We start from the raw sequence: 70,551 nt of genomic DNA on the forward strand, positions 1-70,551 counted from the left end.
GTTTACTGCTCTGGAGTCAAACTTCAAGTCGAGACCTGCCAAAGATCAAGCGGCTATCGCCTGTCTCCTGCGCTCCACTCACTACTGGACATTGTTGATGGGACCAATTCAGACGACCCGTGGACCATCTTCACAAGCCTCAAAAGCCAGTGCAATTGGTCCGACCGTCAACACAAGCTAGATCTCATTGGCCAGTTTGCAGATCTAATGGCAAACAGATTGATTCCGGGAACCGACGTCGACCTAGCAAAGTGGAGTAAATTATGGGCTGAAATGACTCAATTGAAAATTACTTTTGAGGAAATGGGCGGTTTATGTCTACAGAACAGCTTCTCAGCGCCTGCGGGAATTGACACAAAAACATTCAAATTTGTGGTCAGCCAAAAGCTCAAGACAGCAACTGCCGTCACCCTGAACAATTTGATGACAGTAATCCAAGGCGCGACCGGCAAGTCACAACATAAGTCTAGTTCCACCGTTGAAGACCACTACACCCCGATGGACTTAGATGCAATCAATGCTATGCGCACGAACCCCGGTCGCTATGCGCCTCCACCCCGCCTTAATCCGCAACAGTTACAACAGACCAAAAAAATCTTGAGTCCCCAGCAATACAATCACCCAACGCAGCCAAAGCCCCAAATATTGATCGAGAAAGCAACTACATTTTGCGGTCACCCGATTCCCAAACACCTGAAGCACAAATGGGGCGTGAACTGCCACTATTGCAAACAAGACGGACACTGGTACAACCACTGCAAAGCTTTCTGGGAAGATGTCACCTCGGGTGTAATAGGACCACCACCAGAAGGACATGACGCCCCCGGTTCCAACTACCTACCTCCCGATCGTCCTTTCGGCAGACACAACCGCTTACAACAGCTAGAGGTACCAGAGATCAATGATGGGAAGATCCTCCTAGACTCAGGAGCCTCAACTCACGTGAGTGGTTCACTCAATCTATACACATCAAGAGAACAACTGGCACAACCAAGAAAAATACTCCTGGCAGTAGCTGATTGCTCGGTTGATGTTAGCTTCAAGGGGACGATCTCGATCCCGACAAAGCAGGGAACAGTCACGGTTGAAGACGTATACTATTGTCCAGGCGTCAATGGTATCATCCTGTCAGTTGGACGATTGAGGAGTGTAGGATGGCGGTTATTCTTTCAAGGTTCAGATGCTACATTAACTAGTCCAAATGATGTAGTGTTTAAGACATTGTATAAAAATTATTGCTGGTTCTTAAGCAATTTAAAACAATCTTTGAGCCTGAACAAAATCACGCAACAACCGTCATTTGACCTGTTCCTCTGGCACCGGCAACTAGGACATGTATTGGAAGAAGTGGTGAAGAAGTACCTTCAACAACACTACCCGGAAGAGATTGACGGGAAGACATGGGCCTCTTTCTTTTGTCAAAAATGCGCGACATCAAAGAGCATAGACAAGAAATCGCCGGGCAGTAATTCGCTGATCCCACGAGACAACCCAATGGACCTTCTAGTGTCAGACATAGCCGGACCATTCTTGTACGACATGTCAGGAAAGCGGTACATTCTCACCATGAGAGACCACGCCTTGACTTACATATGGTGTGATGCAATGACGGAACAAAGTGAAGCACCAAACAAGATAATGGCGTGGATGAACCATTTGAAGAACACTTTTGGCAGATACCCAAAAAACCTGCATTGCGACAATGGGCCCAAGTATACGGCATCCCTGAAGAAGCTACTACAACCGCTTGGAATCTCTCTAGGACCGGTACCCCCTTACAGCCCAGAACACAATGGCGAGGCTGAGCGAGTTAACCGTACTCTAGGCAACATGGCAAGAACTATGCTGCATGAATCAAAGATGCCTAGGCCGTATTGGAGCTATGCTTACCGGATGGCGGCTCACATACACAACAGGATTCCGAATAAGAAGGTAACAACTTGTCCCCTCACGGCAATGTACGGAATAGAAATAGATCCGAATGTTCTGTACCCGTTTGGAGCGGAGGCTATAGTACACATACCAAAAGAAAAGGGCGATAAACTATCTCAGAGAGCGCATGTCGGAAAACTGATTGGATATCCAGCAGCAGGAGGCGGTTGGCTTGTTCATTCTTCATACGACGGCAGGATTCTACACTCAACTTCAGTCATCTTTCCTGAATTCCAGTATCTCCCAGTCAAGAAAAAGATTCCATCAAAAGGAGATCTCAACCTAATCTTGAATCAAATTGTGCTCAAACTAGGCAAGGAGGAGAGCGAAATCAATGCGAAAGCAGAAGAACAAGCAATGACAAACTTGCACATGAATGGAGACCGACGACTACCGTCGCACATAAGATCAGCTCTAAAGTCACCGGACTTGAAAGAATGGCTAGGAGAAGCAAACTATGAAATCGACAAGTTCTTCGAACTCGACGTGTGGGAGCCAATGGAACCGTTTCCTGGAGTCAAGGCTCTAGGTTGTTGGTGGGTATTTGCGATAAAAGAAGGAATGGCCGAAGGTGATCCGGAAATTTTTCGAGTGCAATACGTCGCAAAAGGCTTCAATCAAGTAATGGGTAGGGACTGCAACGAAACATATGCTCCAACGGCTTCACTTGTCACTCTGTGATTACTTATTTCACTAGCAATCAAATATCATTATCCAATTGCAACATTCGACGTTAGTTCAGCGTACCTCTACAGTCCTATAGAGGAAGAAGTCTATGTACAACCTCCCGTTGAAATACGACCAGAATTGAAAGGGAAAATAATGAAATTGAAGAAAGCTATGTACGGTACAAAGCAGGAGGCAAGATGCTGGTGGAAATTCTTCAAGAGCAAAATGGAAGATATTGGTTTTGTGGCGTTTGAATAAGAACAATCACTTTATATATATCGACAAGGACCAGATTTCATAATTATGTGGCTTCATGTGGATGACAGATTTGCAGTGGCATCCAACTTTGGAGAACATCCAATACATAATTTGAATATATCCAGAGAAAACTTGAATAACAATATTGAGGTCATTAGACTTTGAATGTTATTCAAGTGCGGGAGTTCAAAAAATATTTGAGTGGGGATCCATCCAGACCTGCTCAATTTTTGAAATGCTCCTCTGCCCAGCGTATTGGGGACCCACAAGGACGACCTCATCTCCTCAGTTCAAATTGAAAGCAGCCCATTCTCCAAGGGGTATACAATTTTTTTACTTTGTTTAAAACTAGGATTCAATAAATATGTACATACACAGGAAGCAGAAAAGGCAAGAAACTTGCTGGGCTACATAGCCAGCCAATAACACATATGACTACTGAGTACAAGCAAGCAAAGGATACATTTACAAAGAAAAGACAAAGAGAAGAAATACAGGAACGCATAAATGAGCAGGGGAGGAGTAGATAGATCAGACGGCAGGAGGGGGGAGAGAAGGCTTGGCAACCAAAGGGATTGACGGGCCAGACCATCCAAACAAGGGCAAGAAGAACTTGTGCCAACAGATGTACTCTGCTTGATGGACGGCCTGGAAGCGGTGTCAAGATGCAAGAGACCTTCAAAAGAGATCCTTCCAATATTTTTTTCTGGGTTGTACGTCTGCAATGATACTGGAGAAGCTAAGAGGAGGTTGATGGGAAGTGGGAAATGAAGGGTGAGAAGGGAGAGGAGCAACACGAGGAACGATGGTGGGAGGAGAGAGAGAAGACACTAGAGATGGCCAGTGGGTACCCGTCTGGCGGTACCCGGCACCCACGGGCGGGTACACCTCCCTGTCCTTGGGTACCCCCCCCGCGGGTGCCGTGTATGGTTACGGGTCTGTGACATATGGCTGAAAAATAGCAAGTACTATTGAGTTTTCGCCGTGACAGTCTTGTGAAAGGGCTGAGTCTCATTGCCTTCCTCGCTTCCACTCCCTTGTCTCCTCCCTTTCATGTCGCCTCATCCTTTTCCGGCCATCACATTCCCTTCCTTGCAACCACTCTTGTCTTGACTTTGTTCAGACTCGACTCTTCAATATTCGTCTTGACATTGCTCAAGACGCAAAACTCATTCCGGCTCGACATTGCTTGAGTTCCTTATCAATCTCTTGATCGGCTCCTCTCTTCAATTTGGTGAGAAACGAACAACAATAACCTCGGTCCATTCCTCCCTTGGCTAATCCCTTTTTCCTTTCTCTCTTTCTATCTCTTTTCCAGTGTCTTTGTTCCCATTCTACTCTCTCCTGTCCTTGGTTGTCTCAGAATCTCAATTCTCTTGTGGTGGTAATTCTCTCTCTCATCTTCTCTCCTGATGTTCTTTCTCATTCCTTTCTTGATCATTCTAATTTTGTTTCTTCAGTATGGTTCTCAATTTTACAGCAATTCAGATTAAATCTTCACAAGTACCCATGTCCAACACAGGTACCCGTTCAGGCTCCCGCCGCAGAGTTGACTCTGCCGAGTCCCGACTCATCCCACATCAGACCAGACTGCACACACCCAATACCGTAAACGACACTGCTCTCGCCTCATCTGACTCAGAATTGAGTCGCCACCATCCCCTGTAAGCTAAAAATCTATCTGACAATCCAAGCCTCCCCCCCCCCCCTCACCGCAAGAATGCTGATCTAATTTGTGTGCTTCTATATTCAATACAGCTCGCTGCTCTGGCTCCCAGTTTCACTGCCTCTGAATCATAATCGGTTCACAGCCCCGGTAAGTCCATTTCTCACTTTTCTGGCCTCACCCCACCTCAATTGTTATGCCATTCACGGCTTGTATGGTGGACCCAATCAAGCATATGCGGATGGGAAAACATGAAGGCTATTGTGGTTATTATCTCATGCTGACATGTCCCAAATAAACCTGTTGGCTGACATTTATATAAGGGTCTGTCCCAGCCTCAGGCTCTGTGAATAGTGACACGTTCTCACAGAGACCTCACACCATGAAACAATCAAGCAAGAGGTCATGCCAGACCTTGATTTCACCGACAACATTGCCTCCGGGACCATCAGATGGTTGGACTAAAGCAATACAATCTGATGTCGCTGATACCAATATCTTGGTTGTGAATGATGATTCCTCAGCTACCCGTACAAAAGTCCCTCGGACCAGCCAGCCTAATTTTTGCCTGCATACACCAGGGATGCTTGGGGGGCACTCCCCAGGGAGTGCCTTACGTTGAATTTTTTTCATAACTCAGTGCAATGTCTACTACATCATATGTGTAATCAAACATGAAATGATATACAAGTATATATGAAGTATCCATAACTCATCTGGAACTCTTCTGTAATTCAGTAGTAACTAAACTGGACCACAGAACACAAATTGTCTGTAACCAAACTTTAACTCAAGTGCAAAGCACCACTCATAAATTGTTTTTACCCAAGGGTGAAGTCAATCTGAATAGTGTTGGAACCATTTCATCATCCTGTACCCATTGCTGTGGCCTCAACAGAATGTGATTGGTGTGTGATTTGTCACCCTATTGTACGCGCGTACAATAGATTTGGATAAAGAAAATTTCAGAAGTGCAAAATGTTTTAATATTTGCACAAGAGAAATAGAACTGTATTTTGGCTGGGTACAAAAGGGTGACACAGTTCATCAATCAATCAGCTGCAAATGCCCCTCTGTTCTAAAAAATGTGTGATTGGTGTGTGATTTGTCACCCTATTGTACGCGCGTACAATAGGGTGACAAATCATATTCCATCAGGGCAGTTACACTATTTTTTTCTTAAATTTTACCCTCATTTACTCGGCAGAAGTCCCCCTCTGGTATGAAAAGTGCCTGATTTGTCACCCTATTGTACGCGCGTACAATAGGGTGACAAATCACACACTTTTCAGACCAAAGGTGAATTTTTGCCATTTAAATGAGGGTGACACAGTTTGGAAACAATTCAGCTGGAAATGTCCCTCCAGTCTGGAAAGTGTGTGACTTGTGTGTGATTTGTCAATCTATTGTACTAGGGTGACAAATCACAGACTTTTCAGACCAGAGGGACATGTCCAGCTGAATTGTTTCCAAACCATGTCACCCTGATTTACTGGGCAAAAATTCCCCTCTGGTCTGAAAAGATTGTGATTTGTCACCCTATTGTACGCGCGTACAATAGGGTGACAAATCAGGCACTTTTCATACCAGAGGGGGACTTCTGCCGAGTCAATGAGGGTAAAATTTAAGAAAAAAATAGTGTAACTGCCCTGATGGAATATGATTTGTCACCCTATTGTACGCGCGTACAATAGGGTGACAAATCACACACCAATCACACATTTTTTAGAACAGAGGGGCATTTGCAGCTGATTGATTGATGAACTGTGTCACCCTTTTGTACCCAGCCAAAATACAGTTCTATTTCTCTTGTGCAAATATTAAAACATTTTGCACTTCTGAAATTTTCTTTATCCAAATCTAGGCAGTTGCGTTTCAGGTGTGATATATATTTGATGAAGGGAGTTCACCCCAATGTAAAAAAAATTGGATAAGCAAGAGCTACCTGATTTTGAAATGTAGAACTGAAGTTAGGATTGACATGAACTTGACTTCAAGATGAATCCAACAGAGTTGAATGATAGTTCACGTCCAACGGTTACATATCACCCCAAATTAGATTGGCCTATAGTTCTTGCCCAGTTATTGAACAATTAACCATCACATTGTAAGGAATTCTGCCCCAGTTCAGACAAAAACCAACCCCAAATTCAGCTGTGGCACTCCCTGGGGAGTGCCCCCAAAGCTTCCCTGGTGATATCTGATTTTTATTCAATCTAGCTACTTCCGTCGATGTTGACAGGGCTTTCTCATTTGGACAGGATTATGTATCGAAAAAAAGACACTGCCTCAGTCCAGTTTCTATCATCAGAGGGATGTATGTTGCTTTTTACTCAAAAAATGACTTGATCCCCCCCGGTATGCTCAAAAGGTGGAAGGTAGGACTCCAAGATGAAAAAAAAGGATAAACTAAAGAGAAAAGGTACAGATCAAGTGTGATCATGCAAGAATTTTTTCATTACAAATTTTTATCTACAATTGACAGATCATTGTGGATTTGATAATCCGAGGTTTTTTTTTATGAGATATTGTTGTCCAACAACTAGTGGCTTCAAAATTGAAAAAAAGTCTGTAGTTGTGTAAAATATAGTGAGGGTACCCGTGGCACACGCCGCGGGTACCGGCAGTACCTGTCCGCGGGTGTTGGCGGCGAGTCTGGGTACCTAAATTTTTACAAAATCATGGCGGGTACCCGGACACGCCACGGGTACCCAGGTCCCCATGGCCATCTCTAGAAGACGCCTTTTTCCAATCAAAGTCAGAATAAAAAGGGAAGATTTCTGTGGACCGTGGTGGGTTGCCAGCTTCAAAATTTTTTCGGAAAATTTTTGGATGTTCCTTGGGTGGGGAGCCATGAAGGATGGCACTCAAATACCCTCTGAATGCCTTTCAAAAGACATTCAGCAGAGCTGTTTCCTCCACTGAAGGCCTTTTGAAGGGCAATTGGAGTTGAACTCCAAAGAGATGATCTGGTGAAACCCGCTGGTTGGGCGGGTTTTTTCCAGATAAATTCATGCAAAAAAGTTTCCCAAAAATTGGGAAAATCTTTGGATGACTTTTGAAAGCTACTCAACCAAGGGCACTTCAATGGTTTTTGGAATGTAACGGCTCCCTTCAAAGGTCACCTGAAGGAAAACCTTAAAAGTGTGTCTGGGGTGTACGGTTCTCCAAACACCCCCAGATTTTTTCTGCCATATGAATACCAATAGTCAAAGGCTTTGTCTACGTGTAGTGCAGCAGTTTTTGGCCCGGCTGCACTACACTATTTTGCAGCTTATTTTGGCTACGCTTGCGCTTTTTGGCGCAAGTGTGTGGCATTTCAAATTTTTAGCGGCTATTTTTAGCCATATTATAGCGCAAAAGCGCTGCGCTAACACTATAAAAAGCGCGCTAAGCTATTTTGTGGGGGGGAGAAAGTAGCTTTTATTTATTTATTTTTGCTGCACTGCAAGAAAAACTCTAGAAACTGCTTGCAGTTGAGATGCAGCAAGCTTCAATCAAGCTTCAGCTCAAGCTGGAGTCAAGCACCCAAATTCCGTGCTGGTGCACCTTGAGTGTGTACCTTGTTCAGCATCTCAATCTTGAACATGCTGGAGTGCTCAATGCTCATGCAGTAGGCTGAGGCAAATGAGAATCCCCCGGAGCACCCTTTCATTTTCTTTTATTAAACACTCCATGCAACATTGAATCCAGCCAGAATAAAATAAAAAGGGTATGTACACATGAAAGGGATATGTACAGATAAATAAATATGTACACATGAAAGGGGAATGTGAGGAGGTGTATTAACACATAAAAGGGATATGTGCACATGATGAAAGGGGTATGTATGCATGAAAGGGGTATTTATGCATGAAAGGGGTATGTGCAGTAAGGGGTATTTGCACATGAAAGGGATATGTAAACATCAGAGGGGTATGTAAACCTGAATGGTAAAAGGGGTACTAAAAGGGACCTAAAAAACTCAAAGGGGGCATGTAAACATGAAAGGGTCATGACCAAATGATGAATGGGGTATGTACACATTGTGAAAGGGATACATGCACATGAAAGGGATACACACACATGAAAGGTGTATGTGCACATAAAGGGCTATGTACACCTTATGAACGGGGTGAATGCATACAAAAGGGATATATGCACATGAAAGGGGTATGTGCACATGAAAGGGGTATGTGCACATGAAAGAGGTATGTGCACATGAAAGGGGTATGTCAACACTGGGTTGCTACGCTAACCATAGCGGTTAGCGTAGCGTAGCGCAGCGCAAATGCGCTATTTTTTAGCGTAGCGTTAGCGCAATTGCCTGCATATGCGCTAACGCTATGCGCACGCGGTAAGCATCTATTTTAGCTGATAGCGTAGCGTTAGCGCAGATGCGCGCAACTGCGCTAACGCTACACATGCAGAGCGCAAAAGAGCGCGCGTTACGCTGCGCTACAGCGCCTTTAGCGGGAAAAAAGGGCTTTTTTTCCGCTAAAAGCGCTGTAGCGCAGCGCAGCGTAGCGTAGCGACTGTAGCGGCGCGCTAACACTAACAAATAATTGGCGCGCTGTTAGCGCCGCTGAAAATTAGCGCAGCGTAGGGGCGCTAACAGAGCGCTAACGCTATGCAAAATAGAAGGGCGCTTTTTGCCGCTACGCTAACGCGTAGCGCTGAAATAGCGTAGCGTAGCTTAGCGACCCAGTGTTGGGTATGTGCACATGAAAGGGGTATGTGCACAGGTATCAACTGATTTACTTAGTTTTTTGTACCTTAGACTCACTCTTTCATAAATTAGACAATGGGGGGGTTCAAATTTGACTCCTGCACTGTTTCAGGAGACAATTCAGGAAAAAAAAAGTCCCAGCCAAAAATCTCCAGAACTTCCTGCAACTTTGAATCCCCCAAAATCCCAATATCTGTTGTTGCAATCAATTCAGGACCCACGAAAGCAGTCAAAAAGGTAAGTCCAAAACTTGCCCATCTCATCATGACAGGATGGCCGGCCCAGAGTCCAGACCGGCCATCAATTGCATTGGATGGCCGGTAAACATTGTCCACACATTGTACATACACCCCCCTTGATGACCTGGTCGGGTCATCAATTCGCGAGTGGGTAACCAATACCCCACCACTCGATGACGCGACCCGGTCATTGAGCGGATACAAACCCCACTCGATGGCCCGGTCACCCGATCATTGTGTGGATAAGACTTCACTTGATGACTGGGTGGGTCTCCACTCAATGGACCGGTCAACTCGATGAGACCAGTCATCGAGTGATGGATGGGTCCGGCCATTGAGTGGATACACACCCACTCGATGATCGACCCGGTCATTGGGTGGATAAAAATCCACTTGATGATTGACCCCGTCATAAAATCCACTCAATGACGGGTTGATCATCAAGCACTCAATGGCCGGACCCATCCAGAGTTGGTCGGGTCATTGAGTTCCACTCAATGGACCCACCCAGTCATCAAGTGACCCGGTTATCGGGTGGATAAAAATCCACTCGATGATCGACCGATGACCGGGTCAACCATTGAGTGGTTGTGTATATATCCACTCAATGACCCGGTCTGGACATCGAGTGGATACATACACCCTCCACTTTTTGACTGGGTGACCGGGTCATTGAGTGGAGTGGTTATCCACTCGACGATCCGACCAAATCATTGAGTAGATACACACCACTCAATGACCCGGTCCGGCCATCAAGTGGTGGGTATTGGTTATCCACTCGAGTCTTGATGACCCGGTCGGGTCATCCAGCTGTGTATGTATCCACTCGATGACCGGGTTGGTCATTGAGTGGGGTGTATGTGGCAACATGTTATGTGGAGTGCATCTTCTTGACTGGATGGGCCGGGCCATGAATCAGATGAGGTGTGTCCAAAAGATATTTTTTTCTTTTGGAGGCCATGGATTCAGGAATTTGGGGTGTTTCCTGATTCAGGAAGGCCCTTTCTGCATCCCCTCTCGTGAAGGAAATTGGGTTTGCAGGAAGGAATTCTGGTCCATTTTTTTCCTGAATTTTGGTCCTGAAAAAGTGCAGGAGTCAACTTTGAACCCCCCCAATGTGCATGGAATCACCCAGTGCTTGATTCTTGCATGAGGCACAGCTTGCCTTGAGCTCTTGAATCTCAACTGCAAGCAGTTTCTAGAGTTTTTCTTGCAGTGCTGCTAAGTGGAAAAATAAAAGAACAAAAAGACTTTCTTTTTCTTTGATATTTTGTATTTTAAGCAAGAGTAGAGAGTATGAGTAGTAATGAAATGAAGTTACAATTTTTTGAATTTAGCAGCCTTGTTATCGTTCTTCTTTTGTGCCACTTTGAATTTTGGGTTCTCATGAGCCGCATTGATGATCTTCTGACAGTTTGAAAAATACCCTTTCATCCTAACCTTGTCACACAGCCACATGTGGCTGCTGATGCAGCTCTCAATTTTTTGGATTGCCAGACTGGAACAACCTGCAGAGCAAACATTGGCAGCTCCTGAAAATGTTTGCTTGACGGAAGTGCATACAAGAAGATTTGTGGCAGGTTGATTGAGGTTGATTGCTCTGGGAGTTGGTAGTATCTGGAGGAGTGGATGGTGCTTCATCATCTTTGGGGCTTGTGTTGGTCATAGTGGAAGCAACAGATTGGTGAAGACAGAAATGGGGGAGGTGGAGTTGAGAGCAAGAAAACAAGGGGTGAGAAAGCAAGGAAGTGGTACCGCCAAATGGCGGAGATGGTGGGTGTAGATGAGCGGCCGTGGGTGGCCAAGGGGTATGTATAATGGGGGGGTTCAAAGTTGAATCTCGCGCGTGCAGGAAGCGATTCAGGAGACCAAATTCAGGAAAAAAAAGGACCTGAATTTTTTCCTGAACTGCGGATTTCCTTCTTGAAGCGGGGCTGCAGGAACCCCTTCCTGAAGCAGGAAACAGTGATTTTCCTGAAACTCCTTCCTCCAACCTCTTCAAGTCACCAATCTTGGACCCAAAACTGAAATAATCTTCCATTCACTCACCTCCACAGATCGGTTATTTTCAACATGCCTCCCAGGAAGAAAAAGAACTCAACCAACCCCTCAGCCAGCCAGACAAAGAAGACCACAGTAACTCCGGCTCCAGCTCCCACTCCGGCTCCACGTTCAGCTCCAACAACCAAGAAAAGGCCTCCCATCAGCTGGGAAAAGGACACCGTGGACGGATTTTCAAGCATTCGAATCCTCCTTGATTGGTTACGTGAAGATGGAAACTATGTTCGTTGGCAAGGCGATAAGAAGAAAGGCTTGAACAAGGAGGCTTTAGCGAGTGAAGTTGTAGCAATCATGAAAGAACGTGGTATTGATCACCGTAACAACAAAGATATCCAAACAAAGATTCAAGAGCTCCAAGAGAATTACTGTAAGGCTAGCAACTGGCTTAATAACACCGGCTCAGGCGTCTTGGATGAAGACATTGCTAATGGGACCAACAACGTAAGAGGTATGTCCCATTCACATTCCTCACGAGATCTCATGAAGCATCAGATTGATTATGCTTCATTCAGCTGCAGTACTCAAGATCAGTAAATACCATTACGAATTGGATGAAGTCATGGGAGATCGAACTTGTACTAAGCCCGAGGCATTGGTTGACTTGACAAAGGGCTTGGTTCCCGACTTGCTTGGATCGGATCAAGACGAAGAGGAGACCAGCCCAATCAAGGTACCGCTTGCCACAAACCAAACAATCGATGTTGATGAACCATTGTCTCCTGGGCCTGACTCTTCCTTGAAGCGCAAGGCATCATACAAAAACAGGAAAGGTATGCTAGCACATTCTTTGCTGGTTCGGAATTGAACTGATTGAGAACTCTTGGTGACAGCAAGCCACTTGCTTGGATCTGATCAAGACAAAGAGGAGACCAGCCCAATCAAGGTACCGCTTGCCACAAACCAAACGATCGATGTTGATGAACCATTGTCTCCTGGGCCTGACTCTTCCTTGAAGCGCAAGGCATCATACAAAAACAGGAAAGGTATGCTAGCACATTCTTTGCTGGTTCCGAATTGAACTGATTGAGAACTCTTGGTGACAGCGAGCCTCCCACAAGGACTTGAAAAAGCAATCAGTGAGAGCAATGACTTTCGCGCCAAGTCCCTTCGATTCAAGGAGCGTCGTGAGACAAATCGATTGGCATTGGAATCTTCTCAAGAGAAGAAGCGCATCAAGATCGACAAACGCCGATTGCGTATTGAAGAATCAGACGCTCAAGTCAGACGAGCCCACGCAGAGGCAGAGCTTGTTTGAGTTCGAATTGCGTGTATGACAGATCTCAAAAAGGCCGGTTTTAGCAACAATCACATCGAGAAGTTCATCGAGAAACAGTTTGGACAAGGATCAAGTAAAAATCCCATCTCAGATGATTCAGCCACTAGTGAAAGCAGCAACGACTCAGATTGATCAAAGGGTGTACTAGTGTAGATTTCCCCATTTTAACTACAGCATATCTCTATCACATAAAGGCCTGTCAGAGAAAAATTAGCAATGAAATCAAGTACTGTTTGTTGATTCTGAATCAGACTCTTCTCCCATGACAAATTGGGTTTGATTTGATTCTAGAGGTCCTATGATGGGGTCAAGCATAACCCAGTATGGGCACAGTCTGAGCATGTAGGCCTGGATTTCTTGAGGTTCCAGACGGTTGTCTATTTGAGTCAGTGAAACGTGTGCTTGTGCTGAGCAGTATTGGCGCACAAGAGCATCAATTTTCACCGGTATATCTGTAAGGGTAATACAGTTGAGGATATAAGAAATATGAAAAGCTCATAGGGCTGGTAAAAATAAACATAATACCTTGCAGTTCACAATGAGTTATACCATGATCATGCATCAACTCCAGGATCTCTGGGCACATTTGGGCTTGTCCGTTTGGGTTAGGCGCCTCACGTCCCCGCCATCTGAGGTAGTTGTTACCCGTAGTTAGCCATTCAACAATAATCGCAATGCTTGAGGGGCCTCCATTGATTCCGTCTTGATCCCAGCGAGTGTGTCTGGTTGGTTCATCCATTGTCTTGTTTGTTGTGGTGAGAAGGGAAGGTGGGTGGTCCGTTAATCATGCAAATTGCAAAAGATTCTGTGCCATTCAAAAATAATTCCCATGATGTTGCTCAAGTGTGGGAGAGTAGATGTATTTGGCCTTAGAGCTTTACGATCCAATTTTTATTTGCCCATCTCCTATCAACTCTTAGAGAATCTCTTTTTATCATCCACACCGTCACCACCTGATTTCCGCCTCTCAAAATGCCCAATCCCAGTTTACTTGACCACCTTGGCTTCAAGTTTGATTCCCCCAAGCACAAGAAGCGATCAAGATCCAAGAAAACCCGATCAAAGTCTCTCAAAGGCCCTACAAAGTCAATCGACCCAATAACTTCAACCATCTCAACAAGCAGCGTGCCAAGAAGATCGATTGAGCATCAAAAGTTAACGCCTCCAACACATATACTACCTAATCACTTGAGTGCAACTAATACCAACTTGTTCAAGGCCCCCAATTTCGACCTGTTGGAACAGATGACACAGTCACTCCAGGCTAGAGGAATTTGTATCCAAAGCAAGGAGATGTTTGCTAAGCCTTCTCAGCCAAAGGAAAATTATGATGATGATGACTTGCCCGCCGAGTTTCCCACAGATGAGGCCCAAAATCAAGGTTCTCTTATGTTGTTTTATGTGCTGAATCTAATAAAAACTGACATTTAGAACGTGTTCAACGGGAGATCTATGCTGTTTTTGTGATGAAGAAATCCTTTCAAATCCTTTGACCCGGTTCCTCAAGCTCAACAAATATCTTAAAGGCGTACCAGAGGTTAAATTTTGGTCTGGTTCATCCAATCCTGCAGCCTTACATCTACCGGTGAGTCCCAACTGTTAAATTTCTAAATTTAATTTGCAAGAAGACTGAGCTGAGAATCTACTCTTTCACAGTTTCCAAGAATTGCTGAACACTTTCAGCTTCACCGCGCTGAGACCACGTTGATACCTATGGGCATAAGTAGAGGATGGCCAATTCACATTGACTTTGAAATTCTCCCAACGTGAGTCTTTTATGAGGTTGCAATGTTGCTATAGGCTTTTGGTATTGTTTGCTGATAGCCAGTCAACGCCAGCCGCGTCCAAAATTTCAAGTTACACTTAGAAAAAGTCTATAAACGCAAGGTACCTTCCAACTTCATGAATAGCGCTGTAGAACTATGGCAATCCTGTGGTAGACAGAGAGTCCAAAGTGTTGTGCACGATTTTTCCAACTTTCACATGGAACAGCCAGGATAGTGAGTGAATCAACTTAGCTATTTCTCACTTGAATGATATTACCTTACCATTGAGCTTTTTCCTAGCTATGGTGTTCGTGGCTATCAGATAATACTTGGCCGGCTTAAAGTGATGTTCAAAAATGAGACCCTTCCCCTGGCCCCTCCGTTGTCAAATGATTTCCTCCTACGGAAAGTGTTACTCCCAGAAGTGGCCAGCTGTCTCATTGCAGAGGACATGAATACCGATGTAGCCAATCAAAAGGTCCAACTGAACTTGGAAGAGAGTCGGAGTTTTGGAGCGATTCTCTTTCCGGATCCCGACGAAGACTAGGGCACAACTTGCCCTTGCCTACTATTCCTCTAGAATCATTTTCACTAAGCGCATAACTAGTCCTTTGACATATTCCTCTAGAATCATTATAACTAAGCGCATGAATATTCCTTTGACAGCTTTAAATAAAAAAAGTATAAATATTTCACTTCTTACACGGGTATTAACTAAGGTTGCAAGCGAGTATGATAAGGATTTTGAGCCGGTCTTGTCACAAAAAAGGGACTGGTGGAGGCGCCAGCGTGCACGCTGAAAAAGGGCAGGGAGAACTGGGTTAATCTGTCACCCAGGAGGAGCCCAATCTGATCAACGCAGCGAGATCAAGCTGCAACAATAAATTGACATTTGGCGGTTGATTGCCCGTCACGAAGGTAGCAATAGTAAGCCCAGGCGAAGCTTGATGGTCTTTGTGGAGGGTTTGTTTCAATTGATTGTGATATGGTCTCCGGGTATCATCACATGTGGTTTCTTGAGTTCTTCCATCTTACTTTGCTGTTGGCTCGTCGCAGCCGAAGAACCAAAAACAGGCCAAGCTTCAAATTAAAGGGTGACCCCGCGCGGGCGCCAAATGGGGGAGTGGGGCTCCGCCCAAACTTAGCTAAGTCCAAGGGTGGAGGCGCGAACTTGGGAGGGAATTAGTTAAGTTTGGGCTCCGCCGTTGGTCAATACTTTTAAAAAGGCCAAGCTTAATATTAAAGGGTGACCCCGCGCCGGTGGAGCGCTCTCCAAATGCGGGAGTGTGGCTCTGCCATTGTCTAATATTTTTAATTCCCTGCTCCCATTGGGCCGTTGGATCCCAGAAGAGTACTGGAGCCCGGTCCCCTCTGGACTAGCTTTGCTTGTCGGCGGACAATTCACATGCTTGCTGGCAAGGCTTGCCTGCTATGACCTAGGGTAGGCGCATACATACATAGCTGGCTCTCCGATCTCTTGACCACCGATTCTCTCGGTGTGCTTGACTCGCCGGCTGCTTGCTGGCAGCATGGCCGCAGACAGGGAATCGCTGGCGGGGGTCTTGACAGGATCCAGACCTGTTCTTTGAGCTCCCTGAACCTGTTCTCGAGCTTGGCGACATGCTCCTTACGGTCTCTGGAGGCCTGGGCAGCAGCTGGAGGGGGAGAGGGTGTTAGTGCTGGTGTATATTCTGTGTTGTTGTGGTTTAGGACTTACTCCGGTTCGGATCATGCTTGCCTTGGAAATGCCCGGATGGGGGTTGAAGGGGACAAAGGGCAGCTCCTGGATGCTGGCAAGGAGAGAGATCTTGGCTGGCTTGGGGTTGTGGCCATCGTCTGGCTTGCGCTTGGTGGGCGTATGTCGTAGTGCCCGACGACTCATTCCAAAATTCAGATGGATGCGACTGGTGTTTAGGATTGGGGTGGTCGATCAGCGCTTGAGGGGCTTCGCTGAGATCAGAGTCAGTGCTGATGTCTGATGTATCTTTGGGTTTTGAGTTGGATATTTGCGAATCCAAGGATGAAGCGTTACTGGTCCGGCGCCATTCTTCTTCCCATTCAAGCTCGAGCACGTCTTCGCCACCCCAGGTAACTGTTTTGCGAAGCTCACGACGCCTATTCGGGCAGCTTAGCGCAGACGGGGCTCGGCAATCCTGACCACCCTTTTTGGGTTCAGAGGCGTAGCCGGAAGACCGGGAAGCATGAGGGGGAGTGAAGCTTTGGGGACCACCAAGTCTCTGCGTCTTGAGCACTCCGTTGGCGCTGCCACCTGCGCGGGGGGAAGTTGGAGGGACAGGCAGATCGGGTCTGGCATGCGATGGCGGAGTGCCAGGAGCCACGTCTGAATCATGAGAGGAAGCTTCGTCGCCTTCAGAGGATGGAGTGAATGATGTGGAGGGCAATGACGAGGTTGTGCGGTTGAGGTGTTTGGAGGAGCTAGAGGTAGACTTGTTGATTGATGGATCCGAGCCAGACGCTTTGAAGGGGGATGAGGTGACTAGAGCGTTGCGCGTGAGAACATTGAATGCGCTGCTTTGCCGAGGAGGGGGGTGGGCCTTCTGGTTCATCTGATTGATCATTTGAAGAGGTGGTGCAGAGGGTGGGAGGTTAGGATGCGGTCAAGGAGGGATGGGAAGGTTCTCATCGCTTTTGCGCTTGGTGCCAGGCTTGTGAGGGCCTTGGAGGGGAGTCGAGGGGGTAGGAGTTGGTAAGGGGCAAGTGGCAGTTGGGGGACGATGGGTATCTACAGCTGACAAAAGTTGGGAGGCAATTCCAAGGCCTTGCAAAGCAGCTGCCATTTGACTCTGAGTACCTGGGGCACGGTGTTGGGTGAAGGAGATGCGAGAGCCCGGGGTAGAATGTGCGGCGGTCTGTGCAACGGTAGATGGCTGATGATTGAGTGCTGGACGGGATGGCTGATTGGGAGTGGAAGGTGCGGATTTGAAAATGGACGACGAAACCAAACTTGCCTGTCCCAGACGCTTGAAAGCTTCACTTTGTCTAGGAGCAGCAGCCGACGAATGTAGCTGGTTTTTGCCACTAGCAGCTGTTGTCAAGAGTAGAGTGCAGTTTTAGTATTCATTGGACGATGAGCTGGGGCAAAGGTGAATGGACTTGATGACTCACTACAAGAAGATGGTTCTTTCGAGTGGTTATGTGTCATTTTTCCTAAAACGTTTTGCATAAATCTCAGACGTAGAATTAAAAAAAGTATGTCAGTTACTGAGTGGTGTGGTCGAGATGAGAGATTGATTGGCGTGCTCTGGAGGGCAGACTGCTGCTGTGCCTTGCCAGCAACCAGAGCAACCATAAACAGGGATTTAGGAAAAAAAAAACTTACTTTGTCGAGGTGTTCCAAGGGAGGAGGTTTGCTGTCCTAGCTACGTGGATCCTGACACCGCAGGTAGAGAAAAAATTGGATCCAATATTCAAACGTTTTGCATAATTCTCAGCCGGCAAATTAAAAAAGGATGTCAGTTACTGATTGATGTGGTTGAGATGAGAGAGATTGATTGGTGCGCTCTGGAGGGCAGACCGCTGCTGTGCCTTGCCAGCAACCAGAGCAACCATAGAAAGAGATTTAGGGGAAAAAACGTACTTCGTCAAGGGTTGTATTCCAAGGAAAAGGGGCCGGAATAACACCAGCTTGACGGAAAGAACGAATCGATTTTTCAAATTGATGTTGCTCATTTGGCCTGCAGCGTTTTTGGCGGCTTTGCGTGGAGTTGAGATGGTTGTTTTTTCTTTAGACTGGCTGTGTTTTTCATAATCTGCTTGCTTGCTTAGGTTGGTGGTGAGTAGTCGTGGCGCTCGTACTGTCGGATTACACGTAATCCAACAGTACAAGCGCTGAGGCGCGCTCGGCACGCGCGCATCAGGGCGGGACACCGTTGGTCAGCCAAAATCATGTACACGGCACACGCCGGCGGGTACCCAGGGGGGGTGGCAGGTACCCGAGCCTACCCCCGAGATACACACATCCAAGTAGCAGACTGATGTATCCGTGATAAATTCAAGAACTCTCTTTCTGGCTGTTAGTGCCATTCCCTCCCTTTGTTCTATGGCCGATTGCGCCATTCTCATGTTTTTTCTCTGGGCAATTATGCTCTCTATCTTGGAGCTGGTAGTTGAGCCAGCTGTTTGTAGCAGGATTTATTTCATTCATTAAAATCAAGTACTTGTTTCTTAATTTTTTCACACTGCTGACGCCCAGCCAGTGTGGATCGCTGTCTTGTGTGCTTACTCAGATCATTGTCGGGGAGAATTCTTCCAGGATTGAGGATGGGATCATTAAAATCGAAGTCATTGCCCTGATTCAGGATGTTATGGAGAACTCCACATGCCTGAACAAGAATCAAAAAAATCAGATATGTGACATACACGAGGTTGCATGTATTATTAAATCATTATTATCACACACCATTATCCATGCATTTGCTCTGACTTGGTCTTTCTTACCACCAATGCGAAGTCAGAGGCCTTTCAAGCTTTGGAATCTTCCTTTGAGAGCCCCTATACACATCTCAATGTGAACCCGGTTCTTTGCAAGCAGATAGTTGAATGAATGTTTGTCTTCGGTGAGCTGCCCGTGTGCTGGTCGTTTGAAAGCAGCAACAATGGTGGGTGTAGTGACAAACGCTGAGTCGGCGAGGAGACACTCTCCCGGAGAAAAAAAATCATCAGGAGTCAAAGTAACACTAGCATTTGCCATAACACGTTGGTCGTGGGAGCAGCCGGGCCATCCAGTGTAGAGGTAGAGGATGTTTCGCCGGTTATGGCAGATGATCAGCGTAGCGATGGCATAGAAACCCTTTCGAGACCAAAAATCTGGACTGTTCTTGCTGGGACTGTCGAAGATTGAAATCAGGGAGCCATCGATTAGACCAACGCAGCCATCAAATCCAACTTCAGCATAGTTCTCTTCAATTGATCTTCGCTCCGCTGCGGTGGGCCATTTGATAATGTCTGATTGCATTTGCAAGATTGCCATTATGCATCGATTGGTGTACAATTCAACGGTTCCATTGCCAACTTGGAAAAATTGCGCAAGGAATCCAATTGATGCACCATTCCCCAACAATCCAAACCGCTTCAGTGCAACCATCAGTTGTTCTGAGACTGGCCGTTGGGGATTGTTGGAATTATTTTGGAAGACAGGATTGGAGGAAATCTGTTCAGTCAGCCTCAAGAAAGCCCCTTGCGACATCCGAAACTCTTGCTTGAATGCCCGATCGCCTAGTCGGTTCATGAGCCAATTGCTGTTGTCCGGAGCAAGAGAAAGTCGTCCACGAGTACCAAAGTACCTCTCATGATAGACTGCTTGAATATATTGCAACAAGTCATCATTGGCGGCCGCTTGTGTTTCGTCTTTGTCGGAGCTTGACTTTCTGTCCTCCTCATCTGAGCTGCTTTTTTCGTCAAGTCCCAAAGCCCCATTGATTACATAAAGCAAGAGGTTGTTCTCCAAGGCCGTTTCAAGGAACTTAATCGTATCTTGCCTTTGCGAAACACGGACCATCTTGATGTAGAGAAATCTGAGAAGTGTATGGTTCAAAGGAAAGATCAGTAAGTAGTAGGGTGGTGGTGAAGAGAATTCAAAAACAGTTCTGTATCATACGTGTGGGTGATCGTGACTTGCTGGGAGAAATCCTGAATCGGTCTCCACCAATTGTCGTAAAATTGGGGGTTCAAAGCTGCAGGAAAAATCTCCAACTTTTGGTGGGGGTTAATTTTTCCTGAATTTGGTCTCCTGAATCGCTTCCTGCACGCGCAAGATTCAACTTTGAACCCCCCCAATGTATGACTATGTCAGGGGTGGTCTCTATTGTGACTCACCTCTGAATGATAACTGAAGGGTGACAATAGCTTAAGGCTACGGGTCCTTTGAATTGAAGATGATAAACATTCTGGTACAAAGTGCAAGGATGTGAAACTAAGTAATATCTGGAAGGGAAATAAAGTGAAGTGGAGGAGGAAGAAGGAAGGGAAAGAGCTCAATCTATTTGTCAGCCTGTAGGTAACTAACCGTGTCTGAGAGGGTTGTTACTAGCAAGATGATAGTGTAAGATGCCAAGGATGGGCCAATGGGTTTGTGGTAAGACCTGTAAAAGGTTTCACTCTATCAGTAATCTTGACTGAGAGGCTTGCTCAATTAATGCACATCCAGATCAACACAGAGTGTTAATAGGCATCCAAGGAAGAACTCAACTTGGGTTCATGGTTTTACCTACAGAAAGGTAAGGGTAATCAAGAGTTGATGTTATTCCTGAATTGAAAGATGTTTGAGAATGAAGGCACTGTTTAACTATGTATGTGTTAAACCTTTCTGTAATAATATTCTGAGGGATAAACAGTCCTGGGGGGCGTGTTTATATAGAGGGGGAAAAGAGCAGGAGGGAACATGAGGCACTTGGAGGCACTTCAGGACCAGGGGGGAACTGGAAGCGCTCAAGGGAAGCAGATCCTCATGAGGATCAACATTGGAAATGATCAGGGCAGTGTAATGATCAGTACTAATCCTAGATCAGTAGCTGTGTACACTAGCTGATCATAACCCATCAGTGGTTCCATTCAGTGCTCTTTGAATTGGATTACATCATGTATTGTTTATGTATTTAATTCATAGCCAATATGTTATGTAAAAAGGGACTGAGGCGTAACAGGGGATAAATGAGTGATACCTGCCTTGGGGTATTTCACGTGTGCAACGGTGGGTAGTTACGATAACAGTTACTATCAGTTTTTTTTCTCCTTCAGTCTTTAATTTAAAATTTAGAACCACCTAATGATTTTTCTCAGCTAGATCAAGAAGTCATACCTCTCCTCTAATAATTGGTGAAATAATTTTCCATTTTTTGTAAAAAGACTGCCTGGATATCCTTGATTACACTTCCAGTTTTTAGTTACTGGTTTTAGTTACTAGTAACTGCAAAATTTGACACGGAATAAGGGATATCAATTTATTCTTTTGACAAAAATGGAAAATTCTTTCACCAATTTTTAGAGGAGAGCTCTGACTTCTTGATCTAGCTGACAGAACATTTTATTTGGTTCCTAATTTTGAATTGAAGACCAAAGAAGAGGATTCATGGTTATCGTAACTACCCACCGTTGACGTGTGCAGTGGAGAATGTCAAAACGGACCCGGGTATAATTTACACTGCCGGTACCCGCGTGTTTTTTTTCAAAAACAGGCACCCAGCACCGCATCCGGCACCGCCTGGCGGGTACCAGCGGTCTTTTAGGCGGGTACCAGCGGTACCCTCCAGCTTTTTTCATCAAAAAGGTCACCAAGAGGTGTCCTTGATGAACGGAATGGACACGTCATCAAGAGGTCCTCCCCTTGATGACTGCAACAGGTCGGTCATTGAGGGGAGGACCTCTCAATGACCAGAAAAGCGATGTGGAACTCCTACCGTGCCAGGCGGTAGGCAGAGCGTTGAGGGGATAGGTGCTGTTGAGCTGCCCTCGTGGTGGTCCGGCAAATAAGATGAGGATTGGAACTTGATAGCGTTGGGGGGGGATTTGTAGAGAGACGACGGGGATGGAATACCGTTGGCGGTGGTTGGTTGTTTGAGGATTGGATGATGATGATAAAGGGATAAGGATCAGGATGAAGGATCAGAATAATGCTGGGGATACTGCCAGCGGATCAGAACAGTTTGATGGAATTTCTCTTGGATCAGAGCAAGTCCCATGCCGTCCCATCCTCCAAGTTCGAACTCAAACTTGGACTCTGGGGAGTGACATGTCACAGGACATGTCATCACATCCCTAACTACAAAACAAAACCACCAGGAAAGAAAAGAAAACAAAACCCAACAAACAACAAGCAGAAGAAAAGAATAAACAAAGCTTAAAGAGGAAACCAAACAGGATAAAGTGAAGAAATAAAACATCATAATAAACCCACATAGTACATGTGTTAGGACCAAGAAACAGGAAGAGGACTAAATAATAATGAAAAGAAAAGGGATGGGGATGGTAATCTAGAGAATGAATCTTGAGGATCTTGAAGAGCTGAAAATGGCTGATCTTGAGGGGTGGACTCTTGAAGTTGATGATCTTGATGACTTGTTGATTTGGACAGTCTTGAGGCCCTGTACCAATTTGAACACCACAGCGATGACCGACCTGTTTCAGTCATCAAACAGGTTGGTCATGGTCATTGAGGGTGCTCCCCCAACGACCAGCACACACTTCTCATCAAGGGGAGTGACAACTCCCCTTGATGGCTGCACCAGGGACCGTCCTCGATGACTGGTCCTATCTATTGAGGGCAGCCCAGAGCGGGCAAAGGGCCGGGGGTCCGGGGTTTACCCGATTAACCCGGCAGGGGAAAGCGGTACTTGGGGGCGGTACCCGGGTACCGCACCGCTTTTTCCAAAAAAACGGGCACCCGGCACCGCCTGGGGGGTGCGCGGCGGGTGCGGGCGGTACCCGCCCGCGGGTGCCGGGTACTGCCAAACGGGTACCGGTTGACATTCTCTAGTGTGCAGTAATATTACAATGTGTTGTAATCTTACTGTTTGCACGTAACTTAACTCTCATAACAACAGTACATTAGGGTAACTATATTTAACTATGGTTATCTGTAATGTAATGTATAACAAGAGTACATTCTTAAGCTTGTATCTAATGATATACATATGTAATAAAAGGTGTAAAAGGAATGTACTATATGTAATGTGAACAATTGCAGGTACTTGGTACGTGTAAGGCACTGAGACATGTACTCTGTGGCTGGCACTATTTAAGCCCCAATCACAACTAGTAGTCGTAGTCTAGTGGGCTTGGTAATTCAAAGTGTAATCTATTGTGAAAATAAGCTGGGGAATCCTTCTCAGTGGAGAGGATCCCTACTTAAACACTCTGGTTGCTTTGGACCTAGTGTCGCAAGCAGGCGTGTGCCTTTCTGGAAGGGAGTGTTTTCCTCAGAAGGATTACATTAATCCCTATTGGGAATACTCTCTTTGATTCTATTCCTTTTGCAGTCTTATGGCGCGGTTGAGGAGTGGAGGTACTCTCTCAACACGCTTGAGGCTGACAGAATATCCATCCATACATACAAGGAAGGCCCCCTGTAGCCCCTGGGAGCAACCTGTAGCGCAGTGGTGCTACACTTTTGTAGCGTAAAAGCGCATGTAGCACTCAGATAGCGCAAATAAAGCCCTTTTGCGCTGCGCTGCGCTATATTGTAGCCAAAGCGCGGCTTTTTGCGCTGGTGTGAAAGAAAATAAAAAGAACCTATGATTTTGCTTAAGACATGCATTGTGAGCTGCATACAACAATTGGTAAAAAATACAGACCACTTGCATAGCAGCAAATAGGGCCAACAACAATAGGAAACACAAACCATAAGACCAACAACAACAGGAAAAACAAGTTAATCACACGTTTTTCTTTTTTTAGGCCTGACTCTGGCATCTTTTACATGATTCATGTAGGTGGCTTGGACTGCATCACAATTATACTTGGGATAAAACGGAATCCAATAGTCCCGGTTGTTGTATTCCTGCCCAGAATATAATCAGCCCATGGCCCACCAAGCAGGAAACGAAAGAACTTGACTCACATTGTTTCCCAAATCAAAGGCTTTTACTCTCCCACAGGCAAAGAAGGAGCTGGATTGGCTCCAGAGCACAACAGAGTACCTTTGCAGATCCAAGAGGCCCTCTCAAAAGTGGAACTGGGCCACATCATGGAAGAGAATTCAAAAAGGGCCATGGAAGGAGTAACCGTGGAGGCCACACCAAGCCACCCCCAAAGTGGGAAGTAAAAACTCACCCCCACTGTGGTTACCAAAAAAAAAGTTTGAGTCAAAGAGCAGGGCATTCTTTGTATCTCGATGGGATTTGACTTGATGATTCAAACTAATGGTCTTGGCTGATGATCCAGAGCAAATGATTAGTTGGAGATTATTTAAGGAGGAAAAAAATTTCAAGACTCAAGAGGCCAGTACTGGGTTCAGCTCATCCTTCAAGTTGTGCTTGAGCAAATCACAACCTTCATCCAGCAAGTATGAGACCAATTTTTCTGCCACGCTACAAGATGTTGGGAGGAATGCTTTTTTGACCCAGAGGGACAACAAAGAGTAAAAACGCATCTCATTGTGAGCCCGCACCCCGCGACCTCACCAAACGAGTCACAAGGGTGTCACCAACCCGCCTCAGACCGAGTCCTTAGGCCTTGCCAGCCCGCGCCCTCCTAGTCCAGCAGGGAAGGACTAACACTTCCCCTGGACTAGGTGAGCACCCCAATTCCCCTTTCCCATCCTCTCTCTCTCATCTTCCTTTCTTTCCAATTCTCTATTGTTGTATATACACTACAAACATGGATGAATTGGGGAAGGCATATATTGATCAAATTATATTGATCTTTTTTTTTTTTTTTTGAGATTTCTCTTTAATTTTTTTCCTTCCTGCAACATCATAACCCTTCTATCATCTCTCTTTCTCTTGATTTCCCCCTGTCATAGTTTTTGACCATAGTAAAAGCTTCATTTTGTTGCCAGATCAAATAGGTCATTTTTACATACTCATATGAATTATTCCTGAGAAAAAATCCAAGTATATTAAAGTCTCAGATTCGTAGAAAAAAAATTCAAGGGTTTCCCCTACAATAATCTAAAATACAAAAAAAAAATCAGAGGTTTTACCTCATACAAAAAGGCTGACAAAATGCCGAGGTTTTGCACCAAACCAGACTAATAACAACAACAGAGTCCACACAACACAACCCAAAAGCGCCCGCACCCAGCCACCTAGCGCAGCAAGCTGACCCACCGTGGCCCAACGCCCATCCCTGTCTAGCAGGGTTAAAAAGCGCTGAGAGGAAGACCCCCAGCCCTAAAACACAAGGGGGGCCCACAAATATGCCCCGCAGGACTGGGCAATTGCAACAGCGGATGGGGTTGAGACAACCCCTGGCTGGAATTACAGCTCGTGGGTTGCCTGAGGAAAATCACACCAAACCCACCTCTCCTTTTATAATCCCTCCTCCTCGCCCCGTTACTCTCAAAACATCCACCCAACAACAATGCAGACCTCGAGCCACGACCATACACCACCAAAACTCTCGCCACGGGCGTCCTCCAAAGACTGTTGCCCAACCAACCAGCAACAATCCACATCTTGTAACCACGGCTACAACCACTCAAACACGCCCCCCCCCCCCCCAATGACATACGTGCAACCCAATCAATACCGTCTAACCCTTTGCTCATTGCCCCTGAGCCGGCCTGACCCTTCCAGCCTCACCTCAGCCCTTGCAACAAGCCCTCAAAGTTTACAGCCCAGCCAAGGCAATATTTTTTTTGCACCATACTCATTTGCCGTGGCCCCTGCGCCACCTACGCCCCCCACGCCACCTGACTTGCCCCCCACCCGTCCATTTTTAGAGCTTGACCACACTCAAAACGTACTTGCTAAGGTCATTCACAAAAAATAGGTCTCATGACCACCGTGCACGCCACATAATTTCTTGTAACTACCTGGGATATGAGCTCATTGAGTGGGAAACATGAGCTTGCGAGTCCATGTGCCGCCGGCGGAACCCAGCGTAACTGCTCCAGCCATGAGTCTGGACTTAGCTACATAAGAGTCTTGTGCTTGTTGGCCGCCGTCAATATCATAGGCGCCTGTGACAGTAGGTATACTGCAAGTGTGGTAAACTCTTTGGTGGTGATCCTGGGTTATCTGGGGTAGTGCTCTGGTGTGCTGAAGTCTGTAGATCCTTCAGATGCGTGGTGGATCCCCACTACAAAAATTTTCAGAGTTTGATTACATAATCACTTGTGGTTGGCGCACCAAGTGGATTTGCCATGTCACAATAGCGCCAGTGAGATGTAACTCAAGAACTCAAAGAAGGAGTAGGATTACAGAGAATTGGTATGTTTTAACTAAGGTTAATTTTGCATGAATAAGCAGCATATGGATTTAAAAGAAGGATATTTCTTGAGATACAACAGATATAGGATGATTCATATGAATAAGGATAGAAAAGGCAGGCTTTAGGTCAGCTGTACTGACTCTAAGGCTGACACAGGCTCACACCAGGGGTGTACCCAGGTTCAAAGTGCCCAGCTCTATCAAAGACTAGCACATCAAATCAAATCAATTCAAGTATTCGTATTTGTATTTGATTCGAGTCGAATAATGCCTGGGCAAATTTAAGCTCAAATATTTGAATAAATTCAAATAATGGCTCAAAGGGGCGCGTAGAGGGCCAATGCAAGCTTTTCTGGGGCCCAAAGGCCCCAGATGAGTTTGAAAAGGCCCAAAAGTGGGTCAGCTACGCTAACCATAGCTTTTAGTGTAGTGTAGCGCAGCGCAAATGTGCTCATTTTTAGTATAGCGTTATCACAATTGTGCGCATCTGCGCTGCACTATGCGCACATCTGCGCTGACGCTACGCGCACAGGGTGCAAAGCTATTTTAGCTTTTAGCATAGCGTTAGCACAGATACATTTTAGATTTTAGCGTAGCGTTAGCACAGATACGCGCAATTGCGCTAATGCTAAGCACGCAGGGCGCAAAAGAGCGCGCGCTACGCTGCGTCCGCCACTATAAAAAGTGCGTCCACCACTATCTGTCACTATCAAAAGTGTGTCCGCCACTATCAAAAGTGCGTCCGCCACTATCAAAAGTGTGTCCGGCACTCTGAATAGTGCGTCCGCCATTATGAGATATGCCTCCGGCAATATTGTAAGCGTCTTTGGCACCATGATATTTTTGAAGAATGACCTCCTCAAAAATTTATGGCCCAGAAATGGGCCAAAAGAAGTCAAAAACACAAAAAATGTAATTTTTTGGTGTTTTTAATGTATTTTGGAAGTTTTTCCGTCGAGTACCTCCAAATACTCAAATATTCGACAAATCAGTATTTGAGGGGCCCAAAAAACATGTTGAATACCACTGTGCTAGTCTTTGAGTTCTATTAACATGTAGCAGCAAATCATTGGTGTTATTCATCAAGGAAATGAAGGTGGAAGAAACAAGGTCAAACAGAGGTTGCATGTTAGATAGAATCTTTTTGTGATTTACAAAGGGTTTTTTCATGTACAAATTCATCAGTGGTGGATTTCAATTTCTCAGCAGATTTAGCCAGCTTTTCATTTAACTGTACCGAGCAACCATAGTGTGTGTACTCAGCAGTTGATAAAAGAGGAGCAGGAGGAGGAGTGGTGTAGTGCTTGAATTTGTTTGTCTGCCATAAGACTTCCACAATGCCATTGGAATCGCTCCAGTCAATTAAACAATTGTGTTGTGGAAACATCAAACCATGCCCAAGTGCATTGGAAGGAGGGGGAATCGGTTCCCCGGTTTTTTTGTTGATGTATGAAAATATACCGTATGTCCACGAATTGAGGTCCCGAGAATCTTCATGGCTGGCATTGTGTAAATCATTAAAAGTGACAATGACATTGCCTGCATAGGGCAGATTTTCTTCAAATTCCCGCCACTCCTGTTGATGCCAGTTTGGAATTCCAAACTTTTGAGCCACTTCAGTATTTTCACGCCAGGCAGACTTGCAAAACGACTGAATTTGGGCTGCAATGATTTTGCTGAGATCAGGAAGTGTGTTCCACATTTTGGTATCCTTTCTTGATTCCGAATCTGAAAGCGGGCAAAGTGCGTAGGTGCTTGTAACATGGAGAAAGTTTACTGGTGCAACCAAGAGTCCAAGGAAAGAAAAAAGAGAAAGAGCTCACCACCCAATTTGCCCTCATCACACCCTTGCTGAAACCCAATCCCACGCATTGAACCACCTAGCATGTTTGGGTCTTTGGTAAGTGGGTTCCGATTGAGAGCCATCTTGAAAAACGTCTGGATAATTTGGAAGAGCTGGTAGAAAACTTCTGTTTGTGGATTCTCAAATGAATGAGTTTCTAGAAGGAAGTGAGGAATGTTACCAGGAGTTTGGACCTTTTGGGCAGTCTTTGGTCCAGGTATTGGAAGCCGCATAAAAGGTCGTCGTCCCGGGTTTTCCTTGGTTGGAAGAGAAACAAGGATATGATGGTAGTCCTTTTCGGAATCCCGTGCCGATCCCCTCTTCCGCTTTGCCAATCTCTTCTCCGCCAGACTAGAGTACTTTGGGGGAGGTTGATGGCGTTTTGGACCATGAAATTTATTGGACTTGTTGAGATTCTCTTTTAACACCGCTGGAAAACAGCCAAGCATGAATGTGCGTCAACAAGAGGGTCAAGAAAACAGTCAGGAGGAAAGAGAGATAACAGGAGTGACAAACAGGTTCCAGCAGCGTGCTCATCTTTTGAGATTTCTGATGTTGTGGCCACATTGCCATCACGGGGTTCAAATTGACCTGAAACCCACTTAGTGAAATGGTCATAGAATCCCAAAGGATTGAGATAGAACCGTTTGGTGTGCATTGAGGCAAGTCTTGGTTTTGAAATCCCAAAAGAAAATGATTTTTAAGAAATGGATAGCCAATAATCAGTTGATGGGGCTTACATTGAGTCAGGAAGTTTGATCTGAAAGCAAGTAATATCTCCATTCCTTGTTTTACGTTTTTCAAAGGTTTCTTTGTGTTGCATTGGAACAATCAATCCATGCTTAATTTCCTGTCAAATAGAAAGTTGAGGACAAAAACAAGAAGGCACAATCAGATATAATACTCCTATACCCCAAATAAAATGCAATGTGAAAACACAAACCTCATAAAGCTTTAAGGGCTGATTTTCGGCGAAGTTCATGCGTTTGTTCACAAGAGGGATTATATCTCCTACTTTTTGATCAGGATGGACATAAAAGTGACCAACTCCAGCTGATGACTGAGCCATAACATCAAAATACTTGAGAAAAATCATCAGCCTTTCCTTGGATTCAACAGGCGGTGCCTGGGGTGCCGGATCAAGAACTTCGAGATAAAGCTTGAGGTCTGGAGCTTTTAAAGCCATATTGACACAAACGGTCTCCATTGCTAGATTAAATAGTTCCAAGATTAACAAAGTTTGTCTGTCTTTTTTTTGTTGAAGACTCTGGTTCTGGTAATAAAGCTCACTGAGTTTGGGATCATCCTCAGGTACAACAGCTTCTGGCCGGACAGTCTCGTTTTTGCGGTTGATCAGCACCCAGAGACGGATTTTGTTGGGTTGGTAACCCAGATTGTGAGCAAGGTTGGATTTGAATTCCTGAAAAGGTTGCTCTCTTGCCACACTAAACATTGGAAGTCTGGAAGGGAGCATCTTCCTATCATCATCAAACAGCGCCAGATCCAAACCATCATGTAATCGGAAAGTTTCATCTGTAATAATCTACAGAATTGTAAGCCAGAGGGCGACTTGTCAGCAATTTTCTGTCAGGCATTGACTATGTTGTCAGCGTATATTTTGAACATACTTTAACGGTGATTTCAGGGTGTATTTCTTCCTTCTCCCGTTTTTTCTTAGCTGCCTGCTCTCCCCGTTTCTTTGGATCATGCACTCTTCTTTTCCTTGGATTGCTGTCTAGAGTGATTTGAAACTCATTCACATTCAAAAGCCTGTCAATGTGGTTTCAAAACTTACTAAGGTGGTTAGGAGTGTCAGCCTGGGTAATGGGGGCAAGCGGGTCTGCCACCGCCGATTCTCTGACATACGCTAGCACGTAGGCATTTTTTGTGTCACCTTCACCTCCTGCGCTAACGAGAGGACCATTGGTAATAAGCTTGCCTCCAAAGTTCTCCTCAAAAACTTCTTGATCCGTGACAGGGGTCACCTGCCCATCATCAAATTTATACCATTTAGACTTGGGGTCTGGTTTGACTAGGACAAAATAATGCCCCCGGTGGACATCTCCGGAATGGACGAATACACTGTGGAGCAGGTAGTTCCAGTTGAGTGATTTGTTGGCCGATTCATCCAAATAAGGCGCAAGATTAAGTTCAAATGGGAACTCATGTTGATTATTGATCTGGATGTCAATGAAATGCAAATTGAAGGGGAATCAGTCAACAAGATTCATGAGAAGTTGATTTTGCACCTCACAAACCTTGACCTGCTTATGTGTTGGAAGATGATAATCGAACCACTTCAGATGAAGATGCAGTACGGCAGGAAACTCCAAGAAGATGACCCCTTTTTGGGCAACCTGTAGACCATGGTCAGCGCCAGCGTCGTATTTGTTTTCACCATCCATTGTCTCAGGCGTGATGTAAGCTTGTAATGATTCTTGGAGCGTTTTGAATGGCTTTCCCTGAAGGTCTTTAATATCTAGTTGGATGTCTGCAGAGATGTATAGCCAAAAAAGACGTCAAAATGTTATCAGGATTTGTGTAGATTACTTGCGCATAGTTTGGAGATTAGAAGGGATGAGAAGATCAATGTACCGAGGAACATTTCCTCTTGGCTAGTCTTGTAGTGACCATTCATACACTTGATGTATGTTTTATACTTTCCAGCAAAGAGACTTTGAATTATGCCCTCGGCAGGAGAGCCTTCCAGTCTGCATTCCAATTTATCCAGCAACACTCGCAAAAATTCCTGGACATCATGCTGCAGAAATGCATTACGAGCCTTCCATCCAAGAGATTTTGTCAATTTAGTTGTCTCAACAGGTTGATTGGATGTTTGCAGTTGATAAAAGACGTGTTGAAGAGCCAGGAGTACAGAGTTGGGGCTATTGTGCTCAGTTGGAATTTGGTAAATAGCCTAAAAATTTTATGAGATAAGAAAATGGGATTAGTGAAGCCATGTAAATAAGTAAAGATTCAACCAGAACTTGACGGACTTTACGGAAGTCATTTGTAAGGGAAAGGGACTGCAAGACAGAGTTCAGGTAGCAAGTGGCTCCTGGATTTTTCAATCCAACATAACCTGTTGCTTTTTTTGAGTCATAGCTACACAGTTTAACAATTTGCAAAGATTTGGGAGAAGATTGACATGGGTTAGTAAAAGAATTAGTTGAAAATGGTCAAAAAGTTGGACAAACTTGGCAAAGTTGTGCCACAGTACACCTGTCTCATCCTTCAGAATGCGCACATACGCCGTGCTGATAGTCTCGTCATTTTCTATGATAGGCTTGACGCGTGAGTCGGCCGGACCTAAGACCTCCTGCAGTTCAACAAACTCAGAAAACCCAAAATTCTGTGCATCGTGTGTAAATCGATGTTGCGCCTCTGGTAGAGATAAGTCAAAGTGGATCAGAGAGACCCCGCAAACGTGATCAATAACAACGGAGACCTACGAGACTGAATATAACAAGTTCCGTCGTGCGGGTTGGAAATTGACAATGCAAACTGGGCGCAAACATGCCATCCCTCGGGTTGCTTGTCGGGATCAAAGTAATTTAAGTAAATTGAAACCATGCTGTTGGCCTGTCCATTAGAAGCTCCCTGGGGAAACAGGAGAATGTTCCTATAAGAAGATTGGAATGATACACATGAAGTTAGGGCAGATGGAGCGCGGGGATTCTGTGGGCCAAAGTGTGTGGCCTGGAGGCGGATGACGTGAATATGCTGGACGGGATGCCTACCATTCATGACCACCGGCAGTAAAGGTGTCACTCGTGACACGCTTCGCTAGGTTACAATAGTTCGTTATTCTCCAGCTGTGTTTTTTGAAATCATCGACAGGAATTCCAAGATCAGAGAGGTGCTTGGCTGCAAATGCTTCAGCTATTATCAATCATGAAGCGCATCAATCAGTCTGTAAAACCATGAAAGGGAATAAGCAGAGAAGATCACAAACAATCATCAACAGAGACAATCTCTAGCTCCAGAGGGGGTGAAGCCAATGAATCCGGAATGATATTTGAGGCACCTTTGAGGGGATCCTAATTACTCCAAAATATCAGTATGACCCAGGGGGGTTCAATGAATGGGGCGCCGGGTCAAGAACAAGGAATGGAGTTGGAGCAAAAGAAAGACATACCATTGCAATTTTTCCGGTTGATGAATTGTTGCTGTTTGTTTGTAGTAAGTATTTGAGAACACACATTGGAAGTTGACACTGCGAGCTATGTGCTTTGGTCCTTACGCCTCCTCCTGGCCCCTTTGACCAGGCTGAGACAACGTTGCCCTGGTTTCAACTTTTGGCGTCTGGTTTCAACTCTCAATTCCCATCCTACATACACCACGGAACGCGTCCAACGGCGGTTTGATGTGAGCGCCGAGGTGTGGCCGACCTCCCCGATTGGGATCCCAGCATTCCATTCCTTGCAACCGCCGCGACTTGGCTTTCTGGGGCCTGGCCCGTTTGGCTGAGTTGACGTATTATAAAATGAAGCAGGGGACCATTGCTTACGACACAGCACTATTGGCTACCAACGTGGCCCTTTTGCGGGAGGAATATACGATCCCCTTAGGCGCAGAAAAGACGGCCAAGCCTGGCGCACCTCAGCTGATCATCTTTGCAGAACAAGGAGGCGTCCTTTTGTCCGGTTGCAGCTCTCAAAAGACGCTTGGCTGAAATCAGCTCCACCATAACATCCCTTTTTGGCTATCAAGAGGGGATCACACGCTTCCATCTTACCAGAAGCTGGGTATCAACTCGAACCCAAGCACTCCTGGCACAGGAAGCCAAGTTTTGTGCGCAACTGCTCATGGACATAGGAAATTGTTTTAAGGTGCAAGGCCCTCCCTCCAGTCGGGGTCGCTTTGCAACCAGCCAAATGCTGCACGCCCACATTGAGGCTGGGACTTGTGTTAAGGTTGCAATCACCCACACCTCGCCCACCCGCCTCCCTCTCACTGCCAGCAGCCAGCTCCCGCCCTTCGACCATCCACACCATCCACAAACCAGCCTCCTGCAACCCTGTCAAACTCAGGACAACAACCGACAAAACAAAAAGAAAACAAAAAATCAAAAAGAAAAAAATATGTAGTTATGGGGTTGCGATGTTAGTCGGAAACAAACAATAGAAACAGATCCCTTTGAAGATTATGATATAGTTCCCTTATTTACGAACCTCTACACAGAAACACTCATTTAGATAATCTATCTTTCTTAAAGAATTCTCTCGAATATAAATAGTCCCTTCAGATTGTAAACTTTTTCCTTTTTTCTCAAGAGACTTATTTTGTTATATCCTCTTATCTTTCAAAAATCATCGACAAAATTCCAAAAAGAAAGCAACATCATTTTATATTTCGCATCTTGTAAAATTCAATACAAGAGTTACGCTTGTGTCAGAAGTCAGAAAAAGTTTAAGTCAGAAAGTAAAATAGTTTAAAGTCAAAGTGCAAAAGTAGTGGTTTCTTTACATTATAAGTCTCTCATAAACAAAGCCAAGTAAAAGTCTCCCTTTAGATAGATTTTTGTCTCAAAGCATATTTAGAACTCTCTTGTGTATTCCAGCAATCTTCAACATTTCTTTTAGTCAAAATTCCGTCTTATTCTCTTGAAAATCTACCAGAGGGAGGTTCCAATGCATCGGGATCTTCCACCCCAGTCTCAGGGTGGTTTTCGCCGACGACATCGCCAAACTATAACTCTACATCCTTTTCCTCTTCCCTGTTATGTCACTCCACCTTACTAGACCGCCTTACTCCCAATTCTCCGACTCACCGTTCTCGAAATTTGAATTTTTCCCGCGAAGCTCCCCTGCATCAACCAGCAATTTCCAATATCTCTTCCCACGTTTGGGGGGCGTCATCACCTCTCTTGCGCACCTTGGGTCACCGCCTTCCAAACCATTCACTTCTTCGTTCTCGGCTCCTCCATTTCCAACTTAGACGCAACGCACAGGAATTGTCCGACGCGACGGAGAAATTTCATAATCAGATCATTCAACATTTCACTAATCCTGCACACAATTGTAAGCTCGTGACCGAGCTTCACTGATCTGGGCGTCTGTGGGTCACAATGGGGCGCGATACAAGGTCTAACCTTGGAGGGAACACTTCTGGAACCTAACTAGGGATGCATTGCAATCTAGTCCACGGGAAGTGCCAGTACTTCCCTGCTGTATTTACAATAGAGATGAGGAAGAGGAAATGCTCACCTAGTCCAGGGGAAGTGTCAGTACTTCCCTGCTGGACTAGGAGGGCGCAGGCCAACGAGGTCTAAGAACTCGGTCCGAGGTGATTTGGTGACACCCTCGTGATTCCTTTGGTGAGGTCGCGGGGCGTGAGCTCACAACAATCCTCTTTGTAACAGTGAAACCAATATTGCCTTACCAATGGACCAGTCAACACATCAGCAAGATTTGACACCGGCCAATGCGGATCATCAAGCTGCTCCGATGTCTTTGGACCAACAACAGGCACCCGGGGGATTGGAACAACGGATGGATTGCATGGCGACGAGCTTGGAGGTGTTGATATCGATCATGAAGGATACTCACCGCCTTCAACACCCTTCCCCGCCAGAGATGTCCTTTGGTGCACCCTCTGCGGCACCTTTCATGGATGGACCAAATTTTGCGCGCTTGGGATTTGTTCCGAATCCGGCAGCGCCGATTCCACAGTTAGGCAAAGGCAAGACTTACCAGTCAGCGGGTGGGCGTACTCAACAGGGCAGACCTATGCCTTTCCCTTCCCACGATCATCAAGCAGCGGAGCACAGTAGTCAAGAGCAGGCAAGAGTTTACCACAAACCCCCTAAGATTGCTGAATTATGGTTTTCTGGCGATTCGAAGCAGTTGGCCCCTTTCCTTTGACGAGTCAGAGATTTCTTGTATCCCCAAGAAGCGTTCTTCATCTCTCAAGCTCGGATGATAGTTTTGAATTGGCGGCATTTTGGTTACCAACCAGGAGAAGTGCACAATGAACCGAGCCCGGCTGAAAACTGGTATAACTCGTTGGTCACAATGAATGCTTGCGCTCAGGGAATCAGTGATTTGTATGCCGACTTGGATCGATTACCATTTTGTCACACTAACCTGCTCACCGTGAAGTCTTTTGAGGCGGGTCTCATAGCGGTGTTTGGGTATAAGTTTCAGGCGGACACGGAGAAGAGAGCGTTGGCGGCGTGTAAGCAAGGAAAACAGTCGGTGGTGGAATACAATGCACGGTATGCATCTTTGTGCCAGATGGTGATGACTACGGAGGAGGCAATGATGGACAAATATGTGGAGGGCCTGAACTTTGACACCATCAATTGGGCTATGTCAGAGCGTTGGTTGACCAAGCCGAAATTGGCAGGAAAGATGGCTATGGCTCTCTTGGCGGCACAACAATTGGAATCGCTTGCAAGGGCCCCAAATAAGTCCAGCAAGACTTCTTCCAATCACTCTCACTCCTCCTCTTTCCCCATTGCTCACTCACCTACCCTCTTCTACCAACATCCAAACTCGTCAGCACGGGCTCCGGAGGCAATGGACATCGATGCAACTTCCACCTTTTGGTCTCCTCGAACACCGGAACAGCGCTTTGAAGCGTTATTTTGCACGGTCTGTATGGCCCAACGAGCTTGTTTTTGATGTCTTCAGCAAATGTCTCCACCCAATCACACCAATGTGTACAACTGTCCCAATCAAGCGGTATCAGCCCAGGCCAGAAAGAAGTTCGTGGATCAATACCAGAACTTGGTTCCAAAACAGGTGGCGGAAGTGTCCTATGGTTTGCAGGCCCCGGGCGAGAGCATCATTCGTTGATGACCATTGTATCCGGAAGGGCCGCCTCCGGCTCCCCAAATTCCACAGCATCCCAGTTGGACTTGGAACGGAGCGGACACACCTCTTCCTCAGACCATTCCGCCATCGGTGCAGCCACCCTTGACCCAATCAGAAACTCCTTTTGGTTTTGACGAGCCCCAGGACAAGCTCGAAAAAGTTCCAGTGGCTACGGTCCAGGTGCAACTGGATGTCTCCAAGGCGGGTCAAATTCTAATCCCGGTTGCTTTTCAGACTCCTTCAGCGGGGTCCGTTATTGCAGTTGCTAAGGTTTTGGTCGACACTGGATCCATGGCGAACTTCATCAGTGACCGATTCGTCAAGGACAATGAACTACACTCTTGACGACGCAAGACTCCGATTCTTTGCGTGGGATTCTATGGGAAAGAAGAGGTGGGCGGTATGGTTACGCATGATTGGGCAGGATCGATAACGGTCTCATCAATTGAAAATCAGCCGATTTGATTGAAGAGCTTGTTTGGCATCACTCGTTTGGGATCCGTCGATGCGATTTTTGGTCTGCCATGGGTGGATCGACAGTCTTGGTTCACATCGGGCAGTATGCAAGGACACCGTTTTTCCTTAGGTTCGACTCAAGTCTCTGTCATAGATTCATCGGATCTTGGGGGAGGACTTGAAGGTAAAGTCGAGTCATTTAGTTGTATCACATCCTTTCCTTCTCCATCTTCTCCATCCTTTTCACTTCCTAAGGAGTTTCAACTGTTTACTAATGTGTTTCTTCCACAGGATAATTGTACTTTACCCCCACATTGTGATATGGATATCCAAATCAATCTGCGAGATGGAGCAGTTTCTCCATTTGGGGGTTTGTATAATTTATCTGTAGTAGAGTTAGCGCAGTTAAAGGAATACATTGATGAGAATTTGAAGAAAGGTTTTATCAGAGTTTCTTCTTCCATTGCAGCAGTGCCAATATTCTTTGTGACAGTACCGGGTAAGAAGCCGCGTCCGTGTGTGGATTATAGAGGTTTGAACTCAATGACAGTAAGAGATAGTTATCCCATTCCCATTTTGGGGCAATTGTTAAGCAGGGGTGTGAGTTTTTTACTAATATTGATTTGAAATCAGCATTTAATTTGCTAAGGGTAAAAGAAGGACATTAGTGGAAGACGGCTTTCAGAAGGCCTTGGGGTTTTTATGAATATTTGGTAATGCCATTTGGCTTGGCCAATGCTTTGGCTTGTTTCCAACGTTTCATTCAATTTTTTCTCCTGGAAGTTTTGCATGTGTCGTGTTTTGTATATATTGATGACATATTGGTTTTTTCAAAAGACAGAGACAAACATACTCGACACGTGAAACAGGTTTTGATGAAACTTCAGGAAAATCATCTGTTTGCCTTACCCGAAAAATGTTCATTTTACGTTGACAAAGTTTCCTTTTTGGGTTTTGATATTTCTCCTGAAGGGATAAAAATGGATCCAGCAAAACTCAATACAGTAACTCAATGGCCGTACCCTGAGTCAGTTTGTCAGTTACAGAAGTTTTTGGGGTTTGCAAACTTCTATTGCAAGTTCATACATTGATTTTTGGAAATCACGGCACCGCTCACAGCATTGACGAAAAAAGGTGTGGATGTATCAAAACAGTTAGGAAATGACAAATGTCGTCATTCTTTTTCATTTCTAAAGACGTGCTTTACAAAAGCCCCACCATTGATGCATTTTGATTTCTTGAAAAAGAGAATTTTATTTGTAGACAGTTCAAAATACGCTATCTTGGGAGTCTTGTATCAACCGGATGAACAGGGACATCTCCACCCAGTGTCTTTTTTGTCACGAAAGCTGACAGCGCGTGAATCTTCATGGCAGGTGCACGATCAGGAGTTATATGCGGTGGTTTCAGCATTCCAGGAATGGCGGGCATGGTTAATCGACACCAGTGATCCTGTGGTGGTAATGTCCGATCACGCAAATCTGCGGTTCTTTATGACTAAAAACAATCTTTCAGATTGACAGGCTTGATGGGCGTCTCAACTTTCTTTGTTCCATTTTGTCATACAACATGTGTCAGGCAAAGAGAATCCGGCGGATCCGGCAACAAGGCGCCCAGATTTCATTTCGGATGACGGTGTGGAACTCCAACCGGTGCTGGGCCATTGGCAGTTACTGGAACTTGCAACACTGGGTTGCTACGCTACGCTACGCTATTTCAGCGCTACGCGTGAGCCTAGCGGCAAAAAGCGCCCATCTATTTTGCATAGCGTTAGCGCGCTGTTAGCGCGGCTACGCTGCGCTAATTTTCAGCGGCGCTAACAGCGCGCCAATTCTTTGTTAGCGTTAGCGCACCGCTACAGTCGCTACGCTACGCTGCGCTGCGCTACAGCGCTTTTAGCGGAAAAAAATCCCTTTTTTCCCGCTAAAGGCACTGTAGCGCAGCGTAGCGCGCGCTCTTTTGCGCCCTGCATGTGTAGCGTTAGCGCAATTGCGCGCATCTGCGCTAACACTACGCTATCAGCTAAAATAGCTGCGCACCGCGTGCGCGTAGCGTTAGCACATATGCGTGCAATTGCGCTAACGCTACACTAAAAAATAGCGCATTTGCGCTACGCTACGCTAACCGCTATGGTTAGCGTAGCGACCCAGTGTTGCTGGAAGGGAATGTTGCGCTGTGCGCTGCCTTCACGGTGGTCCGGGAAACTGAGGATTCTGGGAGTCAAGGGGGGTAGCGTTGGGAAGGCGGATTTATGAGAGACGATGGAAAGTAGATTTCCGTCGGCGGTGGTTTTGATATTGAGAATCTAGGCAAAGGAAGCCGGCGAACTGAGACAGAAGGAAGTGATCTAAAGGAAGGGAATCTGGAAGAGGATTGGCGCGGGCTGAGAGGTGAACTCAGAAGCTCCGCGAGTATATCAGCAAACAAGGGATCAATAAACTTTAGATTTGGGATTCTTTGGAGTGATGGATGATCTGAGACCAAGTTTTTTTCTTATGGTTCAGACGAAGTCCATGCTGCCCCATCATCTGAGTTTGAACTGAACTCAGACTCCGGGGACTGTGACATGCTGCAGACAAGTCATCATACACCCGCGCGCACAAGCGCGCAACAACAACCAGAAGAAAACAGAAGGAAAAAAGAAAACAAAACACAGAAACAAGGAAAGCACAGTGATAGGAGGCAGAAAAAAAGAACAGAAACCAGAAACCAAACAAGGAAATAAAACCCACAGCAGGCGTTGTGTTAGGACCAAGAAAAGATGGTGAGCTGAAAGGGATTAGGGGTGGAAATCTGAGAAGAGGGAAAAAAAAAAGAAAGGGGAAAGGGAAAAGAGTTTTAAGAAGGGGAGAGTTGGAGGAATGAGCAAGGTTGGAGTGTCTGAATCTTGAGGATCTTGACGCTTTGAGGGGGGGGGAAATTCTTGAGGCTTGATGATCTTGCTGCCGCTGCGTCTCAAATGGGAAAATGATTGAAAACTGAATGCGTCACCGGCACCACGAGATTCATCACCACAACAAAAAGGAGGATTCCGGCAGAGCGATTTTTCAGGAAAGGCAAGGCAGATTAGTTTTGAAAGACTCAGACATGACAAAAGAACAGGAAGTATTGGCCATTGAGGAGTCGCCATTAACCTACTCAAATAATGAATCACAAAATGAAAACGAATTTCAAATTGATCATATGTTTTGCCAGCCCACAAAGAGAGCCGTAGATTTCTTGACGGCGGCATACAAGAAGGAACCACCCAAGGAAGTGGAGGACAATGAATCATTGCCGCTTCGTTATGAACACAGCCTTTGGTGGATAGAAGATAGGATTTTCGTTCCCCTATCCCTCAGAACTACAATACTAAAGGAATTTCATGATGATATCTCTGCAGGTCATTTAGGATCTTTAAAAACCCTACAGAATATAACTTGATCATTCACTTGGCCAGGAATCCGGCGGGATGTTATTCAGTACACGAAGTCTTGTTTGTCATGTCAGAAGGCGAAACATTCCACGCAGCACCCAAAAGGTCTCATGATCTCACTGGCAATTCCAAAGCGCCCCTGGAGTGTCATCAGGATAGATTTTGTAGTAAAACTTCCCGTTTCACTAAAGTTTGATTCAATTTTAGTCATAGTGGATCATTTTACAAAGGCAGCACATTTCATACCGGCATGTGAAACTTGGACGGCTGAAGAATTTGCTTATACATTCTTAGATAGGTTCATAAGGTACCATGGGTTACCGGACAAGATAGTGTCAGATAGGGGTTCAATCTTTGTCTCACGGTTCTGGAAGGAGGTTCAGCGTCTTCTGCAAATTTGACCAGCACCGTCAACAGCTTGGCACCCAAGAAAGGATGGACAAACCAAAAGAACAAATCAAACAATGGAGATGTACATTTGTCATTTTGTGGCCAATAGACAAGATGATTAGGTACAGTTGTTACCAATGGCGGAGTTAGTATTTAACACTTTGGTTTTGGCTTCAACAGGATATTCTCCATTTTTTGCGCAGTTCTCATTTCATCCTTGTCTGAATACCTTGATAGGAGGCTCCAGTGTACCAGCAGCAGAAAATTTAGTGGAACAACTGACAGAGGTGCAAGATTTGTTACAGGAATATCTTAAACAAGCAAAGAAGACTCAGAAGGAATATTTTGATCAAAAAGTTTGAGAAGGTCCGGATTTTAAGTCAGGGGATTTGGTATGGTTGTTAAGAAAAAACATAGCAACAAAACAACCGTCAGGAAAATTAGATTTTAAGTGTTTGGGCCCTTTCAAAATAGCTAAGTCTTATGGAAATGAAGTGTATCAATTATCCCTTCCTCATGACTTGAAACGTATTCACCCGGTTTTCCATTCATCCCTTCTGGTTCCTTATGTCAATCCCAGCTCTTTTCCGGGAAGAAAAGGTCCTCTGGCGCCGCGGCTGTGCAATGCACCTCCAATCCAGTATTACAATGAGAATGAAATTGAAGCTATCATTGGATACCGACGGGAAGAAAAGAATATCCACAAATATTTAGTCATGTGGAGGGATGGGGCGACGGCAGATAACTCTTGGATTTGGGCAGGACATATGGGCAAGACCATGCTCCCATATATGAAAAGATTTCACAATGAAAATGGAATTTCTCCAGTGCGACTTACGGCTGATAAATACGTAAAAATTTCTTTGCAGAGTACATGGCAGGTCATTTTGTCAAACTCAGGACAACAACCGACGAAACAAAAGAAAATGAAAAATCAAAAGAAAAAAAAAATACGTAGTTATGGGGTTGCAATGTTAGACGGAAACAAACAATAGAAACAGATCCCTTTGAAGATTATGATATAGTTCCCTTATTTACAAACCTCTACACAGAAACACTCATTTAGATAATCTATCTTTCTTAAAGAATTCTCTCAAATATAAATAGTCCCTTCAGATTGTAAACTTTTTCCTTTTTTCTCAAGAGACTTACTTTGTTATTTCCTATTAGGGGGGTTCACAATTAAAATTTGTAAAACTTTAGGACCCATTTTAACCTGTTTATGAACATATTTTTGAAAAGTTGATAAATTGCACTGAATGATCAGTCACACCTTTTTCTGGACATCTTGCCAAAATTTTAAAATTATGTTCATAAAGGCCTTAAATTGACCTCCAAAGTTTTATAAAATTCAATTGTGAACCCCCCTATTATCTTTCAAAAATCATCAACAAAATTCCAAAAAGAAAGCAATATAATTTTATATTTTGCATCTCGTAAAATTTAGTACAAAAGTTATGCTTGTGTCAGAAGTCAGAAAAGAAAGTTTAAGTCAGAAAGTACAATAGTTCAAAGTCAAAGTGCAAAAGTAGCGGTTTCTTTACACAGAATTGGTATCCTCGGATGATCATCACCAGGAGCCCCCGTGATCCATTTGGTGGAGAGCACGTGAACCTGTGGACCAGCAGCCGCTGGTCCCTAACTCAACACAAGTCCCCCACTTCGGAGGGCCCTGGTGCAGCCTGGGCTGGCGCAAAGCGCGACCTCCGAAGGAGGGACTTGGGACTAATGTCCACATTTTGGCCTGAGAGATTCCAATCTTCCAAATGTTTTTGCAGGCAATTTTGTGCCTTTTGATTTTTGACCCTGTTCCCAAAGGGCCCCAGGCATGCCCTTTGGATCATCAAACTCGTCTCCCTCTTCCCTATCTTTTGCCACTAAACATGTTCCTGGAAGTCTAACCATTGTTGCTCCATGACCCTTCAAAGTTCCTTGAGCTGTATGCTGTGCGGATTGAACTGACCACGGAAAACAGTATGGTTTCTCAATTCAATTACACAGGAACCAGGCTCTCCATGCTCTGGTTAAGATGCCTTGGCCACTGCAGCCCCTGCATTCAGTCCTCATCATGAGGACAGGGACAGGAAGCCAAGATGTTCAGCTATCTTGACCCTTCAGGGCTCCAGCAGAGGCTGCCTAATTTTTTCTGTGTGAAGGGCAAAAGGAAAAAATGGCATAAAAAGCCACAAAAGCCCCAATCTCTCAGGCAAGAAGTGTGACATAAGTCATAAGTCCCTCCTTCGGAGGTCGCTTCGCTCCCCCAAGGAGGGACTTACTTAAGTTAGCGCTGGTCCAACCTCGCGCAGGGGCACTACACGCCGGGGGTACTTCCTGGCAAGCGAGTTCGTGGATGCGATGGGCGACGCCAGCTTTGTGAAACCCACGTGGATTTCACTGTGCCCGCCATTGGTATCACCAACCCGTTGAAAATGGGTGGAGACAACAGGATACCCAGTTGTCTCCACCCTCCCGGGGTCTCCTTGTGATAAACTCACGGTGGAGCCGACAAAACCACAAAATGTGTTCGACATGATTCCCACGTCGTTCCTACAAACAAGGATTCCACGGCTTCCCCTTGGGCTCCCGGTGGAGCCAACAGGAACCTCTATTTTTGTTCAACGGGATATCCTCGTCGTTCCCACAGACGAGGATTCCACGGCCATCCCTGGGCTCCTGGTGGAGCCGACAAGAACACAAATTGACGGGATCCCCACATCATTTCCCTGGGAAAACAGATGAGCGGGCTTGCAAGTCAAACCAGCTGTTAATTGCAGTTTGTCAGTCTCATCACTGCTCACCCAGTTAGGTTCCCGAACCTCCAGAATTCAACAAGTCCCACGCAATCAGCCCCTTGCAAGGGCAAAGGGAGTTCGCAGACTTCAAAAAATCTTGAACCAATCTTTTCATCCAGAGTCCTCTCTATTTGAATCCCTCCTACACCAACGTCCGGCAAAGAGAAGCTCCTCGACCAGTTCCTCTGACAAGTCTTCCCCCTCGCCATCCTCTTCCTCTGACACCGGCGCCACGCCACCTAGAAATACCCAGAAACCGACATCACGATCTGCTGTTCGTCATAAGCCTAGCCCTTTCACTCCCTGGCAATCCATATCTTTGCTCTCCACACTCAGCTACAATGATCAGCTCTCTTCAACCGAGAAGAAGCTGGTGGGAGTGGTTCTGGGTCTATTGGCTACTCAAGTGAACAGATGGGTGCGTCTGTTTCTTCCCCCAACATGGCTTGGAATAGTTTGCTGAAATACTCTGGGATAGATTCACAGTTCTGGAATGCTTGTGCAAGGGAACTCAAGCGCTCAAAGAAGTACTGTGCGCCGGCCAAGCTGGAGCCTGGGTTGTGCGTATTGGATCCGCGCAAGGGTCAATCATCAACGACGCCAGAGTTTGTTGACAGCCCTGCTAGCGGCCCGCAGAAGGTCCACATCGACCCTTGCCTGTTCAATGAGAGTGCAGGGATTGTGAGCAGCAGCACTTTACCGGCTGCTCACAGTACGGCCACCTGTCCACCAAGAAGTCAATCATTTCCTGTAGAAAACGAAGCCAATTACCAGATGTGCGCGCTTGCGCCGGGGCTTTCATTTGCCCTTGATCGATGTCTCTCCCCTCAAGTATTACGAAAGGACGCCCTTCCAACTGCCCATCACTTTCCCTTAGCTCCCCCTCTCTTGTCCACCCATCACTCCCATCGTCAGCCGCGTTACCATTGCCACCAAGCCCAGTGAAGGCCGGGGACACTGCGAGTTTGGTCTTCAAACACATAGACTTCTTCCCGACGGCAAGGGCTTCTCAACCACCCAAGACACCATTGCCTTCATCTGCCGTGTATACTTGCCCTTCAACCAGCAGCCTGGCACCGTTGACATCCCTTATTACCAATGAATCTTAAATGTTTTCTTTTTTATTTTCCCTTTTTCCAATGTTTTCTTTTTTTCTTTTCTCCCTTTTTTCAGTGTTTATTTTTTCATTATGTTATCCTTCCTTGTTCCTCCACCAACAATGCAATGCAGTGTGTGGTGCCATATTCTGCTATATCTTGATCCGGAGGATTCAATCCGCTCCGTACCGGCGACCGGAGCCACGCCATCCACAACGGACCACCTGAACCCGTGGATCCCACCAATGAGCCACATGGAATCCACGGGTGCAGACGGCGTTTCCATTTGTGTGCCCAACGCTTCGGTTGGGATCACGGTGATTCCTCGGGGAGCCCACGCATCAAGTACACGTGGGCCCAACCTTTCCGTCGGTATCACGAGGAGTCCTCGGGGGGCCCACGGAGAGCTGAAAGCACTCGTGGAATCCTTGGGGGCATCACGAGGTGCCCTCGTGATGCAGTTGGTGATGCCCACAAGGGCGTGTGGACCAAATGCCGTTGGTCCGACCTTGCGCACCCCTTCACCGTGGGATCCAAGTGGATTTGCGGTGGGCCCCACGTGGAGGGACTCCCCGGGTGTACGGGGAATCCACGAGGATTCCTCGATATGTCCTCGCCGAAGGACTCCCCGGGTGTAGCTTGGAGAAGGGGATCAAGCTAACTTAACATAGTCCCTCCTTGGCGGAGCGAAGGAGCCCGGGACGGCATCTCCCCTCCACAAAAGGAGGGAATTTTTATCACCTTTTACTTAATAAACCTTTTTACTACCCAATCCACCTCATCCACCTCATCAAGCCTGATCAGCGCCAGGCTGCACATTATCAAATAGCATGCTCTGCAAGTCCTCAGTCTCCAAGCATGGGACCAGCACGCTCCGAGCAGAGCACTTACCACAACAATATAAATATTTATTTAAATACGCACTCTTCTCATCCTCAACTCACCCCGCCATCACCATTCCCTGTTTCCTTTCCTACACCAACCCAAGGGAATCTCACTTTGACAGATTCCATCCCACTTGAACCGGCACAACAGAGAAGAAATGTTGACTACTCGAAATGCAGCCCACGCGGCAGCCAACAGCATCGCTGCCGCCCGGTCACTTCTCCAGCAACGGCGCGCTCGCACCGCAGAGGAGGAAATCCTTGGGCTAACTCATCCTGGACCAGCAAAGCCAAACAGACGACAGCGCCGGTCTGCCTCGACAAAAGCTAGCGAGCCTCCTGTACCCGCACCGGCCGAAGAACAAGAACAGATCCAACAAGACCCCGGGCCCGAGGTGCTCCAACAGGACACCATCATCGTTGAAATGCAGCCGCCGCCTGCCCCACAGGTTGCGTTTTTCTTCACAACAGATTAATTAATGTTTTTTCAGTACTTACACCCTCCATTGTTGGCCTCTGATCCATCATGCTACGTCTCACAGGCCTCCATCTCAAGCAAAGCCACCGTCCGGCCGGCCGACTCAAATGATCAGCCTCAAGCAGTCGATCCTTCCTCTCAGCCCCAGCCCCAAGTTCGTGTCTCATTCTTTTCCACTGATGCATATACGCTCTCAACCTGCCCCTTGCCTGGTTCACCTCACTCTTCAGATACAATCGTGGGGTCCAGTCCGTAACGACCCCGTACCCAATCCTTTTGCGTCCATTGCCAAGCCTACCAAAAGCCTTGTAAGTCTGTCCATCTGATCTCCTTCCTGGACCAACATTGACAATCTTGGTACCCCAGTTTCAGTTTGCTTCTGGCGTCCCGACCACCAAGCCCGAAATCAAACCATTAGAGGGAAGCCAATTCAAAACCTCAAAATTGACAGAATGCACCTACCATTAGCATCCAGGCTCATATGTTTGACTCTTCATAACAGGCCGGCAGTCAAGTACCGGAGCACGCATTCCCCGGGCTGGCCAGTCTACCGCCAAGGGACTCAACCTACATAGCACAAAGACATGAGATGATTACAAAGACGGCGACAGCGGTGATGGCCCACATGAATGGGCAAGATTTCTTGCGTTTGGACTACGTCAATATACTAGGAGGCATGTTAGTGGATCCAGAGATGCGCACATGACTTCCGCCGGTGCTAGTCGAGCAATACGACGCAGCGGCCCAAGGCGAACCAGCGACGCTCTACAACAATGGCCTGATTGAGAGGTTCATCCATGCTACCAAACGGGCCACCGATGTGACGGCCCAAATCATGTTGACCAACAAGAATGCCCGTCGGCAGCGCCGCGCACGCAAGGCTGTCAACGACCCAGTCCATCACCATACAAAACACCCATCATTGCTCACTTGGGCAAACCCCTTGATCTGACTCCGCCCGTGGATGGCCGGTCCCAGCCGTGACAAGCGCAAGGACTCCAGAAAAGAGTTCCTCAACCACCAACAAGCACAGGCCTCAATGGCCGCCAGGCAATCCCGACCCATGGTCTTCTCCGAGCCCCTCACAGAGGCCAACCTCAACCGCTGTGCACAGACCCATCAGAACAAGGGGAAGGCCAGAGAGACGTCTGGCCTCCGCGAGGAGGACAGCTCGGGTGTTGTGCGCACTGCCAAGGGCGCCGTCCGCGCAGCACCTTACCCCCGCCGCGCTTTGGGCGAAACGCGTGCTCAAAGCTTGGCCGCTGAGGTAGCGGCGGTCTATCCACATTTCGAACCAGGGCCTGATGAATCAGGCTATTTGGTCTAAACAACAGGTGATTTTACCCCTCTCTCTCTCTCTGAACTTACAAAGTGATTTGGCTGCAGGAGGATCACTCAAAGGTCGGGAGCTGACTGGATCTTCTGCGTTTTCTGCTTGCAATCACTAGAACAGCAACAGTCTGATGCCCAACAAATGGGCGGATTGACGATGGATCAGATGAGGCGGATGCACGTACCCAGCACAGCCAAGTATGAGTACATCAAGAAGGCCGAGGAAGTTCTGGCCGATATTGGGCAGCGCAAGGGGCCGGAGGAAGCTGCTCAAGTGCGCATGGGCCTTGACCTTCTGAACTGTTACAATGTGATGAAGCGGAAGAATGTGGACTTCTTAACGAACGCCCTGCTTGAGCACCTCTCCCAGAGCTCGCATTGGTCAAACAGCCAGATGGTCCCGTTGACTCAGGCCTCCGGCCGCCCTGCTCCTTTGAACAGCCCGCTTGTCCCTGGGCCCCAGGCTTTGAGCAGCCATCTCATCCCCGGGCCCCAGGCCTCCGGCTCCAAGCTGAAGATCCTCGCCAACATCCTCCCGCCGCCCGATCAGTCTGCATCCACCACACCTTTGGATAGTGCACTGTTCTTTTTCAGGGTCTTCAAACCTGACAGCTCCAGTGGCTAGTTTTCACGCTTCTTTGATGATGCCGTTGACTTTACCATTACAACCTCTGCAAGGATCTATTGCCCATCCTAGTGACCCCACGACTCATGCGGAACCTGTTCCTTGGCAGTGGCTACGCTCCCACAACTGCCTACTGATATTCTTTTTAGTTTTTTTTTTATCTGTTATTTGTTTTTTTGATTGTTTTCATTGAAAAGATCCTGGAGAGAGGGAGAGAGAGAGAGATGAGAGACGTACAATGGGTGCCATATTTGGTCAGAACAGGGGCAATCCTCAACTCCCAATGCGAAACAACATCAGAAACCTCAGCAGCTGTGAACCCGCAGCCGAGTTTGTATCTATGTGAGACAGACGCTTGCCAAGCGGTCCCTGGATGATGGGCATGATTGGTGTGGGAGAGGCAAACGCAGAAGAGTGGACAAGGCTCGAGTACATGGAAAGGATTGCCTGTGGTCAAGGCAGTCAGGAAGCCGGTTAAGGACACAAAGGTCAACGGGTTGCGGGAGCTCTCACACTTGATCAAGCTGATGATCTTGCCTGGTTGGTGAGCATCCATTGAGTAGCATTAACCAGCAGCCGACTGCACTAGGTTGAATGGGAGCAGGTGGTCACCGCGGAGGACTTGACGGGCCCAATGAGTGTCGGCGAGGCGCATGGTGGTAGCGATGGTAGGCTGGCATGGGGGAGCGGTTGGTGGTGGCAGTGGCAGATTGCTCTGAGTCGCTGTTAGCATCTCAAAGGAATCTGCTGCTGGTGGTGGGAGTTGAAGGTAGTCTGAAGCAGCACTCTTCAAGATGCGCAACAACAGAATGGCCTCAAGAATGAAACAAGAAACAAGACTAACCCCTGATTACAGGGGTGCAAACAAAGCCTACAGCCGTACAGCACAAACCCCTGCGGCTGTGCCAAGAAGAAAGAAATGGTACAGCAAAAATCCCTGCGGCTGTAGCGAGGTCCGATCTAGGGACCTGTGATACATGAATGTATACATACAGTCAAGACTATGTTCCAGAGATGTCTGTCCAATTACCCATTCGTGGTGAAAGCAAGCTCACAGGGCACTATGTGGCGGGGCACCGGGGCGCCTGGGGTGTACCATTTTGTAGTGCGCAGCAGTTGGAAACTGACATGCTTGCTGAAATTGCTGATTTCAATGCAGCTACACCACGGCAGTCCACCGACGTCGGGTTACCGATTGTTTTTGCGGGCAGTCTGACCCTCCCCAACCCCGCCAAACCTTGTTGGTTGCCGCTGTTGTGCTGCCAAGGTTTGCAGCCACCCTGTTGGCCAGCCGACAAAGGCTGTTGTAGAAGAAAGCTGATCAAGTGTGAATCTGACAACAAGAATCACGCCGCTGATCAGCTTGAAGCACGCTCGGTATTGGTCCAACTCTTGGTGAGGAAAGAGTAGAACCGGTACCGGGCGGCGAGCTAGACTACATACAACATGGCCGCAGCCGCAGTAGCTCGATGACATGAATAGATCTATGCATAACTACATGATGATTTGTGTCGCCCTGATTACCGTGGTTTGTAATCTTGGTACTCCCAGCTCCCAACATCCCCCCCCAAGATTACAAACCTTACGCCCTCATGCCAAGGGTTTACAACACTGCTTCCATCTTGTTGGGTCCAAGTTTCTTGGTGAAAATGTTGGCCTGTTGTGTTTTTGCGCTGGTCTATTGAATCTTGATCTTGTTTTCCCGTACAAAATCATTAATGAAGTAGAACGCTCGGATTAGGTATCTTGTTTTCTTCTTGGACGCATTATCACCTGCAATCAACACTGCCGCTTCATTGTTGCAAAAAATGTTCATCTTGACCGTGTGATTTAGTTCTTCAAGTACCATTAATAGTCCTGCTAGGTGTTGAGCTCCTTCTGATAATGCCACGTACTCCGCCGCAGACGTCAAGAGTGCCACCACCGTCTGTCTCTTCGCACCCCACGCCACCGAGTCTCCCAAATGCTTGATGACAAATCCCGAAGTTGACCGCTCATATTCCCCGCCCCAATTCGCATCTGACCACATGTCCAACGAGTTGCCTTTTCCTTTCAAAACTAGTTTCATCAATGTCAACCACTTCACGTAGCCTACCAAGAAATCTAAAGCTTTCCAATGATTTTGCGAAGGGGCTTGCGAGTACCGAGCTAGCAGATTAACACCATAAGAAAGATCTGGTTGTGTTCCTGCTGCTAGGTACATAAGAGATCCTATGATGGACCTGTATTGGGTTTGGTCTATTGGCTCTCCTGCGTTGATTTCGAGGTTTGTGTCCGGAAGTGTACTGCATTGAGTGAAAATTTTGCGCGGATAGTCTTTGAAAATTTGCTGTGCCAATTTCTCCTGATCTAACTCCACAATGCGGCCTGTAATTTTGATGTTGAGTCCAACTAAACCGCAAACATTGTTGGGCCATTTTATCTTGAGATCCTTTGTAATTGCGTCTTTCAATTCCTTCATCAAACCGTTGCGTGAAGCCACTACTAGTCCATTGTCCACATGAAGCCAAAGAATGATCAAGTCATCTCCTCTTCAATAGATGCACAACAATTGTTCAAGCTCCAAAACCGCAAAGCCTAAGTTTTCCATCTTGCTCTTGAAGAATAGCCACCAGCACCTAGCGGCTTGCTGCGTACCGTACATGGCTTTCTTGAGCTTCAAGATTTTTCCTTTCAACTCAGGTCTGATCTCCACAGGCGGCTGCACTTAGACTTCTTCATCGATCGGACTGTATAGGTATGCTGAGCTGACGTCAAAAGTGGCCATGGGGTAGTTATGTTTCATCGCCAGTGAGATCAGCATCCGCAGTGTTACTAGGGAAGCGGTGGGAGCGTATGTTTCATTGCAGTCGCATCCCATCACTTGATTAAATCCCTTTGCTACGTATTGAGCCCGAAAAATTTCTGGGTCGCCTTCATGTTTGCCTGGTTTGATGACAAAAACCCAACAACAACCAAGGGGTTCCACCCCGCTGAACGGTTTGACAACATCCCATGCATCAAGTTCGAAAAACTTGTTGACCTCATAGTTTGCTGCTTGAATCCACTTTGACGCCTCAGGAGCCGTCAAAGCCAACTTGATGTTCTTTGGAAGTCGCCTATCATTAGTTACTGGTAGGTTTGACCAACGGTGAAACTGATACTTTACAAGTATCAGTATTGTGTGTGTATTGTATCGAAATTCATGTATTTTGGATGTATCGGTTATCAGATACAATACATGGTTTTCCAAAACTGTGTATTTGGGTGCCCAATACAATACAATACAGCATGTATCAGGGGAAATACATGCTGTATTGTATTGAAATACATGTATTTGTGATGTATCTGATATCAGATACAATACACACTTTTCCAAAACTATGTATTGCCAATACAGATACAAATACACGTATTGTATCAGTTTCACCGTTGGTTCGACATCGCCTCTTGTTTGGATTTAGCATTCACTTCTGTCTCTTCTTCTCCGAGTTTCAGGACAATTTGATTTAAGATCATGTCCAAATCGCCTTTCTTCGGAGTCTTCTTCTTAACCGGAAGGTTCTGGAACTCAGGGAAGATGACCGATGTCGAATGCAGTATGTGCCCATCGCAGTTCGAGTGAACAAGACAACCACCTTCCAAAGCCAACGGTGGGCCGCCACGCTACAGTACGCTACAGGGCCACTTAGCGTTAGCGTAGCGGCAAAAAGCGCCTGCCCATTTTGAGTAGCGTTAGCGCGCTGTTAGCGCTGCTACGCTGCGCTACGTTTCAGCGGCGCTAACAGCGCGCCAATTTTTTGTTAGTGTTAGCGCGCCGCTACAGTCACTACGCTACGCTACGCTGAGCTACAGCGCTTTTAGGGGAAAAAAGGGCCTTTTTTTCAGCTAAAAGCACTGTGGCGCACCGTAGCGCGCGCTCTTTTGCGCCCTGCGTGTGTAGTGTTAGCACAATTGCGCGCATCTGCGCTAACGCTACGCTAACGCTACGCTAACAGCTAAATTAGCTGCGCACCCTTTGCGCGTAGCGTTAGCGCAGAAAGGCGCAATTCCGCTAACACTACGCTAAAATTTAGCGCAATTCTGCTACCCTAACGCTACGGTTAGCATAGCTGGCCCACCGTTGCCAAAGCCGGATAACCAATCAGTTGACCCTCAATTGCGCGTTGGGATAGCTTATCTCTCTTTTCTTTGGGAACATGTACAATTGCTTGTGCTCCGAAGGGGTAAAGAGCGTTAGGGTCAATTACAATCCCATATAGAGCGGTAACCGGACACGAGTCGATTTTCTTGTTTGAGATCCCATTGTGGATATGCGCAGGTTGTTTATATGCGTAGCTCCAATAAGGTCTTGGCATCTGGGATTCATGGAGCATTGTTCTTGCCATGTCGCCTAAGGTGCGGTTAACTCGTTCCGCTTCGCCGTTTTGTTCTGGGCTATACGGAGGAACCGGTGCTAAGCCTACGCCCAAAGGGATCAGGAGCTTCTTCAACGACGCCGTATATTCCGGCGCATTGTTGCAACGGATGTTCTTGGGAAACCGGCCAAAAGTATTCTTCAGGTGGTTGAGCCACGACATAATTTTGCTCGGTACTTCGCTTTGTTCAGTCATTACATCACACCATACGTATGTTGAGGCATGGTCTCTCATGGTCAACACATATTGTTTTCCAGAAATGTCGTGAGGGAATGGGCCAGCTACATCTGACACAAGTAGGTCGAGTGGGTTATCACGCGGTATGAGGGAGTTACCGCCGGGGGACTTCTTATTGATGCTCTTAGACTTAGCGCACTGGGTGCAGAAGAATGACTCCCAGGTCTTGCCTTGTACTTCATTGGTATAGTGCTTGTTGAGCTATTTCCGAACAACTTCTTCGGATACGTGACCAAGTCTGCGATGCCATAAGAACGGGTCGAAAGACGGACGTTGTGTAACTTTATTCAATTGCAGTGATTGGTTGAGATGGGAAAGAAACCAGCAAAAATTCTTGTACAATGTATTGAAAAGAACATTGTTTGGACTAGTTAAAATTGCTGATCTTCCTTGGAAGTTAAACGTCCAACCCGCCTCGAGGCTCCGTCAAGCGTTGTGGTGATTTATATAGGCAAGCGCGGTAGAATTTCCATGCGGGGATAGCGCGGGCGGGAATGCACAAAGCCGCTCAAGCAGCGTGCATTCCGGTGACATAAGCACTGAGGATGAGGTCAGGAAAGCACGCTAAGAAAGCTTACGGAAAGTCACGCGCGGACTGGGATGCACGGATTGCGGATTGCGGATTGCGGATTGCGGATTTTGGATTGGGTATTTGGATTGGAGCGGAAAAGACAGGGCTGGACTGCGGCGGGACTACACACGTGGACTGGTAGCAGTGGCGCGTCAGCGGGTGAACCACAACAGCCAAAGCGGGTTCCACCAGCGGGTGGAACCGGGGTGGAGGCGGTGGTGAGAGAACGACTGATGGAGGCTAGACAGAGGACGGTGGGAGGAAAAGCGTCGGAGAGGAGCGGAGTCTGTGAAAGTGACAAGCGGGATGGCGGGTGGAGCTGGAGGACTAGTGCGGGATCGGGTGGGAACGGCAATGTGCGTGGAGGGAAGGACGGGGACGGACGGATCTTCTTTCTCTTCTTTACCATATCCTATTATTGATTTCTTACGGTATTACTCATCATTGTACTTACAACTATGGACGTACTAGAGTTATTAGGAGATTATTGGGATCTTATCTTTACATTGAAAGTTACTTGCGGATTTGTGCTTACAAAGTGCGGAGCTTTATTTCACTTGCGGATTATTACGCTATAGATCAGGCTCAGTAGAGGAGCGCTGAAGACTAGTGGAAAGTAGCAGTGCGGAGCCAAGTTACCGACAATCACACAGCCCGGACATCAATATTCTTGAAGGAGGCGGTTAGCGGTCATTCTTCAGCAACTAACCAGCCTTCATTCTCACAGGGTCCCACTGAGAGGATGATGCCGTCAACTCCAGGACAGTAGTATAGGTCCTCAATAGTCACCTTTCCCTTTGACTTTGGGATTGAAATTGTTCCTTTGAAACTGACATCAACGGAGCAGTCAGCCACCGCAAGCAAAATCTTTCTGGGTTTGTCAAGTTTTTCACAAGACGTATATAGATCAAGTGTGCCACTCACGTGGGTCGACGCTCCTGAGTCGAGTAGAATTTTGCCGTCGCTCACTTCTGGGACATCCAGCTGGCGTAGGCGGTTGTGCTTGCCAAAGGGTTGATCCGGGGGCATCATGTCCATCTGGTGGAGGCTTTATTTCTCCCGATGCAACGTCTTCCCAAAAAGCTTGGCAGTTGTTGTACCAGTGCCCGTCCTGTTTGCAGTAGAAGCACTGTATGCCCCATTTGCCTGTGAGGTTGCTGTTGAGGGGAACACCTCGGAAAGCCATTGCCTTTTCAATCGACAATTGAGGTTTGGGTTGAGATGTTGGTAACCCATTCTCCTGAGGTCCAGGTCGCCGAGTGTTCTGAGGAAACTGTTGAAGGTTTCGACAGTGAGGCGGAGCATATCGGCCGGTGTTTGCGCGAATAGCATTGATGGCGTCTAGGTCCATTGGCACGTAGGAGTCTTCTGGTGTTGCACTAGATTTTGTTTGTGATTTTCCAGTTGCAGCTTGAATCATGGTCATCACATCGTTCAAGGAAACAGCAGTTGCCGTCTCAAGCTTCTGGCCAACTACGAATTCGAAAGTCTTTGCATCAATCCCTGCAGGCACCAAGAAACTGTGTTGTAAGCAAAGTCCACCCATTTCCTCAAAAGATATCTTCAGTTGGGTCATTTCGGCCCAAATTTTGCTCCACTGCGCCAGGTCGGCGTCGGTTCCTGGGAGTGATCTGTTTGCCATCAAGTCGGTGAACTGGCTGACAAGATCAAGTTTGTGTTGTCGGTCGGATCAATTGCATTAGCTCTTGAGGCTTGTGAAGATTGTCCACGGGTCGTCCGAATTATTTCCATTGACGATATCCAGGAGAGATGTCTTGATTGTGGAACGCAAGAGACAGGCAATGGCCGCTTGATCCTTGGCCGATCTCGAGTTGAAGTTTGATTCCAATGCAGTGAACGTATCGGCGTTTTCAAATACATATTTGAGGGTTTGGTTGATTTCACAATCCCAGACCTTGAAATTGGCTTTCCCTTTTGCAAGTCGAGTTTTTTTCGGGTTGTGCATGTAGTGTAGCTCAAGGGGCTTCTTGTGGAAGCTGATGAGGACGCTGTTCCCTTCAGATTGTGGTACAGGTGCAGGGATCAGGAGCGATATTCGATCCATCTCGGCTTTCAGAGGAAAGTAGTCTTCCGCAGATGGTTGTCCAGCCATTTTGACGTCTACCAAGGAGGATGATTGCGCAGGTTGGTTGAATTGTTCCTACGACCTTTTCTGATTCTCTTCAAATTCTCGGATTGTCCAAAGTCTTTCTTCTTCTTCCTTTTCTCTTTTGATCCGTTGTTTCTCTAAAGTTTCTTTAATCACTTTTTCTTTGATTTCTTTTATCTTTCCTCCTTTTCCAACCATTCAATTACTGGTCTCCCAAGAAATGAATTTGATACACGGTTAGAGGCTGGTAGAAAACGGCTTTTAACCTATAAGAAAGCTGATAGAGTGTGAATCTGACAACAAGAATCACGCCGCTGATCAGCTCGAAGCACGCTCGGTATCGGTCCAACTCTTGGTATTGATTACTAACCTGACGACAAGAATCACACTGCTGATCAGCTCGAAGCACGCTCCGTATTGGTCCAACTCTCAGTGAGGAAAGAGTAGAACTGGTACCGGGCGGCGAGCCTGACTACATAAAACATGGCCGCAGCTGCAGTAGCTTGATGACATGAATAGATCTATGCATAACTACATGATGATTATAGTTATGTATGTGTTGCCCTGATTACCGTGGTTTGTAATCTTGGTACTCCCGGCTCCCAACATGTCGCATGTCCGACCGCCAGCAGGGGCAGGCCTTCGTCGTCCCAACCCTCGTGAGATACTTCCTACCAATCCCTGAGATATTGCGAGGGAGCGTCCCGCGGTTGGCCTGCCCCGTCCTCGGCGTCACCCCGCCCCATGGGATGGGCAGGCAACCGTCAGGCCACCATCCTGAGGGGCCTGTTCACACGGCCGTGAGATGGGGACCTGCGGTCAGGGCGCCCAGGGCTTGCCGTCAAGACAACCTGCCAGCTTGACCGGATGGGGGAGCGGATTGGTCAAGCGGCTCGACTGATCTGCTGTCTGAGGATTATAGGATGGATGGGGGAACTGCTTGACTGATCCGGTGTCCCAGCATTAGAGGACCGTTCACTCATGTCCAACGGACTACCGGAGCATGCCATACTGCTCAACCGTCCGGATTACTTGCAGCTGAACATTTGGTTGGACAGATAATCAATTCATAGCTAGTGACCATGTTTATATACAAGAGAGCAACCCCTGTCAAATAACAGGGCGGGACAAGAGAGATAAAGAAAGGACCCTGGATGGGAACCTGAGTCGTGTGATATAGAGGCATACAACAAGAAGTAAAGAGAGAGATATAACACCCCAACATTTGGTTGGGGTAACAGACAGGCGCAGTTCGGATGACTTGAGCAATATGCGGATGGGGACCTGAGTCATGTAGAGGCATAACAACAAGTAGGAAAGACGGTGACAGACAGGTGCAGTTTGGACGACTTGAGCGATATGTTGGAGAGGGAGTTAAGCGGCGGGTGTGCGGTTCAAGACATCAACCTCAGCTGCAACCTTATCAGGTGTTGGGAGATTGAATCCTTCAAGCTCAATGGCGTCAATCATTTTGAGGCCATCAAAATTTGGCATCCATCCGCATGTAGAGGTTGATGCGCCTGAAATTGATTAGCCAGTCAGTTTTAGGCCCTTTCATTCAAGAAATATAAAAGGATTTTACTTACGCTTGAAGCTCCACTGGACTCAATGCGGCAAGCATTTCAAGGTGGCGATCAATGGTCTCCCATTGAGATGTAACCTGTGCACGGGACTGGCGAAGATAGTGGTCGACCGCGAGGATTTGCAGCAACGCAAATTGTACCTTGACTGTGCGGCGGTTGATCCACGGCTGCTTGTTTGTTCCTGGTGCAACCTTGTGGGCACGGGTGAGCGCTCTCTCAGCCAGCACCAAGAGTTCTCCGAGTTGGGGAACTGGGCCAGGTGCTCGTCGGTGTGCGTCTGGTCGGACTTGTGTCAAGAGCTGTCTCAAAGGTCAGCTCGCTGTGTGGTTGGGTTGCCAATTAGAAAGATCCTCTTACTATGTTGCGCAAGGTGGTCCGTTTGTGTTTGACCATGGTACAAAGGAATTGGTTCAGGCCTTGAGCATGCTCAGTGGATAGCGTGCCGTTGCTTATGACTCCACGTGGTAGATTGGTGTCCCGCCATTTGGCCGGCTTTGCAAGGACGTGCGCCTGATTGATCACAACCAATAGCAGTTGTCAGTTTCTGATTAGCTACAGTATTCCTATTAACTTACTCGGATTAAGTGTAATGGTGTGTTGTTGATCACACCACCGTTTGCAAAGTGCATCTTGACATAGGAATCCATGTTGGGCAGTTTCATGTACCTACGAATCTTGTGGCGTACATATTCCTACACAGGTACTTCAGTTTACAGGTGAGACTAGCCAAATGTTGCAGGTGATTGACTCACTTTAATGACAGGCCCGTATATAAATGGACCGGCTGGATTTGGGCTCACGCTTTTCCCTTGCGGGCTATGATGAGCCGGATCACATTGGCCAACACTTGTGGCCCCTTTGTTTTATAAATAGGATGTTTGTTAAAAATCTGGTACTTTGAAGTGACTTGAGTACGTACCTGTAAGAGCTCATAGACTTCTACAGCAGTTGGGTTCACATTGACATGCGTAGGCATAATGGGGCTGACGGCATTGCCGACCGGGTCATCCGCCTCAGGATCGGGTTTGAGGTCATTTTGTTCGTCTGCTAATTGCGGGACTCGTCCATCATTCAAGTGGCCCGTTTCTCGCGGGACAACCCTGTTGTCCAAGACATCCAACGACCAGCTGGGCCCGAGATTATCTGTGTAATCAGTATGCTCGTGGTATCCTCCCAAGTCTGGTCCCTGGTAATTGAGGTCAGTCGGGGGGTCGCCAGCCCCAGTATCTTGTGTCAATATCTCCAAGCAAGGATGAGGGTTGTGGTGTGGATGTTAACGGGCTATGTAAAGTTAAATTGAAGTATTCAGTAATATACATCTCGGATTTCCATGATGAATGACTTACGGTTGGTTGGGGGGGTGCGCATGGGTCCTACTATGTACAAATAAACCATGAGTCATTAGCCAAAATATATGCCAGTAACTAACACACCATTGGTTGCTGGTGACCCCATTGGTGCTGCCATGCCAACATTGCCTGATAACGTAGAACCCAGAAGAGGTGATGAAGAAACTCAATTGGGCGTCATCTGGTTGAGCATACTGGCTTGTGAGTTAGGCAGATGACTGGAAGGTGTGCGATGGTTGCTATGGTGGTACATCTGGTGCAACGCGTGGAACTGGAGGTCGAGGTCCAGGTCGGGGCAGTGGCAGTAGCAGCCTGACTTATCACGAGTCCCTCGCTTCAGAGGGCCCTGGTACAGCCTGGGCTGGCGCAGAGCGCAACCTCCGAAGGAGGGACTTGCAGGTAAAGCCAAGAATTTGGCTTGAGAGGTTTCAGTGTTTTGGTGGGAGTTTTTCCCCGCTCCCCTTTCAGGGGTCTTCTACTTGTGTATTTCTGTCCTGTGGTGCCAGATTAAAGGCCTGATTTTTATCTTTCTTTTGGTGTCAATCACCACTTTTTCCCCCTTCACAAACTCCTTCCATCCACCTTTGAAGTTTGTGATTTTTTTGTGTTTGGCCAGAAGTGTGTATGCAAATCCCAAGAAGATCCATTTGGACTCAATTTAAATACAGAACTCCATCATCCATCCACCTTGACTGCTGAGCAAGGGCAACACTCTCCTTCAAGTGTAGATATCACAAAAGTGACACTACATTGAAGCTGAGATGCTCAGCTATCCCGTGTACTTCAGCTCGCTGACTCACAATGAGTGCGCGCTGTGTAATGTAAATTTGATTCAAAAAGTTGGCCAAAAGCCACAAATTTCCTGAAGCTCTCACGCGGAAAAAAGCCGATAACTCATAAGCCTCCCATTGGGAATGGGAGATGCTTCGCAATCGGGGTGCTCCGCACCCCCAGTCCCGGTAGTTAAGTCAGGTAGCAGCCATGGCAAAGTGTTACCTTGGAATTCCAGCCCCAAGCACCAGGAAAAAACAATGATCACTTGTCTGCAAGTGACATAGCAAAGTACAAAGGGGCCTTTGTAATTTTTCATGTCACTTGCAGGCAAGTGATCATTGTTTTTTCCTGGTGAAGTGCACCATCCAAGCGTGTATTTTCTCGTTCAAAAACAATAATAGGCTCGCAGCGTCACAGCCTTGGCGCTTCTTCAATCAAACACCTCCTTTGTGTAAAAGAGTGGTACCAAAAATTTAATGAGATGATGGACTTGACCTCAGTTACACTCAAAAAAGTCAACTATAATTGCTCGGACAATGATGACTCTGATGATGTAACCCGCTGTTCCTTCTCATCTGTTTTTATTAATATATGTATCTCTTGATTGCATCATGTAACGTCTCTTTCCTTCTATATGCTTATCTGTTCTTATCTACCAAATATTATGAATGTAAATAAATACATTGCTTGTTAAGTTGTTCCGTAACTTCTCACCCAAAACAGTCGGGGATTGGCGGGTACATGTGAGGTCGCCCGTGGCCCGTACCTGCCGTACCCGACCCCATAACCGAGACTCTGGAGCCATCCCGTGGCCTGTACCCGCCGGGTCGGGGCCGGTTATACCCGCTGGGTTGGGGTACGAGTTCCAGCGCGAATCAAACATGTCTGATGTGCTCCCAGCAATCCCCGCGCACACAACCAATGTGTGCTCAGCGTTACCAATCAACGACCGAGCGGCTTGTATCATCTCCCAGCGATCCGCAGAGGCTGAGGAAGTCTTAAGACCGAGCCCACCTAATATCAGATCGCACTGTTCATCGCCGATCTGCCCTTTGGGATGTGCGAGGCGAGTTCAAGAAAGGCATCCGGACTAACTTAGCTCCTTGTTCGGAGGGTCCCTGCGGGACGGCGCTCCCCCTCCAATAGAGGGACTTAGTTAAGTTAGGCATCCGGACGGGCCGTTTGTCCAAGCCGCCAGGGCCGATGGACTCAAGATTGAAGGTAGGAAGGAGTTTATGCTGCTGATCAGGCACAGCTTGACTGGCTTCAGAATCCCTGTCATCAGCCACATCAGCCCCACTCCTCAGAGGCCCAGCAGCCCCAGTGGCTTCAAATTCCGAGGCCACAACGGTCCGTCAAAGGCCCGCAAGATCATCGCCGATGTACTTCACCTCGAGCGGGGATCGACTCCTGGATGCAGCCGGGACCATCCTCAACTCAAGGTGCCATCAAGACCTTGAGTCAGCCGGGCGGCAAGACTCGGCGATGGTGTAATGGACAGGCGGGGCCCCCTGCCGGGGCGTGGCAGGTCACCAAGACAATGCGGAAATCTAGTAGAGAAGAGCAAGGTTTTTTTTTTTTTTTAGAGAGGGGAAATGCATTTAGGCACACCATTTGCTTGGTAGTGTGGGACTCGGGGAAACCCCCCATACCCACTAAAACCCCTCTAACTTACCTCCAACTTACCTCTCTGAACTTACCTAGAACCCGCCCCTGACATTTCTCCAACCAATTGTCCACGTCCAATCCCGTGTCTAGTGCAGGTCAAATGGAGAGAGATTTCATACTGTCAATGCTACCCGCGGCTCCCTTCCCACATTTCTATCACGTGCAATCTCAACTTGCTGTTTTATCCCCCGATGTTGATGCATTGCATGCACACTGTCAAGCAAAAAGGCGGGGTCAACGTCTGGAAATTATGTTGATTTTAATGTACTGTCTTTGTCAAGGCAGGAGAGAGTGGCTGTGAGAACTTACTGGAGCAGCAGTCTCTTCACATCCTCCCCCGTGACTCGATTGCCATTCTTTGTCCGCTTCTGAGATCATACCTGAGTTTAGAAGAGTGAAATGGTTGCAATTTATGATTGCTTAACCATACGTGCCACACAAGATGAGATACATGCAACATCGGCTTTCCCGTTCCTATCTTCCAACATCTGTTATCAAACAAAACACACAAGTCAATATAGTGGATAGCACTTGATGAACGATATAAAGAATTTGACCTTTGCGTATGCTGTCCCTTGGCGCCAAACCGTCTGAAGGCACCCGCCGTGTCTGGTTGATGCGGGACGGCATTGCTGGGGGACGAGCCTCTCTATTTATATTGTAGAGGCGCTTAAGCTGTCATGAGAGCTTCCTACAACGCTTGTCACGCGTTATGTACTTGAAGGTTACAAGAGCTCAGAAGCTGTCATGACATGAGCGCACACCAACCTTCTCCGGTCCTTGTACATAATATGTATAGACGAACACAGTCAAACACTTGTGACCTCTTGTGACGCTCGACTCTCACCGGCGGACATTACATATAAATGTATTCCACAAGCGTTGCTCCACAGCTTCCCCCAGACTACACTACAGGAGCGACTTTGACTCCCTCGGGCTGGCAGCCCAACAACAAAGGGCTGCCGGTCGCCCTGCCGTGTGAATACAGGGCAGCCCGTTGTCAGGATGTCGCATCGGTCAGTCCGCTGTGCTTCATTTGGTCAAGAGGTACATACGGCGGACTGACCTTGGTCAATCCGCCGCCAAATACCCAGTACACTCGGTGGCTTGACCGTGGTCCATCCACCGCCGGACTGTTGCAGGGCGGACAGACTTGGGCTTGAGTCTCTGGTGAGACTGGGCTGCCGCCCAGACCCACTCACCACGAGTGGCTTAGTTAAGCTCGGATAAGCCAACTGGCTCACTCCATGCTTGGTTAATTACTGACATCCCTGTTTGCCTGGAAACATTCATCGACAATGGCAGCCACGACAACCGCAACTTGATCGGCAAATATTTCATCCTGCAGGGCACCCAGTCGACATGGCTCCCCTTCTTCCCTTGTGTTAGAGCTGATATACACTTATGCAAGCTTTAGTGTATTTATCTATGTACTTACCTCATATGTACATAGTATCTAACTTAGTCGGTGAAAGGTACCAACCTTAACTGTCACCGACGTGCACCTACAGTTCTGGCTCTCCCGTGCCCGGGATCCTCTCTCTTTCCTCACCGAGATCGGACACCCGGGATCAACACATGGAGAGCTAACCGCCGCCGGACTGTACCGTGCAGGTTAGTCAACCCTATTCAGCAATGTAACCAAGATTGGACACCCGGGATTGACACGTGGAGAGCTAACCGTCGCCAGACTGTACTGTGCAGTTTCCGTGCCTTTTATAGGTTAAAAGCCAGCTCTTTTCCTAGGCCACTTTTTGTCTCAGGCCGGGTCTTTCCATATCTACGGGAGGTCGGTAGATGAACAGATTACAACAGGATATCGAAATAGAACAAATTTGTTTAAGGGAAGAAGGAATCCCTGAAGAAGAAATAGAAAAAAACTCACAAGAAAAATACCCCATCCATCCTCCTATCCCGACCAAAATGGCAGCCAACCCAAACAATGCGCTTGCCAACCTTAAACGACAAATGGCCAATATGACGGCCAAGTTGAATCTCCTGAAAGCGGCTCCGCATCAAGGACACGATCCAGTGTCTGCCGCCGTCCGAGCCCAGGAACATTGCCAAGAGATCATCCTTGGTAGTTTTCTCAAGTCACCTCTCAAGCTCCACCAAGAGGTGAATCCTGACCACGTAGTTTTGTCTTTCAATTTGGCGAACTATGCACAGTGGGAAGAGTCGATTGAAGCAAAACTTCAATATGCGTTCTCCGTGACCGAACCCATGATCGCGAAGACAAACAATTTCACTGACCTGGCAACTGAATACAATCACGCAATCGCCAGCTTAATGAAAAACACCATTGATAAATCCCTGCTTGGTATCATCAAAGCCGCTGGCCATAAGACCGCCAAAGCCATTTTCGAGGCGTTGAAACTCAAGTGCAAGAGATCTGATCGATCTAATGACAACTTTAATGGAACTGGTGAATGAAACAGGCATTGCCAATGAAATAACAATGTTTGCTTGGGCCAAGTGCATGAGTGAACTTGAACAATCAAAACTTACTCTCAACAAGGCGGTCAGGATTCTCCTTCAGATGAACTTCAAGCCAGTCACCGGTACGGAACTGACGAAATTTGAGTTCACAGTTGATCAAAACTTGAACGACAAGAAAGATCCGTCATTCGCCGATGTTGCCACCGTAATCCAAGCTGCCACCGGAAAAGTCAGCAAGAAAAGTGTTGATAGCATGGCAATGGATCTCGATCGGATCCAAGCCCTAAACCAAGGAAGCAGGGGCAAGTATGTCACTCCTCAACGACGTACCCCAGACGATAAAACCTCGAAGCTCAACCACCCACGTTTTGCCGTTGACCAAGCCGAGTACTACAAGGGAAAGGGTCAGACTGAGTCACAGATCCAACGTCACGGCTTTGGCTGCGCGTACTGCTCGAAGTATGGTCACTGGTTTGCGGATTGTTCTGAATACTGGAAGGCGGTCACAATGAAGGAAATCAAACCTCCACCGCCAGATTTTGACTCAAGAGATTCGAAATACGTACCGCCGCGCCGCTCAGAACACCACATGAGGAAAGTTAATTTCCCTGGGATGACCAAGGGCGTTCTTCTTGACTCAGGGGCATCGGCGCATGTGAGTGGTAACACCTCACTTTTCGAACTGACCCGTAAACTAACGACCCCACGTACGTTCTACCTTGCGGTCACCAATTGCAACGTAACTGTTACCGACGTCGGAAGAGTGACGATCCCGACTCCGACCGGGAAGCTCGTGATTGATGAAGTTTTCCATGTCCCTGGTGTTGATGGCGTTATTCTTTTGACCGACCGTTTGATAGCCAGTGGTTGGAAACTACAGTATGAAGGAACGGAGGCGACTTTGTTAGATCCTTGTAATAATCAATACTCTACTGTCTTTCACAATTACTGTTGGTCACTTGAAACACTCAACAATCCCTTGCATGTCAATAAAATGTCGCAATTGCCATCTTTTGATCCTTACAAATGGAATCTTTGCCGTGGCCATGCGTCAGATGATGTTGTTCAAAAGTACCTTAAGATCAACTATCCTGCCGTCAAGATAAAGTAGTCAGCATTTTTCTACGATTGATGTGTGAAGTCAAAGAGCACAAACCGGAAATCCTTGGGAGTGGAATCACAGATTGAGTGTAGCAAGCCATTGGATCTGATGGTGTCGGACGTCGCGGGTCCATTTGAAATTGACTTACATGGTATGAAATACTGTGTGACCCTTTGAGACCACGCCAGTACCTTCTTGTTTGTTGGCGCAATTGAACGGAAAGCTGATGTTCCTGACAAGATCATGTCATGGATGGCTCACCTGAAAAACTACTTTGGACGATATCCCACTAACATAAGGTGCAATAATGCGCCGGAATATGTTCATGCGCTGGGAAAGAGATTGGAAGTTGTAGGCGTGAAGACAGCACCAAGCGCACCGTAAACCCCACAGCAAAATGCTGAGGCCAAACAGTTGAATCGCACAATTGGAGACATGGCGGGGACAATGCTCCATGAGAGTGGATTGCCTCGTCGTTTCTGGAGCTACGCCTGGTCGACGGCTGGGCACATACATAACCGCATCCCTAATGTCAGAACTGGGGATGAGTCGCCCATCAAAGCTTTCTACAGCATAAAACCAAATCTGGATGTGCTGTACCCTTTCGGAGCAAAAGCTCTTATCCACATCCCCAGTGATCGCCGGAAGAAACTCGACGAAAGAGCGCAGGATGCGGTTCTCATTGGATATCCGGATGCGGGTGCTGGCTGGTTGTTCTTCTCGCCTCGTGAACGGCGCGCTATACACTCGACCTCGGCGACTTTTCCGGATTTCCTCAACCTACCTGTGAAGAAAAGTGTTAAAAAGTCAGACCTGGACTTTGTGCTGAATCAGATAATGCTCAAATTGGGGGAAGAAAAGACGGATGTGATAGCTGTGGAGGAGGTGAAACAATTGGCGCAATTGGACTCTGGACCGGAAATTGACTTACCGAAGACAATCAAGGCGGCTTTGGCTGGACTGGATTTGTTGGCGTGGAAGGAGGCGGCGAGTTACGAGATGAAGAAGTTTGAGGAGTTGGATGTCTGGGAGGCGGTAGATCCATTCAAAGGAATGAGGGTCTTGGGGCCCGATGGGTGTTTTTGCTGAAAAGGAGACCTGACGGCACCATTGAGAAGTTCCGTGCGAGGTACGTTGTGGTATGCTTTATGGTATCCCATATACCAAAATCAAAATTTTCTGCTTTTCTTTCTTATTTCTATTAGTTTCACTCTTAATCTCCCTTTTCCTCTTGTAAATCACTTAATACTCCTCAAGATTCAGCTTCTAGGGACAAATTCACCCCTAGTCTTGGCTTACAGAACACTCATAATGGCACTCAGTCAGAATTTACATACTCTTACACACTCACAACACCCCTTACATCCTCAAACAGTTACACAATCCACATTTACAACACTGAGTTACACACACAATTAAATACATAGCTACATACATATTTTCACATAGCTGCATCATCACTTACATACATACAGTGTACACATGCAGGCACTCATGCAGATGCTAGCTGCATGTGATAGCTGCATGCACTAAGCTGCATGCGCTAGTGGATTTTTGTTGCATAACAACAGCAGGTGACCTGGTTACAGCATGACTACACTAACATACAGTCCTGACCAATCACAACTCCTGATTCAGCCTGCATGTCATAACCCATAATCACCTGTACAGTCCTGACCAATCACATTCACCCATTCAGCATATGTACTAGCCAAAAACCCTCATGTACCTAGCTAAAATCTCTCATGTGGAGCTCCTCTGGAGCTAAAATCCCTCACTGTTGTCTATAAAAGGAGGCTCTCCTTCCCTGTTGTAACTTTCCCCCAGCAGACTACTAGCAGACTACCTGCACTCAGTTTCCCCCATAACAAAGTACACAACTGCTCACTCCACAATATACCAGTCACCCTATATTTTGGTTTTACACACATTACAAAACACTTACACACGAAATAACAACTCTACACAACACTCACATTACATAACACAAACCTCTGAGGGGTCCTCTTTGACCAACTATCACCTGGTTGAAGTCCAGACTCCTCACTCATAACACATTTTAGCAACTTCATCGCACCCACTTTATAACAACAGTTATCCTTTGATAACACTCAACTATCACTACATTAAACCTGCCAATCTGAGATTGGTGGGCTTGTTTTAGTGTCTAGTGAACCAGGAAAGGCAGAGGTTTCCTCATACATCCCTCTCCGCACTCAGCAAAAGGTTCTCAGGAACACTTATGAGCTTTACAACGTTGCGAAAGGATTCAACCAACAGCTCGGTGTTGATTGCAACGAGAGGTATGCGCCCACAGCGTCTTTGAATACCCTGAGGCTGCTGATCTCTATGGCGCAGAAGTTTGGGCTGGCAACAGTGACCTTTGATGTCAGCTTGGCGTACCTCTATAGCCCAATTGAAGAAGACGTTTTTGTGCAACCCCCGGTCGAAATTTTCCCGCACCTGAAAGGGAAAGTCATGAAGCTGAAAAAGGCGTTTTATGGAACAAAGCAGGCAGCTTGTTGTTGGTGGAAGTACTTCAAGCTGACAGTCAAGAAGCTGGGATTTGAAGCTAGCGAGATTGAGCCCTCACTTTATCTCTTTTGGAAAGGCACCGGTTTTGTAATAATCTGGCTCCATGTTGATGACGGCTTTGCGGTATCCTCTGATGTTTTGCTCCTACACCAACTACGCGACGGGATGATGAAGGACTTGGAAATTAAGTGGTCGGACAAGGTCGATAGACTTGTTGGGATTAATTTTGAAAGTCGTTTGAATGGGATATTCCTGGATCAGACACTAATGGCAAACAAGATCGTTGAAAAGTACCACCGGCAAGTTTTTCCGCGCACCGTAGCGCTCAGTGACAATGTGCTAGAAAGCAATGACAAGGACCCAGTCAATGCAACAGAATTCCGGTCGACCATAGGCTCCCTGATGTACCTTTCTGGAGGAACGCGGCCTGACTTGTCATTTCCAGTTAACCTGTTGGCATGCTTCAGCTCAAATCCGAGTGAGACCCATTGGACGGCGCTGGACACTTTGATTAGTTATGTGAAGAAAACGGCAGGGAAGAAACTGGCTTACTTTCGATGGACGGACGCGAACTGGGGTGGTGAGCACGAGCGGTCGACGACAGGGTATGTGATGATGCATTGTGGGGATGTGATTGCTTGGGGTTCCAAGAGACAGACAGTTGTAGCACTTTCAACGTGTGCTGCTGAATATCTGGCGCTCTCAGAAGGCTCACAGCAATTGGCGCATATAATGAACATACTTGATGACATCAGACTATATCCTCAAATCTCAATTCATGTCGATAACAAAGCGGCGATATTAATTGCAACAGACAATGCATCCAAGAAAAAAACAAAATATTTACAACGGGCGTTCTACTTTGTAAATGACTTGGTGCGCGCTAATGGTATCAAACTCAAGTGGACCAGCACAGTGAATTAAGTGGCGGATGTGTTGACAAAAAGGCTTGGCGCGACAAAAATGGTGGAGGCGGGGACAAAGCTTGGGTTGATTGGCTAAAGTTTGCATACGTGGGAGGGGGTGTTAGAGCTGATATACACTTATGCAAGATTTAGTGTATTTATCTATGTACTTACCTCATATGTACATAGTATATAACCTAGTTGGTGACAGGTACCAACCTTAACTGTCACCAACGTGCACCTACAGTTCTGGCTCTCCCGTACCCGGGATCCTCTCTCTTTCCTCACCGAGATTGGACACCCGGGATTGACACGTGGAGAGCTAACCGCCGCCAGACTGTACCGTGCAGTTTCCGTGCCTTTTATACCTCGTCAAACCTCAACAAAACAAATAAACAAAAGCCGGCAAATTACTTAACCTACCAGCAGCATCAACTATATCTCCCAATCAACTTGGGCCGGACGATTCTGTCAGCTTCAAGTCAAAATACCCCCTTGCAGCCAAAGCCACCCAAAACCTCCACCCAACCATCTCTACCAAGCGTACCGGGACCATCTCATATTCATGCACGCGAGCAAACCAACTCCAGCGACCATTGCCCGGAGCTGGAACAACTTGCCAACGATGACTCGAGAAGCTCGGACTCAGATCCCAAAATAATCAGTCAATTGCTCCTGCCTGCGGAAGCGTATAAATCAAAAATCGCTGAGAATTCCATCAAAGCTGTGAAACATATTGATTTGCATTTACCCAACCGGCCGCGGCCTGGCTCTGGCTCAGATTTGATTTACAGAACACTGCCTGATGATGGGATCAACTCAAAGAAGACCCAGCAGCCAATGCAAATGGTGAACTAGAAGAAGCAGTTGATTCTCAGCCAGATGATCAAAACCCCAATCTTCTCAAAGATACATCTAGTTGTCTGTCCCGTCATTCCACACATGATCAGATCAAGAACCCAAGGGCCAAACCTTCAAGTGAACACCAGACAGGAAAAGAACAAGCCAATGCTATCTCCAAGCCTCAAAGTGGAAATCGTCTAGAGGGTTTGAGCTCTCAGCAGCATTCCACCAGCCAGCTACGGCCTAAAAGAAGGAGAAAACGTCCAATAGTTGGGGATTCTTCGAGAGGAGCAATGTCACCAACTGCTCCAATCATTATCGATTCCAATCCCGGATGCTTTCGGAAACATGTTGACGCCAATGTAGTACCTCCCCTTGGAGGACTCGGCAAATCTCTGATTTCACCAAAGCGTGGTAAATTAATTCCTAGCAATCTATCTCCAGTTTGTCGTTGGTCGAATGAACCACGACCAAGAACTTCACCGAGAGTTATTGGTTCCGATGGACTCGGCTTCAACAAGGATATCGACTTCCGGCTCCTTCGACTACGTCACCGGTGCCGCCGTCAACCTCAGGCGAACGCAAGGCCTCAACCGTGTTATTCCCAAGCCAGACAGACTGAACTCTGCTGGCAGGCAGAGTCCCTTGTTTGTGGTGAGTTTTTCTTTCCTCCTTTCTTAATAGCTAAGTAGCTATTACTTTGGCCAATGTCGTTATGCAGCTGTCAGATTGATTGCAGCTAACACTCGCGCCACTGTGTTTTTTGACAGGTCTCCACAATTTTTGGTTGGAGGTCTGTAGCCAACCAGGTGTGTACTTTCAATCCAAAAATGTGTGTAGTAATCGGCCGTAAGGCGGCGAGCACTGAGATGTCACTTGTTGCCGGTTGTTTAGGTGGCCGGCCAGCCGATGATGCTCAGCCGTGGGTCCGTACACCTAAAGTCCCGGGGAGAGAGATGGCCCCGCACTCCGTTCTACTCGACTTTATCTGGGATCGGTAATCGGTTGAGTCAAACGATACCTCCCCTAGCCGTGTACGGGTCCCGGTTTCCGTTCAGAGGCCGCTTGTGGGGCAAAAGTTCCATTGACGTTCCCTCAAGTGCCAGAGGCCCCTCACAGGATTTGAGGTGAGTATAAAAACCAAGTCCCTCTTTCCCCTTCTCTGTTTGTCATCCACCTCATTGCTTCCTCATCCATTTTACTGTAGAGCAGTGTGTTGACTTCTTTTACCGTTATGTCCCACCGACCTTACTATAGAACCTACTTTCCTCCTACCCCTTACCCTTTAAGAAACTGCGGGACCTCCGCTGGAGCTCCTGAGCGTGTAAGTAGATAATTTTATGTAGGGGCGCCGTTATTTTCCCCGTTGACGGGCTCTGCTTGTATTTAGCCGGGGTCGTCCATCCATAACCCCATCCTGATTGTGGATGGGCCGCTTTATCACGCCAAGTCCATCACACCGACCTGGATCCAGTGGACCCAGGCCTGTCTGGACTCTTTTAACAGGCCCAACAATGCTAGAAACCGGGCCGCTCGAGGTCCTGAAGCCCGCCCGTTTGTGGTTGATACGGCCGCAGCGGCTAGAGTGGCTTCGGTAAGTATCCGACCGGGTTTTTATCTTTTTTAGGCCGCTGATCCGCTTCGATTATAGTTCACAGAGCCGGCTCGCCCGGATTCAGCGGTGAGAGCTCCTTCTCCGCCCCGAACCCCCCCAGGATTGGAGGGCTTGCACCCCCAATCCAAGGATTCTTTTGTGAGTTTCTGATTTGTCTCCCTCCTATTCTCACCTGGGGAATCTGATTAAGTGTTCTGTCCTCAAGCTTGTTTCGCCAGCTTGTCCAGGGTCAGCTTTTAGGACCCCGTCTCAGTCTTGGGTTCCCCCTGGATTTGTGGGGTTGCATCCTCGCCTTCAGGTTGTTCCGACTCCTGAAGCCGCCGGGAATCCACTGGCTTCACCGGTATTTTGACACCAGACCCCCAACTTGGGGCCTTTGCCGGGTTCTCCTGCGTTTCCACCAGCGACCAACGCGGATAGCAACATAAGTCTCTCTTCTCTTGCCGAATTTTTGCGATGCCCCTGGCTGATCCGGTTTTGGATAGTTTTTGTCCTCCAACCGAGTTGTCCTGGATGACAGCTGGGTCCTCCCACCTGCTCTGTGTCCCAGCAACCTTACGTCGCCAGTTTCAGACTGCGACATGTTGGTGCCCAATGCCGTAGTTGGCGCTTACAGGGACCCGGAATCTACGGGTTCGGACGGCTCTTTGCGGGAAGCGCCTACCAAATCTGCGGCCTCTTCAACGGGAGCCACTAGTTGCTTCGACGACTGGGGTTCCGGGGTAAGTTATTTCTAATTCGTCCTTGAGTGTTTGATCAGGTTCTAATTGGTGGTCATTTCTCTTCTTTTAGGTTCCTGCCAACGTTGTCCAAAACCCGACCTGGACT

At 47.0% G+C, this 70,551-nt stretch overlaps 9 protein-coding genes across 9 annotated transcripts; 4 read left to right on the forward strand and 5 right to left on the reverse strand.

Annotated features, from left to right (window-relative positions):
• Positions 1-12,231: 12,231 nt before the first annotated feature.
• Positions 12,232-12,788, forward strand: PtA15_15A143 (uncharacterized protein; the record flags this gene model as incomplete). Its single annotated transcript, XM_053163319.1, has 3 exons — positions 12,232-12,247; positions 12,364-12,516; positions 12,577-12,788. The coding sequence occupies 3 exons, from the start codon at positions 12,232-12,234 to the stop codon at positions 12,786-12,788; spliced, it is 381 nt and encodes a 126-aa protein (XP_053027306.1).
• Positions 12,789-13,031: 243 nt separating this feature from the next.
• On the reverse strand, positions 13,032-13,548 carry PtA15_15A144 (uncharacterized protein; the record flags this gene model as incomplete). Its single annotated transcript, XM_053163320.1, has 2 exons — positions 13,032-13,261; positions 13,359-13,548. 2 exons carry the CDS (start codon positions 13,546-13,548, stop codon positions 13,032-13,034), a joined length of 420 nt encoding a protein of 139 aa, XP_053027307.1.
• Positions 13,549-13,781: 233 nt separating this feature from the next.
• PtA15_15A145 (uncharacterized protein) lies at positions 13,782-15,122 on the forward strand (the record flags this gene model as incomplete). The annotated part of the gene is made up of 5 exons (XM_053163321.1): positions 13,782-14,190; positions 14,282-14,394; positions 14,466-14,575; positions 14,648-14,809; positions 14,876-15,122. The coding sequence occupies 5 exons, from the start codon at positions 13,782-13,784 to the stop codon at positions 15,120-15,122; spliced, it is 1,041 nt and encodes a 346-aa protein (XP_053027308.1).
• Positions 15,123-15,976: 854 nt separating this feature from the next.
• Positions 15,977-17,154, reverse strand: PtA15_15A146 (uncharacterized protein; the record flags this gene model as incomplete). The annotated part of the gene is made up of 2 exons (XM_053163322.1): positions 15,977-16,230; positions 16,293-17,154. The coding sequence occupies 2 exons, from the start codon at positions 17,152-17,154 to the stop codon at positions 15,977-15,979; spliced, it is 1,116 nt and encodes a 371-aa protein (XP_053027309.1).
• Positions 17,155-17,193: 39 nt separating this feature from the next.
• Positions 17,194-17,738, reverse strand: PtA15_15A147 (uncharacterized protein; the record flags this gene model as incomplete). Its single annotated transcript, XM_053163323.1, has 2 exons — positions 17,194-17,621; positions 17,702-17,738. 2 exons carry the CDS (start codon positions 17,736-17,738, stop codon positions 17,194-17,196), a joined length of 465 nt encoding a protein of 154 aa, XP_053027310.1.
• Positions 17,739-28,236: 10,498 nt separating this feature from the next.
• PtA15_15A148 (uncharacterized protein) lies at positions 28,237-32,447 on the reverse strand (the record flags this gene model as incomplete). Its single annotated transcript, XM_053163324.1, has 15 exons — positions 28,237-28,736; positions 28,823-28,974; positions 29,047-29,156; positions 29,250-29,515; positions 29,597-29,849; positions 29,935-30,017; positions 30,102-30,486; positions 30,565-30,797; positions 30,902-31,223; positions 31,303-31,411; positions 31,504-31,690; positions 31,759-31,928; positions 32,047-32,188; positions 32,262-32,346; positions 32,445-32,447. The coding sequence occupies 15 exons, from the start codon at positions 32,445-32,447 to the stop codon at positions 28,237-28,239; spliced, it is 3,000 nt and encodes a 999-aa protein (XP_053027311.1).
• A 12,871-nt stretch (positions 32,448-45,318) lies between these two features.
• PtA15_15A149 (uncharacterized protein) lies at positions 45,319-46,106 on the forward strand (the record flags this gene model as incomplete). Its single annotated transcript, XM_053163325.1, has 4 exons — positions 45,319-45,555; positions 45,703-45,792; positions 45,869-45,946; positions 46,011-46,106. The coding sequence occupies 4 exons, from the start codon at positions 45,319-45,321 to the stop codon at positions 46,104-46,106; spliced, it is 501 nt and encodes a 166-aa protein (XP_053027312.1).
• Positions 46,107-46,602: 496 nt separating this feature from the next.
• PtA15_15A150 (uncharacterized protein) lies at positions 46,603-47,595 on the forward strand (the record flags this gene model as incomplete). The annotated part of the gene is made up of 2 exons (XM_053163327.1): positions 46,603-46,905; positions 47,092-47,595. The coding sequence occupies 2 exons, from the start codon at positions 46,603-46,605 to the stop codon at positions 47,593-47,595; spliced, it is 807 nt and encodes a 268-aa protein (XP_053027313.1).
• Positions 47,596-56,390: 8,795 nt separating this feature from the next.
• On the reverse strand, positions 56,391-59,499 carry PtA15_15A151 (uncharacterized protein; the record flags this gene model as incomplete). Its single annotated transcript, XM_053163328.1, has 7 exons — positions 56,391-56,430; positions 56,497-56,582; positions 56,851-57,003; positions 57,069-57,159; positions 57,294-57,349; positions 57,413-57,679; positions 59,383-59,499. The coding sequence occupies 7 exons, from the start codon at positions 59,497-59,499 to the stop codon at positions 56,391-56,393; spliced, it is 810 nt and encodes a 269-aa protein (XP_053027314.1).
• Between the last annotated feature and the right edge of the window lie 11,052 nt (positions 59,500-70,551).

This window comes from Puccinia triticina, chromosome 15A (assembly GCF_026914185.1).
Source record: "Puccinia triticina chromosome 15A, complete sequence".
Taxonomy (NCBI): domain Eukaryota; kingdom Fungi; phylum Basidiomycota; class Pucciniomycetes; order Pucciniales; family Pucciniaceae; genus Puccinia; species Puccinia triticina.